The 55,627-nt window shown below is 30.8% G+C and overlaps 6 protein-coding genes and 1 pseudogene across 8 annotated transcripts; 4 read left to right on the top strand and 3 right to left on the bottom strand.

Moving 5' to 3' along the window:
• Nucleotides 1–3,220: 3,220 nt before the first annotated feature.
• On the bottom strand, nucleotides 3,221–9,918 carry LOC124836304 (integrator complex subunit). 2 transcript variants are annotated; one of them, XM_088103294.1, is made up of 13 exons: nucleotides 9,457–9,918; nucleotides 9,203–9,269; nucleotides 8,218–8,348; nucleotides 7,707–8,090; nucleotides 7,399–7,613; nucleotides 6,650–6,973; nucleotides 6,313–6,508; nucleotides 5,829–5,921; nucleotides 5,639–5,730; nucleotides 5,241–5,358; nucleotides 4,674–4,762; nucleotides 3,925–3,976; nucleotides 3,221–3,825 (listed from the first exon to the last, which is right to left on the bottom strand). In XM_088103294.1, the coding sequence occupies exons 3-13, from the start codon at nucleotides 8,224–8,226 to the stop codon at nucleotides 3,304–3,306; spliced, it is 2,094 nt and encodes a 697-aa protein (XP_087959420.1). In that variant the 5' UTR covers nucleotides 8,227–8,348; nucleotides 9,203–9,269; nucleotides 9,457–9,918; the 3' UTR covers nucleotides 3,221–3,303. The 2 variants fall into 2 exon arrangements, with proteins under 2 accessions (XP_087959420.1, XP_047167399.1); XM_047311443.2 differs by having other exon boundaries at nucleotides 4,674–4,759; nucleotides 9,457–9,917.
• A 6,824-nt stretch (nucleotides 9,919–16,742) lies between these two features.
• On the top strand, nucleotides 16,743–17,692 carry LOC124836311 (uncharacterized). Its single transcript, XM_047311456.2, has one exon. It carries the CDS (start codon nucleotides 16,945–16,947, stop codon nucleotides 17,563–17,565), a length of 621 nt encoding a protein of 206 aa, XP_047167412.1. The 5' UTR covers nucleotides 16,743–16,944; the 3' UTR covers nucleotides 17,566–17,692.
• A 3,017-nt stretch (nucleotides 17,693–20,709) lies between these two features.
• Nucleotides 20,710–22,681, top strand: LOC124836319 (11-beta-hydroxysteroid dehydrogenase-like 2). Its single transcript, XM_047311465.2, has 6 exons — nucleotides 20,710–20,949; nucleotides 21,060–21,252; nucleotides 21,364–21,452; nucleotides 21,643–21,774; nucleotides 21,936–22,067; nucleotides 22,296–22,681. The coding sequence occupies exons 1-6, from the start codon at nucleotides 20,767–20,769 to the stop codon at nucleotides 22,521–22,523; spliced, it is 957 nt and encodes a 318-aa protein (XP_047167421.1). The 5' UTR covers nucleotides 20,710–20,766; the 3' UTR covers nucleotides 22,524–22,681.
• Nucleotides 22,682–29,139: 6,458 nt separating this feature from the next.
• On the top strand, nucleotides 29,140–31,976 carry LOC124836314 (11-beta-hydroxysteroid dehydrogenase A-like). Its single transcript, XM_047311459.2, has 6 exons — nucleotides 29,140–29,385; nucleotides 29,499–29,691; nucleotides 30,788–30,873; nucleotides 30,980–31,111; nucleotides 31,224–31,388; nucleotides 31,588–31,976. The coding sequence occupies exons 1-6, from the start codon at nucleotides 29,161–29,163 to the stop codon at nucleotides 31,873–31,875; spliced, it is 1,089 nt and encodes a 362-aa protein (XP_047167415.2). The 5' UTR covers nucleotides 29,140–29,160; the 3' UTR covers nucleotides 31,876–31,976.
• A 193-nt stretch (nucleotides 31,977–32,169) lies between these two features.
• On the bottom strand, nucleotides 32,170–36,477 carry RMI1 (recQ-mediated instability protein (DUF1767)). Of its 2 annotated transcripts, none has more exons than XM_088103295.1 (8): nucleotides 35,879–36,477; nucleotides 35,575–35,721; nucleotides 35,057–35,202; nucleotides 34,746–34,879; nucleotides 33,931–34,637; nucleotides 33,502–33,612; nucleotides 33,288–33,416; nucleotides 32,170–33,150 (listed from the first exon to the last, which is right to left on the bottom strand). In XM_088103295.1, exons 1-8 carry the CDS (start codon nucleotides 36,290–36,292, stop codon nucleotides 32,986–32,988), a joined length of 1,953 nt encoding a protein of 650 aa, XP_087959421.1. In that variant the 5' UTR covers nucleotides 36,293–36,477; the 3' UTR covers nucleotides 32,170–32,985. The 2 variants fall into 2 exon arrangements, with proteins under 2 accessions (XP_087959421.1, XP_047167418.1); XM_047311462.2 differs by having other exon boundaries at nucleotides 35,551–35,721.
• A 4,881-nt stretch (nucleotides 36,478–41,358) lies between these two features.
• Nucleotides 41,359–46,382, top strand: LOC124836326 (DEK domain-containing chromatin-associated protein 1-like). The gene is made up of 11 exons (XM_047311472.2): nucleotides 41,359–41,835; nucleotides 41,982–42,015; nucleotides 43,531–43,610; nucleotides 43,755–43,814; nucleotides 44,009–44,119; nucleotides 44,203–44,283; nucleotides 44,684–44,740; nucleotides 44,853–45,294; nucleotides 45,566–45,663; nucleotides 45,753–45,783; nucleotides 45,878–46,382. Exons 1-11 carry the CDS (start codon nucleotides 41,515–41,517, stop codon nucleotides 46,021–46,023), a joined length of 1,461 nt encoding a protein of 486 aa, XP_047167428.1. The 5' UTR covers nucleotides 41,359–41,514; the 3' UTR covers nucleotides 46,024–46,382.
• A 3,179-nt stretch (nucleotides 46,383–49,561) lies between these two features.
• On the bottom strand, nucleotides 49,562–50,659 carry LOC124836283 (auxin-responsive protein SAUR71 pseudogene; annotated as a pseudogene).
• Between the last annotated feature and the right edge of the window lie 4,968 nt (nucleotides 50,660–55,627).

Consider the following 55,627-nt stretch of genomic DNA (forward strand, 5'->3'; position numbering starts at 1 on the left):
CCGTTATACTTCGCCCATCTTAACCTTATGAACTAGGACCTCCTGCCATTCTCACACATGATTCACTACTCTCTACTTGAGAATGAGTAATCATAGAATATCAGGATAAACATCACCTTAGCATGACCACATTCATACTTTACCATTCCATAACAAATCATAAGATATTCCTCCCTGGAATTCTCTTTCATATCCATACTATTCAATTCATATCACATTTTAAATATCATCATATTTCATCATCAATACAATCAGACTGAACACTGAAAACAATATCCCATCTTAAAACAACAATGAAAGAAATAACTTCCATCTTATAAGCAAGACCAAACAAGAGAATACCTTTTAGACTAATCTAACTGAACACTTAGTGTAAGACCGAGCGGTCTTTCACTTATTCACATAACAGGACCGAACGGTCCATATAGAATAGACTCATCAGAAGCCTAACACTTATGATAATATAGAACGTTTTCTAGCTACTCAACAAGTATGACCGAAAGGTCTTTAAGAGATAGAACTCAAAGAATGTATGAAATACTATGTTATACATATAATTAAACCTAACCGAAAATGATGAAAGCTTTTATCAAAGACCTAAGAGTTTAAACCGAACACTACACACTAAGGCTGAACACTATGGAGCTTGGCCGAACACTCTTAATACCTAATGCAGATATATTACGGAACATATTATAAGACCGAGCGCTTAGTTCAAAACCGAGCACTACTGAGACCAAGCGCTTGCTTCAAGACCAAGCACTACTGAGATCGAGCGCTTGGTTCAAAACTGAGCACTATTGAGCTTATAACAAAGTGAAGAAGTATATATATCTAATACAATTACATAACACTTATTTTCAATAAATGATAATTATAATATCTACGAATTTAAATATTATAGAATACCTTAACTAAGCTAATTACTAAGAGAAAGCTATACTTAAACCTAACGCTTATTTACCAGTATAATAAGAGAAAAACCGATCGGTCATTAACTGAAATTCTCTACAGAAGAAGAATCCAGTTCAGACTGAATACCCAAATGAAAAACCAAACGGTCAATAATGACTATCGGTTTCAAACACAGAAATTACGCTGAATGCTGCAGTTTGAAGATCAAACCCTATATCAACCCAATTCACACCCTTTATCAATCATTCACCATACAGACAAGCATACAACCGCATTTATAGTTCATCTCAACCAAATACATATACACAACATCAAACACCCAAGCCAACATTCAAAACAAAGAATCTTAATTAAATTAAATAAGCTTCTCTTACCTCTTAAACTTAACCAAACGCTTACAGTTTGTATAGAATAACTCACCACCATAAATCTTAGAATCCTACGGTCACGATTTATGAAACTAAACCAAACAAAAGACCAAAAATGTGCTCAAAATGAGATGATAAACTCATGCAACCAGAACTTGACTTGCATGTGTCAGAAAACGAACTTTCTAAGAAGAGAAGGAACTCACTAGCTTAAAACCACAACTTGATTGGTACAAAGTGAAGCCCTTGTCACCAGGAAGACTCAGACGTGGTCTGATTGTTAATCAGAAGAAGAAAAGGATGAGAATTCTTAGAGAGAAAAAGAAGATTGTAGAGAGAAGGAGGAGAAAATGAAGAACTCAAAAGGACGTTGAAGATGAAAGGTGCATGCAAAAAAGTGGCATGAAGTTTGAAATTTTGCTTTAAATACTACCGCCACTAAACCGATCGTCCACTCTGTAGCTCACACCTGTCTTCCACTTTCTGAATTTCAGAAACCTTGCACCTACACTTGTCTTCCACTACATGGAATTTTAAGGGTCCTGACAAGATAACAACGAATATTTTTTTATTCTATTTTTCAAAAAATTTAAATACAATCTTTTCAAATATAAATTTAAACAAAAAATATATAATTTTAAATAAAATTATTAAGGTAAATAAATTTGATTTTTCTAAAAATAAAATTCAAATTATCATGTCCAAATATAAATTTTTTAAAAATTCATATCTTAAAACATAAATTCAATCCTATAGTTTATAAAAAATATATAAATTAAATTTTAAATTATTTTTTTCATTAATAATTTTATTTTCATCACTTAAATTTTAAATTTTAAAAATATAAATAAAATCACTTATAATTATTATCGGATAATTAATATATGTGAATCGCATACAATAATACATATATCCGTCCTCATAATATACATACTTTTTCAAATATTCAACATTACTGGGTTAGAGAAATAAAAAAGTGCTTGAAATATGAAATCTTCCTTAACACCATGGTTAATAAGTCTTAAGAATAGGAAGAACTTCTATATTCATTATTTTAATATCCTTCTATCGTATCATGTCTATTTGAGCGTTATACAATTGATGTTATTATTAAATTAAAATGTTATTATGTATTGTCAATCAATCAAATTTCTGCGAAACAGATGTTTTTTTAATCTTTTATTTATTTTGGTTATGAGACTAGTTTTAATGAAGTTTATAATTTTGTAATGTTATCTTATTTTCATATCCTATAACACTTTAACTATCTACGTAATGGATTTTGAACACATCATTTCAAAAATAACGTTCGATTAATTAAAGACAATATCAATGACAAATTTGTCAAATTAATTCCAAATTACCAACATGGAGTCAACACTAGTAGTGACTCATGATGAAGAAGGAATGTGGCATATTGAATTGTGATGAAAGGCAAGATCAATTTTTGTAAAGACGTTTGATAATCATAATGACTGCTTAACAATGAGGTTAGTGGATGAATGGATCATAACGACTTGTTGATTTTAAATATATGTTTTCGTATAAGTGGGTCAAACAATGACCTTATATTAAGTATCTCTAATGCAAGAATAAAATCTTTCTAGATTTATCAAATGTGAAAATCATTTAAATGCTTTAAGGAGAGAAGAGAATTGACATTATTTTTCACTTCAATCCATATTTTTCATAAGTATACATTTCGTTAAATGACCCATTAACATACCCCTTCATCAGAAAAGCTTCAACGGAGAGTTTCACAATTTCAACGATAAGGTGTAAAGACGTGGGACATTTGGAGAGATAAGAGAGGGTAATATACTCAGTAGATGAGGGATGAAACTATTAGAAAAGGGCAGAATGTTCCTCTGCTTGACCCTAACATGAAAAGCTTTGAAGGTGCAAATAATTTAATTTAGATTTATAATAACTAATACTTCATAATTAAAAACCTTTCCATTTCAAATCAGTTAGTCATTTCCCAAACACCCACTATTCTAAAATCAACATCTTACAACAATTAAACCGAATTCAAAATGTTGTCGATAATTTTATAAATGGAGGAAGCCACGTTTTCCTGAGCAGTAGTAATAATAGTACCAGTGGTTCCAATCTCTATCGAGGCTTTGTAAGGGTCCTCTATGTGAATTATACTTACAGTTTGTGATTTGGTATCACTCATACCATGTTGGATATTTCCACTGATGCCCATCTTTGATAATGCAGCCATAAGTTTTTCTGAATCAGGTAAACCACAATGCTCCGAAGACCTACTATTACTCGAAGAATTTTTGTTATCAGTTTCCAATAGCAAATGATGTCTGGCATTTTCCATTCGTAGCTCTCCCTTCAATTTTGTTATACTGATTTCTTCTTTTTTGAATGTTTTCCAATAAAACTGGGAAGCCAAATCAGTTGCAATTTTTATCTCTGAGTTGTGCTTTCGATACGGTACTTTCAAAGTTTCAGCTTCAGTATAATACAAAACGGAGAAAGAATTTTCACTGGAAAGGTTGATCTGCAGTCTCAACTCCTCAGGACACTAGAGATTAAAAAAGGAATAAAAACCAAAACAGATAATAATTTTATCGCATGCAAATGTGTAATCGTATAATATAACATAGTGTATAATAATAATTACCAGGACCGTCTTCGGCCGCAATAACTTTAGTAAAGGTTGAACTGTCCGCAACCTACAGAGTAGAAATCAAATGAGAGAATACTAAATAGCTAAGTCCAATTGTAGTTGGCACAGATTACACGTCTTTCATAAAGATATAATTAAAATAAACAATTCACGTGCCTTTACTAAAATCTATGTTCTTAGACGAAGATACATGAATAGTTTATATTAAATCTTCAACAATCCTCCCACCCTGGAACTACCTTTCGGGGCTTAGTTAGTCCAAGACCATTTCTAATGTGGTATCAGTCTATCAGAGAACCTATCCACTCTCAATTAGATGAAGAAATATGGATAGTTTTACATTATATTTATGTTACACTTTTAATGACAAAAATTAGAAAGAAATTAATGTTATCAAAATAATACGCCAAGTTTTGGGTTCAGGTCCTTTGAAATGGGGAAGAAAAGAAAGGGTATACGCAATGTAATCACATTCCCAAACCGAAAAACGTATGGAACCATCCATATAGATGTTAATTCTACAAGCACCAGTAATCGAACAGTTTATCAAGGCAGTATTTCTCATTTTTGATAGGTCGTTCTTCCCCCTAGGTTTATTGGGTGGTATAATTAAAGACTATATATAGACTGCTACTGGCTCGATGTTTATAGAGATTTTGAGAATTATCAGTAAGAACAATTACACATATACATGAATGTACATAATATATTGGAAGACGTGACAGATGGAAAGGTATACCTACCCAATTCCAGAGGGAAACAAACATTGAAGAACCTTCATTGTGACGGGTTGGAAAGGTAGAAGTGCTAGCTCAAGATTCAGAATATCCTGCTGATAGGAAATTCAATGCAACATTGGCCAAAGACATTCAAACGACATTAAAAGGACAGAACTTAAAATAATGCAGATATGAAGATTCATTTCTACCCCAAGAATAATGATGTCACTGGTAATGTGGTAGGTAATCCGTGTAATTTAAAAACATTATCCAAAAAGTTTTGAGCTACATCCATCACCTTGTGAGGATGGGATAAGGGAACGTAATTGTTGAACATAACGAAAAATAAGTTTGGGATTGATCTCCCTTGTATAGAAAATACACATAAGATACTTTATAATAAAAGAAATATGAGTTAAGTCCAAAATACAAATAAAGAATAATAACAAAGTAACTAAAATAAAAGACAAAGATAAGATATCTAATAATCTAATATATCTCACAATAATAATAACACTAAAGTATAGTATAGTATAACATGGTGTTTCTAACAAAGCATATTATAGTTGTAATAGAGGAAATATATCTTACCTCAAGAATAAGTAAAGATTTTGGACTGCCACACCATCGTCGAAGCAGATGAACAACAGGACCCATTCGCATACTCCAGTGAGGACAAAATACAATACAAGGTTCCTGCCAATTAATTCTACAAGAAATACATCAGTTTTTGATAGAAACTAACGATAAGAAAAAATTTATGAAACCATTTCACTACTGCAGTTTGTTAAAATAAGTTCTTCTCATATCTTGAGGCTATTAACAGAAACTCAACAGTTGTGAAACAAAATTGTTACTGAAATAGTTAACATTGCAAAATTTAGCAGATAAAAAGTGCAGGAATCATGCGAAATTTGATTAATCACTTCAATTTCAATTAGATTTTTATAAGCAAACCTAAAGGAAAAACATGGTAAAAAAGAACTCACAAGAGTTCATGTGAATGAATAGCAGGAACCACATGAATCTTTTTCTCTTTTAAGAGCTTGACGTGTGCAAACAACTGTTCCCCAGCAAATAACTGCAGCAGCAATTAAAGTATGTAAAATGGAAGTCAAACTCTACAAATAAAAGTATGCAAGTGAAATGGACCAAATTAATGTTTCTAATGGTCCATACTTTCTCTTGCCGTTGTTTGCAAAGCCACTCAGGTATGATGTTAAGCAATGCCAGTAATTCTTCAGCCATTGAAGAAATTATATAAACTGGAACCTACAAATAGAAAAATTGTGATTACTTAATAATAGAAATTAGTGAGTGATATCCGATATTAATCCAGAACTCCATTTTCCAAATAAAAGATGGAACTTTGCATTCCCAGTTTTTCCCAATTTCCATTGCAGCACAAAAACAAAAAATAAAAGGCAGTAAAATTTTAATAATGAACACTTGTAAGCAGAATCATTTGGTAAGGTCAAGTCTCTTGGCAAACAAAAATACAAATGGGAATAAGAAAAATAACAGAACTTAAGGCTAATGCCACATAAGTTGATAAAGATAGGTTTTTTACTAGTTAGTATGAACAAGCAACTAAAAAGGATATGGGCATTTGGTTCTGTAGAACAAGGCTAACTAATGTGGTCCTAAAAAGAAGAAAGGACACCTTCAAATCTGAAGCTTCGAGTGATGCTGTCATTTCCTCCAAGAGAAGCAAAATAGTTCCAAGTCGATCAATGGGAATAAGAACAGAACCACCTTCTTTTATACAATTTATAGTATTTGAGCATATGAAATCCAGCTTTTCCTTTTCCTCTGCGTTCTCATCAGAGTTATGGTTGAATCCAGCCAAATCTTGAGAACTTGAATAATAAACCACATGGAAGTCAATATATACATAAATATTCATTACTACAGCCAGAGGATAAACACTTGAAAAACAATAACTGGTGTCTGGGTGAAACATAGAGTTTGACGGGGAATAAAATTTCAATATACCATACCTTATAGATTGTAACTTAGCAGCTGAGACAGAACAATTATCCCCATCTGCACTATCTTGAGTATCACCCAAGGAGAAGTCTGAATAAATTAATGCGCATGCCCCCTGTAAACTGCGGTAATCAAAAGCCATTGCATGTGCAGAAATGAAGCTGGATCCTGAAACATATGCAGTATTTCCCTTTGGACTATTTAGGATCCAATTACAACTGCCTATTTCTACACCAGAGCTGAATGCCTTTATAACCAATGTACCATTGTAGCAAGCTTCCTCAGCATAATTAAGAGTGTGAGTCTTTAGCATACAATCCTTCACATCAGCTGCACTGAGAAATTCCACAAATTAAATCTTCAAACAAATGAATTGCTGTAATTGACTTTGAAGAAGAAATGGATACAGCAACAAGGTTTACATAACAATGTAAAAAGCAACAGCTTAACCACGCTAACAAAGACTATATAAATGAGCAAATAAAAAAAATTAAAAAACACAAATAACTGAGAATCCTAGAAACAAAAGTTCAAAATTTCCCTCCCCTTATTTGCCATACACTCAAACATACAAAAGGCAAGACATAAATATCAAGCAAGGAAGCAACAAGTCAAGAGCGATTTTACATGAAAAATTATAATTAATCCATCACAGGATAGTATCATAGAACCATTGCAATTACAAGTCAAGCACATTTCGTTCTGTTTTTAGATAAAACTTTAAATACCATACAAGTTTTGAGGTAAAACGGTAGATCACCTGTACAAGGGCATCCAACCACCCAACTCCAGTCCATCTTTCCCCAATATTATCTCTCTCAATTCAGAGGGAAGGATTTCAAGCTCTTCCTGCCTCAGCCACGATGGGAAATTTGATTCTTCTGGTCCATAGAAATGCCTGAATTCCCCATGCATTGATATAAGATCCTCCATCATTAGCTGGCCTAATCTTGCCGATGCTTCAGTTACGTATATCTAACCAATTGAACAAATATTAAACTAACTATTTTGGTGACAGAAATCAACAAAAATGAAAACACAGTCCAATAATAACATCAAAAAGACTACCTTAGCTGAGAAACCCTTCATTCGAGTAAGAAAGGGCAACCCCATAATACCCATTGGACTGGATATTAATACAACATCAATGAAAGAGGAATTCCACAGCTGCAAATTATTAACAGTCTTGTACCAAGGTTCAGCAAAAAGTAAGTTTTTAGCATGAAGGAGCTTTTCAATTTTCTGTCTTTTCCCAAACGCAGCCCTTGAATCAAAATCATTAGCCTCAGTGTTGTAGCTTTCTACAATTGACAAGCAATCCAAAGTAGGTATAGGGGAGAAGGCCAGGAGAGCTGAAAGGTCTAGTGGGCAATCTAATAATATCCTAATTCCACAAAAATTGAGTATGTGACATGGGGGGAAGTGAAAGCCCCTGCCTTTGCTCAAACATGTCTGCAAAACCCAGGAAAAAACAAATTTAAACAATGAAGAGAACATTTTCGAAAGGAGTATACATAATAGGTACTTCCACTTGCCCCGACACACCCTGGAAGATGTAACAAAGGGGTAAGAAACTTACAAACTTCATACAGTATGAAATTAATAGCCTTTTGTAGATTGCTCCAGAAAGTATGGCTATGCAAGATGAAAGGAAGAGAAATAGGAGCAGAAGAACTTTTGTCTAAAGGAAGCACTTTATGGAAAGACAATCTGCAAATGTAACCCATAAATAAATTATATACATTATTATAAAGTAAAAATACACTTAAGCAAGAAATCTCAATAAGTTATTCCCAATTTTTGAAAAATTTTACGATGAGGAACATGGATTGATTAAAATAACTCTAAAACTGCATCAAACACGAATAAGTATGATAACTTCATTACAAATGAAGCCAAATCCAGTAATTATACTAATTATGGTATTTGATTAAACTAAATCTCTAACTACTCTCTAGTTTTGGTTAAATAATGCTTAAGAAACATATGATGGTTTTCCTTCCATGTCCTGCATCACCATTATCAGTTAGCCAACAAAAAGAATATGTATGTTCAACAAAACAAGACAAAACATGCAAAACACAAACTATCACATAATATTTAAATACACTGACTCTGCCATATGACACCCAAAAGAACAGCTGGCCCGTTTAGGACAATACTTGATAGGAATATCCTATCAATCTGATTGTAGAGATGACATTTATGCTCCTTTATTTTTTTTTCCTCTGATAAGGACCATCAAATTAAAATACTTGATCAAAATTGACATTCTACTGTGTTTAATGTTTTATAATTTGATTCATATGACTTGTTAAAGGAAACACCCAGAAAAAAAAACACATTGCCTCCTTCCGTTGCTTTTATATAAAAATATTTCCAAGAGAAATCCAACTAAACCAGTAACCTTTTAACAAATAAAGTAGTATTAGTATCAGAAGCTATATTTGGGCACCCAGCAGAAGTAAATGAACAATAATCTACACCAGTAATACAAATTGTGGTTAGTGTAAGAATGAGTTGCAAATTGTGGTTAGTGTGAGAATGAAGGTTGATTTTGGTACCTATGTATTGAGATGCACATAATAGAAGCTCAATAGCAACTTCAGAAGACCTTGAATTTGTATGGACCTGGTTGAAAAAATGTCATAAAATTTACATCACATCCAAGAAAGTAAACCCACAATATTACAAGGATAAAAGGTAAGTAAAAATGTTTAAATACCCAATGACAATAAACCTGAGGGCATTCTAAAAGTGAAATAACCTTCTATCAAAGATGAAGGTAGAGTATTGGAGTTAGATAGGCCACACAAACCTTTGATGGATTGGCAAATACCGCTTTTCTCATCCCTTGAAGACATGTTACCATATTTTTCATTCCATTGATGCCTATATTAGATAATGCTTCCACTTTGACTGAAAAGGGCACCACGATATCATCAAGAAACAGAAATTCCACAATTTTTCACTCCACTCGATAGTTGCTATCGCCGCCGCCTATACCACCTGCGTTGCCGTCAAATGCTGCCGTTGCCTCCACTGTGTGTTGTCGCCGCCTGTACCAGCAAGCGCTGCCGTCTGCCGTAGAATCCACTGTGTGTTGCCATTGTTGTCGAGCTCTTCTAGAAGAAAATGGATGTCCAGGATCAACAGAGAAAAATGGGGTTTTGGGGGCTAAGAGGGTAACCCGGGCCTAATTTAATCCCAACCTATTTTCTAGGGTTTTGGGGGCTAGGGGCTTTGGAAAAGCCCCTTCAGATGTGTGGGTCAAACAAAATGAGTTTCAGTATAGAAAAGGTCAGGTTGGTCTTGGGACTTTGAAAAATTTGACAATTAGTGATCAGAATTTAATATCTATATTTATAATAATAGTAAAAAATTTAATTTGGAATTATAGGTTGGCATACATTTTTATCTTTGTTTTCTTACTTTTATATTTATTAAGTAACTTTTTAGTATTTATTATATAAAAAAAAGTACCTATCAAAATAAATAGTGTTTTTTCTATAAGACTTGGTAATATAAAAAAAATAATGTAACTATTGTTTGATGAACATATTATTTACCTTCTTTTATATTTTGTGTTTTTTTATTCATTAACAAACTTTTTTTATTAAAATATATGTATTCACATATGCATTTATATTTTTATTATATTAAAATATATCATTTTTATGAATAATTATTAAAAATTAAAAATTAGTAAAATCTCAAATGTATTACTAAAATTGTTTTACAATAGTAAAAACAAATTATTACTATAATAATTATTGAAATAAAAAATATCATGGAATATAAAATATTTTTTATAATTTTATTATAGATAATTATTTTATTATGTAAATAGTTTTTTAGTATTAACAATTATTTGAGTTTTAAATATAAATTTCTTAAAAGAATAAAGTTGAAAAAAAAGATCATATGTAGAAAATTACTATAAAATTTTAAAAAATAGTTATTTTGAAACGAAACGTTGAAAAGAATTATGTACATAAAAATAGAATAATTTCTTTTATTACATGTTATAAATATATGGAATATATATAATTTTGTAAAAGTAATATTAAAAATATTAGGTAAGCATTGTATTAAGAAGTATATATATATATATATATATATATATATATATATATATATATATATATATATATATATATATATATATATAACTCAAAAAGTTCATCTCCTTACTTTTTAAGTATAGTTAAATATGACAAATATTTTTGGGTAAATAAAAAAATATTCTTTTTGAAATTTCATTATTAAATTGAAAAGAATCATGATACTATCAATCAAATATCAGTATTATTTTTTCTTATAAATTAAACTTTAAATTGGTCTTTAATTTAAATTATAAAAGTTTTGCCTAAACAAAAACTAATTTGTAAAGATTGAGAAAAGAAGTCAGTTTTGGGGAGTGGACATGTGGCATCAGACGATATGATGGAACATTATTAATAAAATAACTTATGTATAAAAACGTGAAATTCAAAGTTCCTTCCTATTTTCTCAGCAACCAAACCTCACTCTTCATACCTTTCTTCTTCTTTTGCCTCTGTCTTCTCTCTTCAATCTCTTCTCATTGAGCCATCGGATTGTTGATCAAGTGGTGTTCGAGCGTTCCCAGCGTAGAGGGCTCCGTTTTGAACTGGTCACTTTCTTCCTTCTCACTGGTAAGTAGTTATTCCTTTCTCCTCCGTTGCCTTGGGACATAGGGCATGCGACTTTACTGGTTGCATGTAACTAGAAACTCTTTTCTTTAAATCTCTGCCAAATTCTAGCTCTAAGAACTGTTTTCTACCACCAATGTGGTGGTTTGTAGGGTTTGGTTGGGTCCTTGTTGTGTGAGGTACTATAGAGAAGCGTTCTTGTGAGTTGGGCAGTTCAACTCTGAGGTAAGGGGAGCTAGTTGTTTGTTTGAATTTGTTTTATAAATATGTATGCATGTTGAATGCTAAACTGGTGTGTTGTTTTGGACTACTTTTTGGTTTTAAGCATATTGGATGTTATGGACTGAAACGTGCAGTTGATGAAACTGTAATGGCTTGCTTATGAATTGAATTGGATGAACTTAGTTACTGTAAATTGAACATGTAGGAAGTGTTTGGGGGTAAGATTTTTGTTGTAGTTTTAATTAGATAGATAGTTTGGGAATTAGGAAGTATTTTAGATCATTTGAGAGAATGTGGGATAGTGATTTTGAGCATATGAGGTACAGAGTGTTTTTTTAGGGTTAGGACAATTTAGATAGGTCCAACGTGGCTTGCTAGGAACATAAAACTGGTTTAGAACAGGTTAAAAATGGTAGAATTGGATTTGAGCCCCTAAGTTGAGGAAATTAGTGTTTTAAGAAGGAATTTGGGTCTTAATCACTTAATAATCACCGTAGGAATGAGTAAAATGAATTAGATAAGTTTAATTAGGTTTATATCACCCATTAGAGGTCTTAGAAGTTGGGGAAGATTATTGGAAATGGTAAGAGGGTGTGAGTGTGTATAATTCTGCAGAACTGGCGTTCTGCAGATTATGCAGACTCGCAATGCGAATGGTTCTGCATTGCGAGTCCCTGCAAGGGGTGCTCTCTGCCAAGGTCATTCGCTGTGCGAGCTGATGCGCTTCGCGAATGACCAGAGAGTGTTGCTCTCTGCCTGGTGGATTCGCCTAGCGAATCCTGTCGCTATGCGATTGGTGGTGACCTGAAGCCACTGCCATTTTAATTAGAAAAGCGAATGGGGCGCAAGGCGAGAAGGTTTGGGGGGTTGGTCTCTGTCTAGACTCTCGTTGTGCGACTTGGTAGCGCTATGCGAGAAACCTAATGTCTATCACCAATGCGAAGTAATTCGCAAGGCGAGTGTGGTGCGCTATGCGAGCCACTCTGGTTTCGCCATGCGAGTAGTGTGCGCTGTGCGAGAAGTCCTGAGTTTAGTTGTTTAATTTCCTTTGGTTTTATGATTGATTAAGTGGTTTGTTACACTGTTTGTGAAGCATGCTTTAATATCTATGGCCTTATCTTATGGAGCTTAAACATGCATGTTGATTCTAATTAAAAGTATATGAGTTGAAAAGGAAAGTGGTATGATCTCAAGGTTGCAAGTATAAGTTTCAAAGTTTAGAATCTCTTGGTGAGATTCTTAGTTGTTTAGAATGAGAGTAGGAGCTCAGTCTTGGGGGTCATCCAGAAACTCCAATGGCCAATCATTCTCAAATAGAGAGGATTGAACCATGTCGTGAGGAGTAGCAGGAGGTCTTAGTGTTGGGGGCTTCCAGTATGCCTTGAGGCCCGGAACATGCTAACCTCGTGAGTGTGGTAAGGTGAAACCCATTGACAATGGCTTTGCAAAGCAGTAGAGGCCACCACGAGTGCACGACCCACCATAGCTCGACTATCATTATAAGTCTGGACGAGTTAAATTTAAAGTATAACATGTTATGATGTGTGATTCAGTTTACTTGAATTAAACATGAATGTTGTGTGTTATTGTAATAGTATGATCTTTGTATATATAGCTCACCCTTGCTTCTGTGTTTGTCTGTCTGTGTTTTGTTTTCTCTTTTCCGATAATCACCTTAATGGTGTGAGCTTAGGGATGCAATTTTTTCAGTTGGTTAAACGGGAAGTTAGATGAGAAGTTTGAAGTGTAGGTTGTGCTTTTGGTCCTTCAGGTGAAGAATTTTATTCTTCGCAAATCTATAGTTTGTTGTATCATTATCTATGTAATGTTCATTTTAGTAGTTTCATATTACTAAATTGGGATGTTACATATAATTAGTGTTTCATTAATTATAATTAAATACCAATTTATATATTAATTCTATTTATATAAAAAAAATGTATTTCTTATAATCTTAAGAGTCAATAAGAATATAATTTATAAATTAATTATGATATTTTATTAATAATAAAAACTAGTTTAAATACTAATAATATTAAATTTATAAATTGATATATAAATTTGTTGTGTATTAAATTTATAAATTGATATAAAAATAGCTGTTATGATGATTAAATTTTTTTTATCTGAACTTAGTTATTACTTAATGATTTTATTGTAAAAATCAAATATGTGACTTACTTTTAGAAAAACACTTTATAATGAATGAATCTACACGATTTTAAGACTATCAAACGAGATTTGATTCATCTTATGAAAATATTATCCTTTATCGAATTATGACGATCATATTTCTTTTACAATAAAATATAGTATTTACCTTTTAATAGGTTATTATTTAATCAATATTTGTACGAACTTATGTAAAATCAACATAAAAAAAATTAAAAGTAATTGATATTGAAGTCCAAACAAGTGAATAGTGAAATTTGTTAATCAGCATATTTTAAAAGTTGAATAACAAAATTTGATTTTATATTCCAATTTAAGTGAATCAAAATATATAATATATTACATTAGGATGATGTTTTCTTACGTGGTAATGATATCCATGGTTTTCCTTTCTTGAATGGAAGGGTCCCACTAAAATGTTTTTTATGAACTTTTGCAGATCACCATAAAAGAATGCTCACTGACTAATAAAGCTAACAAGATGACTAAGCCATCAAGCAAATACTCCAACACTTGTTCATAATATATTGTTTTCTTCCTCTTTCTCCTTTTATTATTTATTCATTCATTTCCCACGTCATTCTATATATCATTCTATAATAAGCCTTCATGCATGCTCAGAGTCCAACATATTCAAAAAAAACAAGAAATTACTTACATATGATAATTAATAAAATGCTTTTTAAAATAAAATTTAAACTTCTACAAAGAAAACGTATAAATTGAAAAACTACAAGAAATTTTTTCAATTTTATTTTAAGGAATTAAATTAAAAAAAAACATATTTTATTTCCATAAAGTAACCTAAATTCTTCCAAATATCATTACATTTACAGTGACACACTTTTAGAAAACCGGACAATTTAGTTTACTTTATCACTTAACGGTAAGCATGCAACCGTTGTACCATTTAACTAAATTACAGAATGTATATTTTTCTGTTCTTGGTTTTTATTTTTGCTGATCATTTTTACACTCATCATATATTGAACATAAATTTCAGAATATATATATATATATATATATTTGAAACTTTATTTTCTTGAAAATTCACAAGCAGTTATTATCATAATCATTTTTGACACTGCAAAACATAATTATGTTCTTTAAACAATCGATCCTATTCTCATTGAATTCTTATAACTTTTTAGAAAATCATATATTGGTTAAAAACATAACCAAAACATAATGTATAATAAGTGCAGACTTTTATTAAATTGGTTATAAAAATAAGTTAAATTTAAAGTGTATTTTCTTAATATCATCAAACTAATTCAACTACTAAACTTTCTAAACATGATGAAATGTATTTTTTCTTTTGTTTGATTGTTAAAAGTGAAATCTAATTCTCTGAATCGATCCATTTTAGTGAATAACGAGGCTTCTGCTAGAAGAAATGTAAAAGAAAAAGGCTAAAGGGTTTCTTTAACCGAAATGTATAACAGTAAGAGCACAGAAAGGAAAATGAAAAAGAAAAGGGAAAGATATATGAAGACTTTTGTAGAGGAGATTCTGCTGCCAAATTATAGCAGTCAAAATCATATTCTTTTCTTAATGGAAATGTTCTGTAAAATATCTTACAGATTATGGCATGGTAAATTAATGCTGGCCAACCCAATAATCTAAAGTTTCACCTTATACCATCGTAATCAAAGAGGCACATTTAATATCTAACTGTTTTATAAATAACTTACACTTTTTTATAGCATAATCTGATATAAGCGTCATTTAATATCTTTTTCAGAGACAAATTAATTTACTACATTTGTTGATTTCTTTAATAAGAAAGAGAGAACTTATTACAAGTTTTCCTGAATTTCTTTACAATGTTCAAAACTCATCATTCTCTATGCAAAGGTCTATCGATATTGTAAGGTATACCTACCGATTTCATCATGTTAACTAATTTAATTACATGAAAGCCTGATCATTATTAATAAAGGGAGAAAGTATATTCTCAAAGAAATACATGTTATCAACCGTGAATATATTTTGAAGATAAAAAAATATATTTATATTGACGAGTATATATGTGGAAAAAAAGTCATTATAAATAGTACATTGATATTTTAAATAAATATTTATAAATATTGAATAATAAATAATTTGATATTTCTTATAAAGGAGTGGGTATAAGTATCATACTTTATAATTATTATCCATAAAAAATTAAAATTAAAATTTAATTTATATTTTATTATATTAAATTTAAGTAACATTAAAATTATATTTATATTTTTTAGGTTAAATTTAATTGATATTCAAATTTAATTTCAATTTATACTAAATTTTATATTTTTATTATTTTATTTAGATTTCATTTTAGAAATTAATAAATTATTTTTTAAAATATTTACATGTATTCTTCCAAGTTTTAAAAAATATATTTTTTAAACACATATCCAGCCAATAACAAAACGAATACCAGGTTATATATATATATATATATATTACAAATTAAGTAATGATAAGTATTATATGCGTCTGACTCCTCGTTATCACTAAATATCATTAATTAGTACTTAATATTTTATAATAAATATTAAATGCATTCCAATGTTCATCTTCACGGGATAATGACTTTAATACGAAGAAAGTCGAGGAAGGAGAAGAAGAAAAAAATATATAAAGGAAAAAAGGGGACAGTATGCATAGTTTAAGCAACTAGCTAGCTTTCTTTTAAACTTATCGGTTTCCAATAGTTGTCTGTTAGCTATAAACTCTCAGTCGTATATTTAAACAGTGATTACAAATTAGTGAGCTGTAATTAGTCTTTAAGGGGTATAAATCTAAGTTTAGAAGTAAAAGAAATATGAAACTTGAAACTTATGAAACACCCATAATTCTTGAATTAATTATAAGATGTGAGAAAGGAACGTGTTGAATTAGCAGCTCAGCTAAAATTAGCTACACAGCACAAGCTTTTCCAATAGAAGAAAAAGCAGTGTGATGATGAACAAAATGAAAATAATGCATAGGAAAAGCATTAGCAGACCGAGATCAAATTATTAAAATTTGAAACGAAAAGAGGGGCAACAAACGGCACGCCATGTCCCATAAGCCTTTTGAAAAAGCAGCCAAAATATTTCTTATCAAATAATGAAAAAAGAAGAAGAAGAAAGAAAGTAGCATGTGAATGATTTTACAAAGCAATCCCTTTCTCAGTCTATATAACTTGGAGTTTCGAATGCTCTTAGTTCAGTGAAGTAAATTCTACCCAAACCCAAAACTCGAGGCTAATGGATCCTACACAGATGAAGAAAATTCAAGCCATGAAAAGGTACAAGAGCCACCAGTTCCTGAACAATTTGTATGTATATTTTGTGAGTGCCTTAACTTGCAGTGTCTTCTGTTTTGTCACCTTCTGCATGCCCTATCTTTCTTCTCTTCTCCGCCTCTTTTTCTTCGTCCACATCTCAAGTTTAGTACCAGTTCTGTTCAGCTCAAAGCTCCTGTTCATCATGGGCAACCTTATAATTTTTTTCCTTGTGGTAAACTCAAGAATCCTTTCCTCGGATCCCTCTTCAACCCCTGTTGTTTACTATGATGAGTACATTCGGAGCAGTCAAACCCCAAAACCTCTTGTTGCAACTGTTGAGGTCAAACGAGGTAAAACTTTGGAGAAACATGTTGTCGGGGAAATTTTGGACATCGACAGTGTGGACTTAAAGTGCAAAGGGAGGGTTGAGAAAGGCACTGAAACATTCAAAGAAGACGACGACATAGATGCAGGAGATGAACAACGTTTGATTCCTTCGTGTTCCGATGAATTGAACAAAAGGGCTGATGATTTTATTGCGAGAGTCAATAGGCAGAGAAGGCTTGAACTTAGCCTTCTGAATTATGGTGGTAGTTACTAAGTATATGGTGTTGTATGGTGCAAGAAAATCTTAGTTCTCAACTAGATTATTTTCCTCCAAATTTAATTGAGAATATTATAAAGTATATGTGTTACAGCATTTAACCCTAATAACAGAATTTGTATGATTCCGGATTGACATATTTCTTAGGTAAATAATTACTTTATAAATGAATTAAATGATAAAAAAGGTAAAAAAAAATATATCGAAAAATTGTGTCAACTTTTTATGACGTGAGAATTTCTATCTTTTGGTGTATATTTTATACACGAATAGTACTGAGAATCAATGTAACTTTAACTGGAAATTCACCTACAAATAACGTAAAATTCATTAATTAGGTCGGTAAATAAAGAAAACAATAATAAGTGAAATATGTATCGCGATAATAATTTAAAGAGATTCCTTCCATATTGTATACATTATAAGAAAATAATTAATTATTAACCGATAAAATTCGTTTGTAAAAATTTGATAATAATTTTAATTTATAGATGGATTATATATGGTAAAATAATTTATTAAAAAAATATTCATCAATAAATTTTATTAGTGGATTAAAAATTTGTTATTAATTACTGAAAATCGAAATTCGTAGATAATTATCCATGACTTAAATTCATTGAAAATTAATCACAGTTTAAATTTATTGATAATAATTGAAATTTTTTTACCTTCAATAAAATGTTGGTAAGTATCGTAGATGAGTCTTTTTCTTCTTCATTCTCTTTTTCTTTTTTGTTTTTGTCTTTTTCTTCAAACGATTAATTTATAATATTTTTAGTCATAAGCATTTAGAATTTTGCATTTCTAGACTATGTTAGCATTTTCAGATTATGTTTTGTTGATTATATTCTCTCATTAATGAGTTGTAATCCCTTATTTGTTTTATGTTATTACTTTGACTTAGAAACTATGTTGTTTATAACTTGAATTTGAATTAAGTAAAGTCTTGGTATCAAATTTCAGTGTCAATTATGTGTTGGTAAAATTTTATTTCATTTAATTTAAATTGCATTGCAATTGACTATATATATATATATATATATATATATATATATATATATATATATATATATATATATATATATATATATAATTAAACAAAAATATACCTTTTGATTTTAAAAATACATTACACACAAATTTGTATATGGATTATTCCGTAAGTAGGTTACACGTATGTATTTCTTCAACATTACCTTGATTAATTCATGTGGAATTTACGACAATTCCATATACATCACATATAAAAAAAATTCTGTTAAATTTACCTATGCCTATTTTATATATAAATTCTGTTAATAAAATTTCAAAAGACATCTTCAAAGTAATGTAGTAGAAACACATACATTGAAAATAAATTAAAACTTCTCCTAATATATTTTGCCATTAACAATTTATATTGGTCTTCTTTGTTCTTTATAATTAGAAAACATTTCATAATGTTGTATGCATGTGATTTGGATCTGGACAATCATCCAACTTAAAATACTTCATTGATAAGCAAAGTATGTACTTCCCAGTACTTGCATGTAAACATTCACACGTGGTAATTTTATAAAGTACATAAAGCCTGCAAGCATATATTTGGAACATCTCTAATATAGTTTAATTTTGGTCCCAAATTCTTAGAACTTAAACTTTTGTAACCTTAAAGTGGGTCACCCGAAATGTTCCAATACAACAACGAGACGCGGCATTTTCCCTACAACGTGGCTCGGATAGTTAAACATCGAATACATGTACACCTAGCTAAATTTTTTTCACATTTAAATAAAAATTTGAATTTGAGTCTTGTTAATAAAAATATATAACCAACAAAATTCATTAACAAAATAGTCAATTACACCTTTAATACATAACACCAACTTCACAATAAGAAAAACAAAATATTAAGTTAAACCATCTCCCATGTCTAAAATGACCCATTCACCCTTTGCTCTTTCCCTCTTAGGATCTCATCAACTGATTAAAATTTTTTAAAAAAGTTAGGCAATGATAGGTTGGGGTAATTGTGATGTGAAATTGGTACTGATTGATTAATTATGAAAGTGGTTGGTTGTAATATTGGTATAGTATTAATTAGGGGTGAACAAATGCATTAATTGAATTAAATAATTGTAAAGCATTTTCTTTGACACTCCGGTCTTAAATTAATAAGTGACCAGCAAACTCTCCCTACAAGCCTAATTGTGTCACCCTTAAAATAAATTATATTTTTAACAAAGGAAAAAAGAGATATTAATAATGACAACTAAAAATCTATTTGCCTTGTGTTCCTATTTAATTTTTAATTTTATTCTTTAAATAAAAATTATTTTAAATTAAAATAATTATTATATAATTTTTATATTTTAAGTGCTTTTTTTTTAAATTTAATCATTTTTTAACTTCATATTTTTTTAAATTTAACCATTTTTTAATTTAAAAATTATGTACAAAATAAATAAAACTATTTATAATAAAAAGAATTTATATTTAAATTTATAATTATAATAATAACAATATAATAATTTTATTATTTTTTATTATTATAAAGAAAAGTAAACACTTATATGTTTTCATTGGTTATTATTATTTAAATAGTAAACTAAAGATTTTTAACTATGATTTATGCATATGTAGATATACATTACATATCACAATAACAATTATTATATATTCAGATTTTATTTGAATTAAATTTAGATGTTAGATACATAAAACACAAAAAAAAACATATTCATCAAAACATAATATAAACTGTACTAGTTAAAAGTAAATTCAGATATACAACATTTTTTTTTAGTTTAACAATTTTTGAGCATTTTCTTCCTTGAACTTACCATTACTACATGACGACTAATAAAATATATTATAACAAAAATTTGAGGTGATTTGAAATTTTTATATTCAATAAAATGAGTAAAATAAATTATATGCAAATAAAAGAACTTATAAACTTACAGTTAAAAGTAATGTGTAATATTTTATATATATCTTCTCTCAAAAATACTTAATAATTAATACATTTCAAAGAAAAATTCATTATTTTTTAATATGTGGTTGTATCATAAAAGGTTTCTCACTAAATACCAACTACCCATCTATAAATGTTTTTTGGCTGTTATCAAAATATAGTATATAATGTCAGATATTTCCCTCTGGTAAGTTCTGATTCCGTTTCGATCTCGTCCGAATTTCAATTTCACAGTAGCCATGGTTGTAATTAGCAAGCTTTTCAACTTTGCATTGCCTCCTCTTTCACTACTTCTCCTCACCATTTTAATGCTACCTTCGCTCATCTTCAAGCTGCTTATGCATGTCAGAAAATCGCTGCGCAAAGAAAACGTGGCAAGCAAAGTTGTATTAATCACCGGAGCAGCCTCAGGAATTGGCGAGGTCTGCTATTTTTTCTATCCTTGTTAGAGCATCTTGTGCCTGGAGATGTTTTTCGATGCAGTATTTTTCCTCTAGTAAATCTGAGTTTTACTTTTGGTGATTTTCCAAAGCAAATAGCTTATGAATACGCAAGGCGAGGAGCAAAGCTTTCCCTGGTTGACATAAGAAAGGAGAAACTCGTGGCAGTGAGTGATAAAGCAAGATCTCTGGGTTCTCCTGATGTTACCACCATTGCTGCTGATGTATCCAAGGTCCAAGAATGCAAACGCTTTGTTGACGAAACATTCAACTACTTCGGAAGACGTACGTCAGGAGAAGAAGCTATACTCACATTATAGTGTAATTTTTTGTTTGATGTTTCATTTCTATTCTTTTGTTTATAGCTAAAATTCGTAGATTTGGTGTTTTTTGCAGTGGATCATCTGGTAAATAATGCAGGAATCAGTGGTAAGCCTGTAACTGTGGAGAATATGCGTGATATTTCTGAATACACTGCAGTTATGGTAAGCCATGAGATGGGTTCGAAATATTATAGTGTAATTTAAAAAATATTATTACAAAAATTGTTTATCATGTGATATATAAAAATTGGTTAGATTATTTGTTAGGATGATTCAGTGAATAAGCTGAACTGCATTAGAATCTGTAAAACAAAAAGTAGTTTTAAAAGTAAGTTTGTGTTATAATTGGCAGGATGTGAATTTTTGGGGAGCAGTTAATGGGACATTATTTGCAATCCCACATCTGAAAAATAGCAAAGGAAGGATCATAGTGATTGCTTCAGTTTGCGGATGGTTCCCACTACCACTGATAAGTATCTATAATGTAATGTATAAACTCTGGATATTCATTTTAGAATTGTGAAAACATCTTTTTGAAATAGTTTGAAACTAAGGAAAATCTATTTTTGGAAGTTATGTTGTTGAAGATAAAACTGAATTGAATAAAACTGTTACTAATTGTGATGGTTTGAATGGTAAGTGCAGGCGAGCAAAGCAGCGATAACAAACTTCTTTGAGACTCTGAGAATGGAAGCTGGAACTGCATTCGGCATAACAATTGCCACGCCCGGTTTTATCAAGACAGACCTTACATTAAAGGCCAAATTTGAATTAAAGGTTTACATTTATTTCCTGTATATTTTTTCAATGAACTCAGTTTTAATATGATCATTTTCATATCACTCATCCTTACAACCAAAGAAGGTATTAAAGTTTGAATATGTAATAGATCATTAAGTTAATGTAGATAAATTATAACAACAATTTATATTCCAAAATGCACATTGTCTACTGAGTTCCAGTTATGGCGGTTGAAAGATTTGAACAATTTTTTTTGCAATTCAGGGTGTTTTGGGAATAGTTCCAATGGGGTCAGCTAGTGAATGTGCTAAAGCCATAGTTGAAAGTGCATGCAGGGGAGATATGTATGTTACAGATCCTTCTTGGTACAAAGTCTTGTTTCCTTGGAAGGTGCTTCATCCTCAATTCGTAGATTGGGCCCTCAACCTGATCTGTCCAAACAAGTCTGCCATGAAAGGCAATCTCATGATGCCAGAGCATAAGACAGAATAAACTCTTACCTCTCTACCAATGAATGTAACTTGGAAGTGTTTGTGACCAAGATACTCCATAATAATTACAATAGGACTTTACTTTCCTGTATTTTTCTTTCTTTGTGTGGAACTATGTTAATTCATAATAGCGGAAAACTTGGGAGTGTTCTTATTTTTTTTTTGCTGAAATGAGCATCATATTTGATTAGGATTTAGTGCCAATATTAGAGTAAGGGTTTGTAGAGTAGCTAACTTTGTCATGAAAATTTTTATGATAAAAAAATATAAACTAAAGGAAAATAATTTATGTGACTTAAGAAGTCGTCTTTTAGATAAACTAATAGGAAGTAGCTTCACTGAATCCGTTTTAAACTGTAATCTCTTATAACAAACAAAGTATTATATGATAATAATATAATTAATAGTAAAATCTAACTGTATTGACTTAAAGTTTTAAAATTTTATAATACAAAAGTTTAATAAAAATTTAATTGGAAGTTCTAAAATTTATCTGAAACTAAAAACATAATTAAGTCTAAATGATATTAATAAATAACGTGTCGTGTTTCTTTTAAAAGTGTAGTTTAAGGCTTTTTTTTTTTAAGGGTTAAATATGTTTTTAGTCCCTTAACTATTGGTCGTTTCTGATTTTCCTCCCTCTTTCAAAGTAAAGTAAGGTACAATTTGGTCCTCGTTCTTTTCTAAACGTTCGTTTTAGTCCTCGGAATTTTGGTTTTAGTCCTCATTTGTTGCTAAATGAGGACTAAATTTTTAAACAATGTTTAGTTTTCGAGGACTAAAACTAACGTTTCGAAAAGAATGAGGAACAAATTGTACCTTACTTTGAAACATGGAGGAAAACCAGAAACGGCCAATAGTTTAGGGACTAAAAACATATTTAACCCTTTTTTAAACCACTAAACACAATCATTATTTAATTTCAATAAACATTAATAAAATTTTGTATATTAAGTGAAAGATAAGGATATAAACACATATTCTCTTTAACCTTAAAAGTATTAGTTAAATCAAACAGAATTTAAAAAAAAAACGTGACGGTTATTAGAACAAAAATATCTTAAATGAATATAAAGTTTCTCAGTTGGCCAATTTGAGTATATAAGCACTTAAATATACTCAAATATCACTTATCTAATTTAATTCTAAATATAATAAAAATAATTTATTTATTTACAGGTCTTATTAAAGAAATACAAAATTAAGCAATTTTCTTAAAAGATTTTAATATGTTTAAAAGATCACATAAATATTGACGGCTTACTTTTTTTTTTACTAAAAGAAATTATTTATCCCCGGGCGAAAGCCGATGTGTTATTTCCTTTTGGTTTTTAATTAGGTCAATGTTCAAAATTATATATGGACTACACAACCTAATCCAGTTTACGTAATCCGACAATAAATACAAAAATACATGATAAGTATAAATTAAAAATGTGATTTTAATAATAAATTTGTATAATTATAAAAATTTTAAGTTAAAAGAAAACAAGTTAAAATTTTAAGAATAATGAATTTAAGAGATTATTTAAGAGGGTATAGAATATTCTAAGATAATGTATTTGAATGTTTTTTATATTTTTAATACTGTCTTTCAAGATGAAGCTTACTAATTTCATTTTGTTATAAGAAAATAATTCACTTTTTCATAAACTAAATGTTATACATATAGAGAGATAACTTGAGATAATCACTGCATGTGCGAAGCGAAGAGCATTGCATCTAAGTACAAGTCCGGATCAGGTTTTTCTCTCCAAAATTAAGAAAAATGATATTTTTTATTTTTAATATATTTTTAATTTTTTTTTCAGTTTTTTCCTCATTATTTAATGTTTAAGTAATTTTCAACATATGATAAATATATATATATATATATATATATATATATATATAATAGACAAGAAAAATTATAACACATCTTGAAATTAAAAATTAACAAAAAATTAACTTAAAAATTAACTTTTATTGAAAAAGCAACAAATCATAAAAAGAATAGAGTAATAAAAAATAGCAATTACTTATACCATGTGAAAAAAAAATCACATCAATATGTTTTGATTTTTCGTAAAGTGTTGGATTTATAGCCAAAGAATTGACATATTTGTATTCAAAACATGTGATTATGGTATCGTTTTATAATTTTTAAGTGACACTTATTCAATATCTTGAAATTGTATTATTTTGCTAAATTTAATTGGCATATATTTAGTATTCTAATTAAGGTTGGATATTGTTTTGTCATATCTAACTAACATATATACAACAGAGTGAGATAAGAGATACTTTGTTAGCAATATTATCATATTTATTTTGACTCATTTAAGTAATATTTATACAATGTGGTGAGGCATTTTTATTTTTCATGTCCATAACAATATTCAACATTATGAGACAATTTTGACACATTTAGTTAACATATATGTTTTCTTAAATTTAATTAACAGTACACATTCATTAAATCACTTATTTTATCATGCTTAATTATCATGTGTATATAGATAATATGATACATAATTGACACGTGTGAAACATCTTGAGATAATACTTTTTTATTATGTCTAACGAGCTAATATGCATTGTTACAAAACTATATCAATTTTAACACATCTAACAAACATATATTCAATATCTTAGATCATACTTATTTTTCACATTTTATTAACATGTATTAAATGTTTTAAGACCATACCAATTTTTACACATCTAATTAATGTGTATCTAATATGGTGAGTTCATACCTATGAATGTCATACTTATTTTGACACATCTGTGCCTGTTTAGTATCCTAAGACCATATTTATTTGACACGTTTAAGAAACTCATTTAACATTTTAAAATCATGTCAATTTTAACACATTTGTGAATCAAACTAACATTTATTCATGAGATCATGACTATTTTACCATATCAAACTATCACATATTAATAATATTATCATACACATAAATAACACATGTAAATGAAATGACACACATAGATGAATCTATACCTATTTTTGACATGTCTAATTGTCACATATTCATAAGACTGACTATTTTGTCATATATGACTATTATGTGTTCTTGAAATCAAACTTATTTGGACACATTCAATTAATACTTATTTAACATTCTTTAATACCATAATTATATACTTATTTGACATATTTAAATAAATATGTAACAGTTATAATTGAAACAAAAATATTTAAAATGACTCACTATTTTATTTGTGAATATAAATACTTAAATATACTCGAATATCATTTAATTGTAAATATAATAAAAATAATTTTGAAATAGTAATAGAAATTATTGTCAATTGTTTTAACTATTTATAAAAAAAATTAATTTATTCACCCAAAGGGTCTTATAAAATAAATTCAAATTTAAGTAATTTTCTTAAAAGGTTTTAAAATGTAAAAAAGAGCACAGAAATATTGACGGAGTATATATTTTTTTTTCACTAAAAGAAAATTATGTATCCACCACTGACCGCAAGCCAATGATGCGCTCTTTCCTTTTGGTTCTTAATTGCGTAAAAAATGCTCAAAATTATATATGGAATACACAACATAATCCTTTTTTTGACAATAAATACAAAAAATATATAAGTACAACTTAAATGTGATTTTAATAATAAATTTGTATAATTATAAAAAATTTAAGTTAATAGAAGACAAGTTAAAATTTTAAAGAATAATAAGTTATATAAGAGATCATTTAAGATGATATAGAATATTCTATTCTAATATAATATAATTGAATGCTTTTTATATTGTTAATACTGTCTTTCAAGATGAAGCTTACTAATTTTATTTTGTTATAAGAAAATAATTCACTTTTTCACAAACTAAATATTATATATATATATATATATATATATATATATATATATATATATATATATATATATATATATATATATATATATATATATATATATATATAGGGGTTTGCTAACGCGCGTACGCCTGTTTTTCAGTTGGTACATTTTAGCAATGTGTACCGGATTTTAGTAGACAAAAATACCCTTATATATCATGGATTCTAAGTTTTAAGGTTAAAGGTATTTTAATAATTTTCATTCTCAAAACTTCAAAAAAAAAAAAAAAAAAACCCCAAACCCTTACTCACCTCTCTCATTCCTCTCAATCCTTTCTCTTTTATCTCTCTCACTCCAACCTTTTCTCTGTCATCCCTACTGTAGCCCCAATTGAAAAAAAAACACTTGCCTTTAAACAATTTTTTTCTTTTTAAAGAGTTGAGTCATTGACATATTTACCTTGAGGCAAAGGTTCATTCAAGATCTCTTCAATTTCACCATCTTCACTAATTTCTCTAATTTCATCATCTGCATATGTTGAATCATCATCTCTAAAAAAACCCTCCAGGCCAATTACCAATTCTTTCGGATGTCATTATGCTTGTGAAAATTAGATAAGACAAAAATTATAAAATAAAAACTCATTATAAAGTCATTTTTTTGTAAGAAATTGTTTAACAACAAGTATTTCTGATTTTTTCCAGGTCAATTACCAATTCCTTTATGCTTGTGAAAATTGGATAAAATTATATAAGACAAAAATTATAAGATCAAAACTCATTATAAAATCATTTTTTTGTAAGATTGTTTAACTTTCAATTGGGGCTACTAGGGTGTTTCTGATTTTTTCAATTGGGGCTACAGTAGGGATGACAGAGAAAAGATTGGAGTGAGAAAGATGAAAGAGAAAGGGTTTACACGAATGAGAGAGGTGAGTAAGGGTTTGGGGTTTTTTTTTTTTTTTAGTTTTGAGAATGAAAATTATTAAAATACCCTTAACCTTAGAACTTAAAATCCATGGTATATAAGGATATTTTTGTCTACTAAAACCCGGTACACATTGCTAAAATGTACCAACTGAAAAACAGGCGTACGCGCGTTAGCAAACCCCATATATATATATATATATATATATAATTTGAGATAATCACTGCGTGTGCGACAAAGCAAGGAGCATTGCATCTAAGTAAAAGTCCGGATCAGGTTTCCTTCTCTACAATTAAGAAAAATGATTATTTAATATAATTTTAAATAAGATTTTTCTTTTCAGTTTTTTCCTCATTATTTAATGTTTAAGTAATTTTCAACATATGATAAAAATAAAAACAAAGATATAATAGACAAGAAAAATTATCTTGAAATTAAAAATTAACTTCGAAAAAACATCAAATTATAAAAATAAAAAATAAAGAAAGTGGTAGAAAATAGTAACTGCCACGTGAAAAAAAAGAAGAAGAAAGAAGAAAAATTATTCCATCAATATGTTTTTATTTTTAATAAAGTGCTCGATTTATATTTAAAGAAATTACATATTTATATTTAGTCTAATGTTATGACGGTCACTTTATAACTTTTAGGAACCACAAATGTTTTGAAATTGTATTTATTTTACTAATAATTAATCTATTTATTATTACATAGGTTTTGTAAGGTCTAACTAATATGTATATAATGTTGTGAGGTTAAAAATATTTTATAATATTATTCGATGTTTTGAAATCATGTATATTTTGACACATTTAAATAATATAATTATCTATTTTAGGAAAGTATACATATTTTTTTCGTGTTTAATTACTATGTGTATATATATATTTTGACGTATCTAACTTATGTTAAGTATAAATGTGACAATACTTATTTGTTATGTCTAACAAATACATGAAGATTATTATAAAACTATATCAATTTTAATACATCTAATTAACATGTATCTCATGTCTTGAAATCATACTTATTTGTTATGTTTTACTAACATATAACATTTTGAGACCATATCAATTTTGATATATCTAACAACATGTATTTAGCATCTTGAGGTCATACCTATGTAGGTAACTCTAACTATATGAGGCCAAACCTATTTTGTCACGTCTAACTACCACACGTTAATGAGGTTATACCTCTTTTGATACATCTACATATATTTAGTATCAAAAGACCATACTTATTTGACACATCTAACTAATATATTTGTAACATTCAAATATCACACTAATTTTAACATATCTAAATAACACGTTTGTGAGGTTTTGACTAATACGCGTTCATGAGATCATATCCATTTTAACACGTCTAACTATCACATATTAATGAGATAATGCCTATTTTGTCACATGCATAAATAACACACGTAAATGAAATGTCACACATAAATAACACATGTAGACGAGACCATACCTATTTTGTCACATATTCATGAAATCATCTATATTTGATCACATTCAATTAATACTTATTTAACGTCCTATAAGACCATACTTATTTGTCACATCTAAATAACAAAGTACAAACCAACTTTGACATATCTAACTAACACACATCTTAAGACAATTTTTTGACACATCTTATTAACATTAGATTATATTTATTAGCACATATTAATAACATTCATTTTAAGAGTATATTAATAAACCACGCGTTTATGAGAATATACGAGATTATACTTATTTAGTCACGTAACTACCACGTGCTAATTAAACCATACCTGTTTTACCACGTCTAACTATTCGTATTAGAAGGGAAAAAAGCTCTATGTGTTGCTTACCTCCATGTAAAATTAAATGCGAACATTAAAGAGCTCAAAATAAAGACTCAGGTTGAGTGACTCCTTCATGTGTCTTGTTTGGTCTCTTGTTTTTTCTTCCACCAAAACAATGGTTTTCATTCATGGAATGTTGAACATTCTCGTTTCCCCTCTAAGCATGGCTATTCTACTGCTTATTTTACCACCATTTTTGTTATTCAAGATTCTCCGTTTCATCGTAAGATCAATTTTTAGAGAGAATGTAGCAGGAAAAGTGGTACTTATCACTGGGGCGTCCTCGGGCATAGGCGAGGTACATTCTTGCATGTTTTAAACCATTTTTACCTTCTAACTACATATTGTTTTTTGTAATTCACTAAGTGGAATTGGTTTGTTTGTGGGGTTTTTTTTATTTGTTTCGAAAAGCACCTAGCATATGAGTATGCCAAAAGAGGGGCGTGTCTAGCACTTGTTGCCAGAAGAGAAAATCAAATAAAAGAGGTTGCTAGCAATGCCAAATTGCTTGGATCCCCTGATGTGATCACCATTACTGCTGATGTTTCAAGACCTCAAGATTGTCGACGATTCGTTGAGTCAACAATCAACCACTTTGGACAATGTAACTTTTTCTTAATCTTATATTTCATGATAATAGAGTCCTTTAACAAGTTTATGCTAATAAGATATATGATTTGTTGATCTTATGGGGCACCCCAAGTAGGGATGGTAAAAAATATTCATGTTTACGGGTAATTCGTAAATAAAATCCACGAAGGTACCCACAAGTATTTGTTACCCGTAGATAGTAGATAATGTGTATTTTAATTATCTCTTATAAACTAATCGGGATACGGTATCATACTATTTATACTGTATGTATCCATTATTCGTAAAAAAATAAAATAAAATAAGTATATTTTATTAAATTTAATTTAATTTAATTAAAATTATTTTATATTTTCTTTGGTTAAATTTAATTAAAATTAAAATTAAAATTTAAGTTAAATTATATTTTATTTTATTTTATTTATTTTGGGATTTTATTTTAAAAATTTATAAAATTCTTTTTTAAATATTCATGAATACCTACTATTTTAAAATATCCACATATATCTTTTAAACAAGTATTCGACAGAGACGAGTAAAATTGAGTGACAAATAATTACTATATGTATATGTATATGTATCTAATCTGATCTTTTATCTTTAACTCATAAGTTTGTGTGTTTAAACATATTTTGAATTTCCTTACGGCCAAAACACCCACACATATGAGTGTATGACTCCCGAAGGCTAAAAAATTTTGAGGGTGCATGATGTTTAATCCTAGCACCATATCTTTATTTTCGTAGTCGACTTTGGAAGTTCAGTTGGTCAAATTTCCTTCAATTAGAGTAGTCGAAAGGCATTTATGATAACTAATTATTCACATATCATAATTAGCTACAGACAAACATTCTAAGAAATTAAAAAATGATATCACCGAATGAACACACTTAAATTGTCGTTTTTTTCTAACAGCACAATGAAACATCAAGAAGTGCTTATATAGGTCTCTCATGTACTTGCACTAGTTCCTAACATTGATAACAACCCACAACAGAATTAACCAGAGTGATGAGAAGAGTTAGTATTTTTGTATATAAATGTCTCATGCTTTGATTTGGATGTATGTTTATGGTTAATCAGTCGTTGAATATTACCCTTTTTTGCAGTGGATCATTTGGTGAACAATGCCGGAATAAATGCTCTCAGCATGTTTGAGGACACCGCTGATATCACAAACTTTGCACCAGTAATGGTAAAGAATTTATCTATATTAACTCTTCTCTGCAGCTGGTTAAGAGGAATAGACTGTGAACATTTCCAATTCATCACTTTCAGATGATAAATCTTTTATTTAACAGGACATTAACTTCTGGGGTTCTGCATATAGCACTTACTTTTCAATCCCTCACCTCCGACAAAGCAAAGGAAAGATCGTAGCAGTAGCTTCTTATACTGGATGGATGCCTGTTCCGATGATGAGTATTTACAATGTAACAGACGAGACCCTATCAACAACCCAATTAATTAAGCTTCTGTTATGATATATTTCTAGTTTCAATCTGTAGCCTATAATGACAATTTATAGCTTTCTGAATTCTTTAGGCCAGCAAAGCAGCAGTGATCAGCCTATATGAGACTCTGAGAACTGAATTGGGAAGAGACATAGGAATAACTATAGTCACTCCAGTGTTGATAGAGTCAGAAATGTCTCAAGGGAAGATCCTATCCAAGGATGGCAAGATGGTTTTTGATCAACAAATAAGAAATGTAAGCTATATTTACTTTTAAGACAAAACTTAGATGCAATTTTGAAAATGCTTTTTCGTTTTATTCCTTAATGTTCTAATCAGAATTTCAATCGTATAGTTGAAAATGGTTCATATTTTGTGCTTGCTTTTCATTGTGAAGATTTGTTTCTCTTAACGCATTGCTTTATTAATTTATTCATTTGGTTTATTGGCAACAGATGAAAGTTGGTGTGATGCCCATAAAATCAGTGACAGAAGCTGCCAAAGCAATTGTGAATAGCGTTTGCCGTGGGGACTCGTATTTGACCGAACCAGCTTGGTTTACGACAACGTTCTATTGGCAGATATTTTTCCCTGAAGTGTTAGGGTTTTTTAACCGCCGGTCACTCACTTCGGAGTCTTCGGTGGAGGATCCATCTAGCAGCAAGAAGGTCCTTGATCTTAAACTCTTACAGAAATATATAAATCCCAAGTCAGTGAGAAGTCCCAATATCAAACCCAACTAAACATCAATTTTATATTACAATCTGGCCATGCCATGTTAATGTGGAAATTATATCTATTGTAAGCTATTTCACCTTCTGAAAAAATAAAAATCATTTGTGGCGTGGCATTAAGTGTTTCTGGTTATTCATATGCGTAGATTGGTAAGAAAATAGTAGACAACGTTCTCTCAGGTTCTAACTGTTCTTGAAGGAAATCAACTGTCACTCTTATCGCTCTGTTAATGGTTAAGATCACGTAAATCTTTTCTGTTTTTATTTTGATTATAAAAATCTTATTTCCAAATTCAATGAGTATTTAATACAATAAAGAAGAGGTGACACAGTTTTATTAATCTTCAGAGCTACTCACCAGAAAAATACTTCAGAGTTGTTCCCAGACATATACATTTATGACTGTTATAATCACTATAATATCGGAGGTACATTGATAATGAAAATGCCAGAGCAAACTTTACAAAAACTACTTAAGATTACGTGTAGCAAAGCTAAAATCCACTACAGAAGTTACATTTCAAATTACAAGAACAAATCACATGGCCATTCATGAATTGCAATACATCCTTAGGTGATATAGACAACGTCATCCGACAAATAAACCTCCAATGGGAACACCTTTACACCAAGAACAATGAAAATATACAAAGCCGCTCCGTGCTTCACCAGTGGTTTATATACCAGGCAACCTTTAATAACATTATAATCTTGATTCTTTCTTCTTTCCCCCAAAGTGTCATTCGTCTTTTTTCCAATTGAGGGTGCTAATGCCATGTTAGGTCCACCTACCCCGATTTGACGAAAATTTTCCCCTGGCTAATATTACATGCATTTCTCACATCTAAAATTCATGGATAAAAGTTGAACCTTCCAGTCACAATACCAGAATACAGGTTAGTTCAGCAAAAAATGCTCTCTCACATCGTCATTCTTCTATGTCCATCTTAGTTATGCAGGGTCTCGGAACTCGAGTATTATGGTGGAGTGTGCTGAATGGTACTACATTCATCATGATATTAAGGTCTGCAATGCTTACATTTTATTTGCTTGGTGATGTAATCATTTGGAGCACAACTTTGTCCAGGCCAAATTACAAAATGCCAGTCATTCACATAATTACGGGGATAATTCAATCGGATCCGTAGGGTTTTGAACTAGTGGAGGTTGAAGAGACTTCAGCCTTCTCAGAAGTAACCATGCATCAGACTGAGGACAACCTTGACTCATCTCTAGAGCAAGTGGAAGGGGGTTTTTTTTATTGAACTCCACAAGAATTATTCCCTAGACAAAAAACGTGAAGATGATAATTAACAGAATAAAAAACGATTATTGATTTGTAGTCAATCCAGCTAACTGCGTAAAACTTGCAAGAATCTGTCAGAGTCCCGTGTATCTACAGCTAGAGAATTTTTATTTACCTCAAAGTTTGCTAAAAAGGCTTGAAATTTACGCATTGTATCCTTCATTTGGTGGACAATCTTTGTGTCAGGGGAAGAAAGAGCTGCAGTTACCTCCTCAGGAGAATAACCAATCCCTTTCTCTACAACCTAAATTATTTATATCAGCGATCAACTCTTACAGTTAAAAGATAAAGACCATGGGATAAAAGCTTGAATTCTAGAGCAAACTCACATTATGATCGACAAGGATTTCAGAAATAAGGCTACCATCGTCTACATACGCCTGAAGTTCATATGTTGTCCTTTTCTTAAACTGGAATCCTTTTACACCAGTCAAAAAACACTACAAAAAATATACACTTACACTTAGAAAGAATGAAGATTGCAAAAACTTACTTAAGCGTCAGTTGGAAGAATGAAGACATGCTCCGAAGAAAATTCCACCCAAGAGCCAATTTCACCACAGAACAGCAACAAATGGCTCATATTCAAATCTCAAACTCAAACATATATGACATAATATAAAGAGGATAGAAAACAAACAAGAGGATTCGGACCACAGAAATTAATACTGTAGTAAAACATGTTGGTAAGTCGTCATTCCAAGGTTCCAGCTACTCATACTCAAAAACCAAATGCACCAGATAGTTTATCATCTTACCTTGATTTTCCCCTGAACGGAAGGAGCTTCCTCCTTCATTTTAGCCCACTTGACTGACAAACTAGCTATGTATGTGAAAGGAACCTCTTGGTCTCTAGACAGTATGAGTGGATGGTTAAGGGCATCAACCATCTGGACATCGCTAGTGTTTAAAGCAGTGGATGAGGTTCTATGCAGAAGAGTTCTATCTGAATCTGTCTCAACATTGTAAACAACAGGAGAGCACTCAATACCTACAGCATTTTCTGGTGTTATATTAACTGTGTCAATATGTGCAGCTGCAACATTTGAATCCATGTTAGAAGACCGATTGTCAATAGAACATTCCCTTGCATTAGAAGCATCTATGTGCATCTCCTTGGCCTTTGAGATTACAGAAGAGAGGTGGTTAGACATAGGAGTAGCATGGAATACAGGATTGGTATCCCTAGGCGTATCCACATTCATGGCGTCGGAATGTGATGACATGCAGTGTATTGAATTAGCAGGAGGACTGTGTGCACCCATGGACAAAGTGTCTTCAGTTGTTAAGCTGTTAACAGTGCTAGGTATGCTTCGGCTAGCACCTGTAGTTAAATCACTGTGTGCACCCATGGAATGTGATGACATGCGGTGTATTGAATTAGCAGGAGCACTGTGTGCACCCATGGACAAAGTATCTTCAGTTGTTAAGCTGTTAACAGTGCCGGGTATGCTTCGGCCAGAACCTGTAGTTAAAACATTCGTGAAGAGACAAAGTTGGGAAATTGTCAACATCATAGATGTGAACTACCATCCACACACATAAACACTTTTATTTGTAACACAAAGTGCACCTTGGTTGTTTTCTTGGGAAGAAACAGTACTGTGCAGTGTGGAGCCATTGCACGCACGATTATCAACCCCACCTGGAGGCCATGCAGCAAGTGTTGCTCTGGTAGCTAAAGGAGGGAGCTCTCCATTTTTGTTTCTGCATGAGGACAATGAAGACCACCAAATCAGGGTTTACCTATATGCAGCAAAATTGCATATGGTAATAGTATAAGGCAGCAAAAAAGCTTTCACCAATGTAGCTTCCACATTAAGACATCATACAACTTTCAATTGCACAGTTTGGTCCAAATAAACAAATTGCAATAATTGGTACCTTTTCCCCCTAGGTGGCTTGTTTATTTCTTCAACCAGTCGTTTTCGAGCAGCATCCAGCTCCTCAACCAATCCCCCCAAAACTTCAATGACTTCAGGGACCAACATTAGAAGTCCACGACGCACATGTACATTAGAGATAGCAACCTACAAGTATCAAATAAACCCCTTTACATCACTATCAGTGACAAGTAACTTAACCAAAACACTTAAGCTAGTCAGACGTGTGGAAATGATAAACCAAGAGATTGCATATGGAAGTGAAAAACCCAAAGAGAACCAACCACACACAAAAACAAGAAAATTAAGAATAGACCGAATAGGAGTTTCATCCCGATAATCCGCTACATAAAAGCATGCATTAATAGATCACATAGATTACCAAAGTTAAACGCCAATTCTAATCGGAAAATAGCACCACCCAGCCTAGAGAACTATATTTAAGGTTTATCCCATCCAAATTAAAGGAAGGGGTGCCACAACAGAAAAAGAAACCTTCAAACCAGAAGGGGCACAAACTTCAAGCGCTTTGATAGGCCTATACTCCATTCCAAAGACTCTCTGAACACCATCAGTCATTGACAACTTGAGGCACCTCTTAGGTCCAGGAGGTGCTTGTTCGTATCTTCCTCGTAGGGGACAAGTGATATTAATTATTTCATCAACCTACAACCATGAATAGATCATTGCGGTGAAAATACACAGGTCTCCAAATCCCACAAATAAAAATTGACAGCACTTACGTATCAAATCAGCGGAAAATAAATATCAACAAACCATCTAACACCATTCAACATTGTACCAGCAAGAAGAAAGTGCCCACCTGCAAAACGTAGGGACCAGGGAGAACGCGAAGGTGCATGGAATCGACGGCGGGAGGGAGCACGCCGGCGCCACATAAATTCATGTCGGCAAAGAGGAACTGCTCGAAACAGTGTTTGGCTTTCGCGGCAACGTCGAGGTGTTCGAAGGACGTAACAGAGACTTGGAGTTGGCGGAGACAGGAAGCGAGCCATCCTCTCTTGAGAGACAGACCGAGGCGGCGGAGGAAGTCAGAGACTGGACAGGAAGGGGAAGGCGGAGAGAGGCTTTCAGCGACGTCGATGAATTCGTCGTCGGATATTTCAACGGGAACCTCCGGAAAATGTGGCTGTGGCCGTGGTTGGGATTGGGGTTGGAGTGGGTGTTGTTCTTCTTCGTCGGTGTCGGAATCGAGTCTGAGACGGCGCACGGGCATTTCTGCAAGAATTTTTGAAAATGTGAAGTGGCTCTCTTAGAATGAAGAGGGAATTGGGTCTCTCTACTCCACTCTCCAGCGCGCGAGGGATTGAAAACTCTGGTTTTTCGTTTTCGCTCCTAAAGTTGGGCCTAACACCTCCAATTTTTTCAAAGGTACCATTTTGTTTCCTTTTCTTCCTACTCTTCGTTTCCTTTTGTTCACATACATTTGTTATTTAATTAAAAAAATTTAAAAAAAGTTATTTGTTTAAGCTTTTTTTATAAAAAAAATATTAAATATGACATTATCTACATATGTATGTGAACATCTCACATCACTATGTTATTTGAAGTATATAACAAAACATCAACATGTATGTGGTTATGTTTTGTAGGAAGAGTTTTACTTTAACATTTATGATTATCTATAAATTTAACGTCAAATAATGATATTAAAATTAAGTCATTCTTAAACTTTCTAAATAACTTTCACTAACCATGTTTATCATTTACTTGTACCACAAATACAATTAAAATAATACCAAAATAATTGAGATTTGTCAAATATGAATTTGAATAAATTTAACATAATACGACATAAAAAATTATGATAAATACAAAAAAAAATGAAGGTGAAAAGAGAGATGGACGAAGGATGGATTTAATATTTTTTTATTGCTATTATTGTTATTGTTTACTTTATTGTAAGGTGAAATGTTATGTAAGTTTGGATACTTCTTTTGTAAATATTTGTACATCTTTCGTTTTTAAACGTTATATTTTCAACTTCATTTGTACTCTTTTTTTTTAAGATTTACTTGTTTTTCAGTCTTCAAACTTTATTTGGATAAATACACAAGTTTTAACGTGTGAAACTTTAAAAATACGAATTGGAATTAAAGTGTGAAATTTTCTTGTTTTTGTATTTAAAGTAAAAAAATAAAAGATTACTGAAAAGTAAAAAATTTACAAATGACGTATTGGAGAAACGACTATGATATTATGTCGTGTGAGTGGATAATTGAGATGTTATGAACACTTAGAGTGTCACCGGTGGTTCCCAACCTTTTTTTTCATATTTCATATTTGGAAGTCTTCCAAATAGTTTAATCCAAAATATATTTTGGGGTTTGCAAAATATATGATATTACAAATTATATGTTCTAAAAGACAAATTGTACATTTCTAATAGTATGTTTTGCAGTAATTAAAATGAAATTTTTGAATGGTCTTATTTGGAAAAACACTACTTATTACCATACCTTATAGTATTTTACCATGGGTTAGGTAACTAGCCAATTTTAGATTTATAAAGTTAGAAGATGGTGCATAAATTCAAGACCAACCTATACAACAATTGTTAACACACAATGTAATTTAAAACTTGCTTCTACACGTTAACATAATATTTTGTTTTTCACTAACACAAAAAATATTTATTTTATATTTTTTTACGTCTATTATGAGTTAGAGATAATTACGACATATATAAATTTCCGTCTGTTATAATTTTCAACGTATATTCATGTTCATTGGTAAAGAGTTAGGTGGAGTTGTTTCAACATAATAAATCAATCCAAAATTCTAAAAAAAAAATGAATATTATTGGTAAAGAGTTAGGCATTGGTCTTTAGCTTAGGCTTTTCATTGTTGGGTTGAATTAGAAAACAAAAACAGGACCACAAAAATATAAATGTGAAATCATTCACTCCATGCATTTAACTACACGTAAAAATTGGCTTTGTTAATGCCCACTACTGCAACCTTTATGGATTCTAACTTACTACATTTAGAATTAAAACTCAAGTTTGAAACATTTATACAAAATGAATTATTATATATCTATATAATAAGTTTTTGTTCACATTTGTGAAGAATGTGATGACTAGGTTTGTATCTGAATGGGAGGGTATACGTGTCTTTGATTGTGCGTGTAAATTATGATATGTATTAAATTGTATTGTATTTTTATGATTGAAGTTTTGTTGTTTTATTAAGAACGAGTATCCCGAATTGAATTTCGCATAAATAATGTCTCATCACTTAAAGTGATATCTAATTAGTTTTTAATATTACACTTATTAATCATCGTTGTTCAAAAACAAATATTTTGAACACCAAAAGGTATTTCACTAATGTAACATGATATTTATTAAGTGAGAAAACTTTCGTGTAATCGAGGGTGTATGATTACTTGAGCAACAAGTGATTGTGTTATGTTAGTGCAAAATAATAAGTGCATCGGTCACAACATAACAAATATTATTTTCCAGATAATTTATGTAACACATGACAATTATTACAATCCACATCTAAATTAAACATACAAATTCACGAAAAGATAAATAATTTTTTTGTATTTTTATCATATAATTGGTGTGCACCTTGAATTTAACAGAATATTTACAGTTGTAAAAATTATATTTTATCCAATTAATTCTTATGCATGCACATATATCTCGATTATAATTTTAAGTCAAAATCAATTCACAAATGTATTCAAATCATGTTCATAGTGACTTTGAACCTATCATACTCATGAAATTTCAATTCCTTAAATCCTCAACAATAAAACTTGTATTAAGATTAATAGTCTAAGATTATTAGTGCATAATGTTCTATCCACATATACAAGTTCCATCGTGTATTTAATTATGGTTTTATATTCAAAAGACAGTTTTTAATACGTTAAGAACCAGTAATCAAAGCATAAGTGATGAAGTCAAAATAAATATTAAAAATATAAATCAAATAATAACATTGAAATGAAAAAGCACAAATATGAATATAAAAAATACAAAAAAAAATAATTTATTACATCTAATATCAACAATATATTTAGATCTCCATGGTAAAAACCTATATGAGTTACAAATTGAAGAATTTGAAAAAAAAAACTAAAAATAGGGAATAAACAAGCTTTATCCCAATATTCTTAACAATTGTTTCATGCTTGAATCGTGTCTCTGTTTCACATCTCCATCTTCAATTCTTAGCTTCTATCCCTTTCAACTCAAAATGGAAAAAACACCATAAAAGAAAAAAGGAGACCCACGAAAGACTAGAGAAAGCTTATCAGCGCCTCTAAAGGTCTCTTCCAAGCACTTAAGGTGATTTCTAGTCGTGAAAATAGAGAGAACTGACAAAAAAACCTCGTGAAAACATGATTAAATATCCATATTTCGCACACTGAACCTGATATTCTCGTCTATAGACTCAATTATTGCCCATGAAAACTTAAAAATCGATATCAAAACTTTTTGGAAGAGTAATCTGGTTTGCTAACGAGTTGGCCTCTGCAACATCTAAGGCCCAACCTCAAAAACCCGATGGTCAACTTCATCAGCTTAATCTTAAAAAGTTGGTGCTTAGTCGCTACACACTCAACCTAAAAAAAAATGGTGCTCAATCTCATACATATCCCTGTTAACTTCCTAATTTTACCATTTTTTTCATGCTTTCTTATATTCCATCTTTTGTTAAATCAAAATACTTTTTATTAATTTATCAAATACACTCAATAAATATCAAAGATAAAACAAACACACTCAAATACAAAACAATGAAAAAATAAAATAAATTTAAGGATTAATCAAAATAAAAACTATAAATGAATTAATTTTCTTTACAAAATTTAACACAAATAAAAAAGGTAGAAAATGAATGTGATTACATTACTCATTATTGTATTTATATACAAGATATATGTATGTAACAGAAAAATCTAACCACAAATTGATTTATGTCTATGAATTAAGAAAGATGAGTAAGTCAATAGTTTTAATTTAACATTATGAATTAGATGGAGGAATAATTATTTCAGTAATGTGAACATTAGATTACTAATGGTGAGGGAGAAATATACAAAATAGACAAATTTTATAATTAATTTAATATTTACGTAAAAATTTATAAACATAGCATAACTACAACCGTCTTTTTGTTATTTGTTGTAAAATTGTAGATACTCATAAGGTATTTATATTTTATTTGTTAATAGAAAGAAAAGAGAATATGTGTAAGCAACTTATTTAATATTATATATATATATATATATATATATATATATATATATATTTAAAAAACAAATATTTAATTATGTTAGAGCATACAATAAATTTATTTTTCACCATTTAACTTTATGTAAGAAAAACAAAACCAAATACATATTCACTAAAAAATACAATAAAACTGCAAAATTGATCCAAATTAAACTGAACAAATTAATTTTATTTTAAATTCTGTTTCAATTGAACCACATATAATTTTTACATTAATTTTAAATATATTTTTGAACTGAAAATGAAATAAAAATGCACCACATATACCTTTACAGTTAAGTACACAAGTGACTTAGTCAATTTTATTTATTTTTAAAATGGTTGAATTGAATTCACAAACAAATTTAAAACTATAAAATTTATTTGTCTTTTAAGTTTTATTCTTGAAAACTATATATTGTTTACATTAGTACAAGTCAAAAGAATATTTTATAATTTTATATACAAAAAAAAAAATTGTTTATGCTGTATTGGAGTGTAAACGTGAAAAAAAAAAAAGATAAAAGAAGATTTTTAGAAGAAGAAAGGGTGGTGTGTATAGAGACAATTGTAGTTGAGCAGGATTATCCCCATCACGTTTTTTTTTTTTGTATTTACCTTTGTTTTATTTGAATTACATGTAAAACAGGAAACTGACAAAAATAAAATACAAATAAGAAATTAGAGTGAAGCAAGGAGAGTTATTTTATATTTTTCTTCTGAAATAAACAATGAAAAAAAGTTCTGTTTTATCTTAAATAATAATAATAATAATAATAATAATAATAATAAAATTAAAATTCTTAATTAATGATAATAAAATTTAAACCAATTTATTATAATAAGATAATTTGGCTTTTTATAAATATATAATTTTCTATTATTTTAAAAATAGTTACATCAATTAAATCATTCCAGAAACCATTTTTAGTCTCTAATTATTTTAGGGTTAATTTATTGATATTTCGTTTTTTTTGATAGTGAGGAAAAGAAGGTGAATGTCACCGCTCAGAAAATTGGCACAAAATTTGAAAAACCAAAGAGCGCGGTTTTGTTTCCCTCCAAATTAATTTCACCATTTCCCTCTCTATTTGTCTCTTCCAATCACAATCCTACCATTCTTTCCGATCTAATCATAACTCACCCTTCCCTCTCCGCTGCTCAGAGATTCACTCTCTTCGCAATTCAACTTCTGTCAACAATGTCTTCTGAAACCCTAGAAAACGAGAGGCCACAAGCGGAAGAAGAAGTCCAAGCTGAGGAAAATCACACCGATCAAGAAGACACTCCGGTGAAGAACCACGTGAGCGAAAACGGAAACGTAAAAGAAAAGGACGAGGTAGAAGAAGAGACTGATGAGCGTGACGAAGCGAAGTCTAGCAAGTCACCAGAAGAAAGCGGTTACGCTACGCCAACTAGTAAGAGACCAACTAGGGAGAGGAAAACGGTGGATAGGTACACTGTTTCTTCGCCCGATAAGTTTCACAAGTCTTCTTCTCTCAAAGCTTCGTCAATTGAAAAGGTACATACAGCAATATATGGTCTGTTAATTTGTATGTTTTACTTTTGGTGTTTTTTTTAGAGTTCATGTTGCACTTCTCTGTTGTGTCGAATTAATATAACCAACTGTTGGATTTGATCGTCTGAATGAATCTCTCTGGGTTTCAGGGCAACGGTACGCAGCTCAAGGACATTCCAAATGGTAAGGCCTCTTGTTGTTACATGGATTTGTGAGTTTATGGAGTCCCTAGTGCTAGACACCGCGTGCTCTTGTTGATGTGTTATTCTTTCTTCGAATTTATTTCGGCAATTGTATACTGTCCTGAGTTAGTGGATGGAGTAATTTGTAAATGTTGTCAACAGGGTCTTTTGGACTAGGTTTGTGTTTTTAGGACCTGCGTGTTTAATTGGTCACACTGGTCACACTGAGATTTTCTGGTTGAAGAGAAAGTGATCCATGAGAGATGTAAAGTTTTAATGTCTCAAGGGACGGGAGGCAAGAAAGGGGTTAATATTATGAACAATATTACATAGCAAAAATCTTGACTTTTTTCTTCCAATTTTTAACTTAAATGACCAACTTAAGCGTGTCATTCATGGTGACATGTTTAAGGTCTATATTCATCATATTGTGACTATAACTTGGTATCAATCACCGAAGACAGAAACTTCATCGCAACAACCGAGGTGGGAGAAATGTAAATATCATAGCAAAATGACCTGAAATTTTGATACCAAAACCCCAAGGTCACATCCATGGAACGATGACTAGATTAGATTCCGTTATTTTTTGTCACTTGTGCGTTCTCTCCATTAGGTTAATATTAATATCTTCAAAGTAGTTACGTGTCTCATCAAAATAAACACGTATTTCTTCAGTTTTAGGATTCAAGAAATGACTTTGTGCTTGCTTATACCAACTTTGTTTGCATTAGGCTTTTGGCTTGTCTTGTTTCTTTACCTCCCTTTACTGCAATGGCTTCACGTGTGGCCATCTCCATGTCAATAATTAATATTGGTTACCATAGGATTTTAAATGTGCAGGATTCATTGACATTTGTTCAACACTCATCGTCTGACCTCTATGATCTTCCAAGATCTCCACAAACTACTTCCTTTCGTAAACTAGTTTGTTTGGAATTCCCCTGGGGCCTAAGCAAAGCTACTGCTAAGAGCCCAAAATGCCTTCCATGCATGAATTCGTTTTAATGTTTGCTCTGGGCAATTGGATATACAGTTTTGGAAGTTAAATTCATGTTTTTCCGAACTCTGCTAAAGTTTGTGAAGTGTAAGTTTAAACCAGGAATATTCAGGTTGGAAAAATTAAACTCAAGATAGCAAATATTATAGTGTTCATTTAACACAATCTGCTCAATGGATATCACCTCAAATTGCTAAATTTTAATGAAGACACTCCTATGGAAAAGTATGTGTTTCAACTTTCCCTGAGATTACGTTGTTAATTTTCAATTAGATGTGCTTCCGCTGTTTCATGCAATGCAAAATTGAATATCCGTGCTGGCTTTTCTTCTTCTTTAAAGTACGCATTTTGACGTGTGAACGGTGAACTGAGGAATTGCATATTTCAATTCTGCTATGCATTCACTATCTCGGTGGTGATGTTTTACGGATTTCCAAATTGGTAGTATGCTTTATATTCTTTATGCCATGTTTCTCTAAGCCGCGTGTTTATGTTATTTACATCTATACTTTTCAGTGGCTTTCAAGTTATCAAAGAGAAAAGCTGACGAGAACCTGCATGCGCTTCATAAAATACTCTTTGGGCAAAGGGGAAAGGTGTAACTCAGTTCTTCAGATGTTTTGCCATTATTTATTTGACTCTTTTTTTTCATGCCTATGTTTTTATGTTAAGAGACGGGCAGTATAAGACTGGATACTGGCTGTTCATTGAATACTAGTTACATTTTTTGTTTTGTTTAGGCAATCGCAGTAAAGAGAAATATAGGACTGTTTTCTGGCTATGTGTGGACTGACAATGAGGTATGGTTGCATCATATACTGTACTTGTGTTTTATTTCTGATTGTGCAGATAAATCTTAATCGAATTTGTTGTTGTATTGAAAATTTTGTTAGTTAATGTATTTTGGTTAATTGTGCATTTTGCCTTCAAATTTTGAATGCCGGAGTCTGTTATTAACCTGCTTAAACTGTGGTTACGTAATTTTTTTTGGCAGGAAAAACTGAAAGCAAAGACAAAGGAGAAGATTGAGAAATGTGCGAAAGAAAAGTTGGTGGACTTCTGTAATGTGCTTAATATTCCGATAAATAAGACCACTATGAAGAAAGTAAAAATTTATCTAACATTTTTCCATCCTTGTATTGTAACAATTGCTCTTTATAAGCAAGTTATGATCAATTGGCATTTCAGGAGGAACTGTCTGCGAAGTTGTTTGAATTTTTGGTGTCCCCGCATGCTACAACTGATGTTCTTCTAGCCGACAAAAAAATGGTAATTTTGTTCAACATTATTGTATAAGGATAATAATTAATTAAGGTTCTTGTAAGTCGTGATTGACTTTATCCTCTGTTACTAGTATATTCGTGTTATTTTAAATTGTTTATTCCAACCTAGTATCCTTAAATTAGCAAATTGAAGAACCAAGTGCCAGACCTGAGAAATTTGAACCATGTGATTGGAAACTGATTTTGTCTGAATTTCGCCATATTCAACTTGGGATCTCTGAAACCATAATTTAATTTCAACAGTTAAATCAATCAAAATAGCTAGGTAATGATGTCTGCCCTGTATTATTGTAACTGAGTCTTAATTCGTTGTAAAAATATGGTGTTATATGTTCGACCTTTTTTATATTGCCGTGAGTTTTTTCAAGCTTGGTTTTATGTTTCAGAAAGGTAGAAAGCGGGGCAGAAAGCCAACCCCAAACAAATCTGAAACACCTGCCAAGGTGTGTTGTTATACTGTTACTTGAAATTCATTCTGGCTTGCTGCATTAGTTATAACATGCTTAACAATGTTTTTTCTTCTGTTTTATTTCCTTATATTTAATCTGGTTTTAGAAGCAAAAGAAAACCTCAATAGCTCGGAAAAAGCAAAAGCAGTCTTCTGATGTCGAGGAGAGTGATGTATCTGAACCTTCCGAGGCAGAAGTTGATTCTGAGGAAGATGATGTTCCAAAAAGTGAAAGTGATCATGATGACGAAAACATGTCAGAGAAAGAGGAAGATAAAGAAAAGGCTCACACTGGGTCTTCGACGAAGACTCTGAATGAAGACCAAGACGAACCAGCAAAGAAGACTACTACAGTAGAGACAACCAAGAGCAATGAAAAAACTCCAAAAAGATCTACTTCAAAAATAGCTCGTAATGACAATACTTCGAAGTCCAAGCAGTCTACTTCCAATAAACAGAAAACAGTAAGGGAAAACCAGAATTCGAAAAGGAAGGTTGCAGACAAAAAACGAACAGACAAGTCTTCAAAGGCTTTAGTTAAGGATGGAGGTTGGATCTTTCTCATTGTAGTTGATAACATCATCTGTACTAAATCTAATGCCAGTTGCCATAAGTTGTTAGTTGCTCGAAAGTATTTTTGGAACCTATGATCACGTTTGCTCGAGTTTTCCCTGAAAATTTTTATCCTGTAATATAACTGTTTTATGCTTGGACAAATTACATAAAATATGTCAATTTTATATGACTGATAGTTTCATGATGTATACCTGTGCTGTCTTATTTTTTCATTCTTACCATTGGATTCTTATGTCATTGGCAGGAAAAGGTAAACGTAGCGAGAAAGCTGAAGACGGACCTAGTAAGAATGAAATGCATCGAGTGGTAGTTGATATTTTAAAGAAAGTAGATTTCAATACGGTGAGTAATGTTTTTTTTTTCTGCCATTTCATGTGTTTTTTAGCATAATGATTTTTTTAATATTTATTTATTTACATTTCTTGATGCAGGCAACTTTATCCGATATCCTGAAACAACTTGGTATGATCTGTTTCTCTAAATTCTCCCCTAACCCCAATTAAGAAGTGTGAAATGATTTTGTGGACTGGGCTCTTCTGTAATGAAATGTTGGCAGGTACTCATTTTGACGTGGATTTAATGCATAGAAAAGCAGAGGTGAAGGATATAATTACAGATGTAATTAATAACATGTCAGATAACGATAAGGAGGAAACATCAAATGTTGGAGACGATGACGGTGAAGACGAGGCATTGTTGTAGTATCATAGTTTAAGTATCTGGTTCATTCCGCAGCTAAATTCTCTTACCATGGTTATGGTTACGGTGGCAGCCGTCTCTTTCCATAATAGGTATTGATGAATATTTGTTGAGTGGGACCCTTTTCCATTATAGGTATTCTCAACTTGTTGGTATTTCCTAGCTTTAACCCCGTCCTGTTTATTATTGAGGTTACCTCAATTTTACTTTGTATACTGAATAGGTTTTATTTACGTGGGTGTAAACAATATTGCCTTTTGAATCAGAACACCGTGCAATATTTTAATAGCTCGAACCCAGATTATGAGTCTTTCATGAAACTCTTGTGAATTGTGAAGACTTTCCTAATTCATTGCTGATAAGCATTTGAGCCTTATATCTATGGAAAATTGTCTTGATGAACAGCTATTTAGTGCTACGGATTATTTATTGTAGAAATTAAACATTAACATCGTTAAATATTTTATGTGTGATTAGTATTTTTTGTCTTTCTAAAGCAATATCATTAGAATTTGATATTAGTTGGTTCAGAAGAATAAATTATTTTTACTTATACTAATCAATCTAGTTACGTTGACAGAAAACTCTGATTTTATTGTGAACATTAAGAATAAACACAATTCTTTTTGTATAAAATTTGACTTGGCTTACAAATTTCTTTAAAACATTATTTTATTAAAAAAATTAAACGTTTATTCAACTTTATATTTTACTAGTTTAAATATAATTATTTTGTACTGTAATATTTTATTTTATTACGTGCTGTGTGTACAGAGTATTAAATTGCAATATTTACGTATCTTGTTCACTTTTTTAGGGTGTTTGCTTTTAGTATGTTGTTCCTGAGTAATAACTGCTTACACTTGTTTACATAAACTTGGTTATCAAAGTCTCATTATTTTATGTATCGACTTAAGCTCAATTTCTTTTATGTTGTAAGAAAATAAATTATTTTAGTCTCTTAATTTTTTTTTCTTGTACTATATAAACAAGTCTGAAGTGTCATGATTAAATTAATATATAAAATTTCTACAAAATAACATAATTTGAGTATTTTATTGTTTAAATTATTCTTTTAGAATTAAGTTAGGTTCAAACTTAAATTTTAAACTAATATTGAAATTTACTTTAACTATTGTTAGAATAATTTTCAACAATTGATGAAATGATTTGATTAATCCAGATATAATATTAATTACATTATTACATAGATAACTTAACATCCCAAAAATACATGTAAAACCATATATGAGAGTCATCACATCTTAATAATAATACAGATCAGTTCTCCACAGAACGATATACGATTATGGCCGCTAAGCTTTGCCCACATTCATACTTTACCAATCAATAATCACTTCCTGAGATATTTCTCCCTGGAATACTCGTTCATAATCACGCTATTTCATTCACATCACATGTCAAACTCCATTAAAATCAATCATTAACACATTCGACTGAAATACGATCACACTCTCTCATTATCTCATAAATTCGACTGGAATAACACTTCTTAGAAACTAATGTGACTGGGCGTTACTTATTAACTTAAATAAACAAACCACTAAGAGTTCAAAACGGACTTCACGACTAGGCCGAGTACTAAGACTCTAGGCCAAATACCTTCTAAAGACCAACACTGTTTGACGCACGATATTAATACTGATGAGAAACTATGAGTAACGAACGTTATAGAGTTTGAATGAAGACTCTCATTCTAAACCCGCTAATAATATATATTATAGAAAACAAGACCCAACGCTTGGTTTAAGACCGAGCCCTGTAGAAACCGAATACTATTGAACGAGCGCTATTGAGACTAAACACTTGGTCCAAGACCGATCACTAATAAACTTACAAAAACGAAGGAATATATGTGTGTGTGTGTGTATATATATATATATATACACACACACACACACACAATTGAACCATCACTTATTCTAAATGAAAAAGAACGATAACGTTTACGACCGTAAGTAATATATATAACACATTTACTAAGCTGTTTAGGAAGTCTAAAGAAGAACTTAATATAGACGGACGCTCAAAGGGGAACCAGAATGGTTAATACGAACTCTTGGTCAAAGTTTAACAAATCCTATATAGTATTACATGAAAACTCTTAGATTCTATCCCCAAGACATGAAACTCAGGTAACACCATGTACTCCTAAGAAGAATCGAACGCTCGTTAACCACTCTCGACCATATTACCACCTTTACTCAGAATACCACAGTTTGAATATCAAGTCCTATCTCAACTCAATTCATAACATATATCAGTCATCTATACAAACATCCAAACAAGCGGTACGTACATATTTCATATTCATCCAATAATCCAAACAACATATCATGCAAACATACCAACGTTCAAACAAGAATATTAATCAAATTATATAAGCTTCCCTTACCTTTATACGTAACCGAACGCTCAAGGAAGCAGAATAGAGCTCCCATCTACCAAAGAACTAACGTTCAACACTCCCGTTTTAGGAGCACTGAACCAAACAGAAAAACCATAAACACTCAGAATTATACTATCTACTCAGGCGACCAGAAATAGAGGGTTGCATGCAAGACTTAAACGAACGTACTAGAGAGAAAGAAACTCACCGGCTCAGAATCATACACCGACCGGTTTAAATGGAAGCTCTTGACGCCGGGAGTGTTCCAACGGTGCCTGAGAGGTGATCGGAAGAAGAAATGGTTAAGATTTCTTAGAGAGAAGGAGGAGATTTTAGAGAGAAGAAGGAGAAAATGGTTTCAGCAGGGTGGGGAAGAAGAAATGCATGCAGAGAAGTGACACGACATTTGAAATTCGACCTTAAATACTGCCGTCGCCCAAAATAAACGACCACTCTCCTGCAGCCACCTGTTCTCAACTAACTGAGACACTCACTCACTTCTTGACACATGAATCCCACTACTTGGAGTTTTGGATGTGTTTTAATGAGTCTAACAAATAATATAAAGTAAATCAAACTCAACTTTAATCTTAATAAGAAGAGAATATATATATATATATATATATATATATATATATATATATATATATATATATATATATATATATATATATATATATATATATAATAAGAATGTGAGGAAAGAGTACGAAAAAATAAGAAATAAGAAAACAAGTACTAAGAACTTCAAATTCCTACTTTATAAATATAATTTAAAATTGTCTAATCATATATTATTTTAAAACAATTATTTTCTAATTATTTTCATCAAAACGCACGGGTAAGAAGTAAGAATATAAAAAGAGAGGATATTTTTATACGTTAAATTATTAGAATGAAAAGAAGGAAATACAAGAAAAACCTCAGAGGAACAATGGTACTTTACCAAACCCAAAACATCAAGAAAAATCAATTAAAAAATGAGGGGTCATACTGGATAGTCTTCGCAGTTGACTATCTCGTTCCCGTGTATTTGGTCTGATTTAATTTAAAATAATTTATTTAATTCCAAATATTTAACTAGAATCGAGAGTTGGAATGTTCTGTTAATAAAATAAAACCTGAGTCAGTTCAAAATTAATTTATTTTCTTTGTGGAATCAATTTTATATTTGGAACAATCCAACCCTAGATCCTTTGCCAAGAACTGCTAACAAACATCACCAAAAAATTTAAACTAAAACAAGCATGTTCTAATCTACCATATGTTCCTTTTTCATATCGTCGAATCTGTTTCAATAATCTCAATTCACAAGGTTTTCATAATAACAATCAGAGAAAGACCCTCTCGAATATCTACATCTGGTATCAGAAACTGAACATGAACTGTGCCTGTAACTACGAGAACCCATAACACCTTCTTCCGCGGTGCCGATTTCCATCTCCGTCAGTGCTTCACAGAACAATTCAACATGGCAAGGGAGACACAAGGGACCATCGTTTCTATACCCATATTCTCTCTCAGCACCATCCAGAAGCTCTTTGAACAAAGGGTGGTTCGCTATCTCGATCTTGATAACGAATCTCTCTCTCTCGGGTCCAACGTAGACACAAAGACAACCTTGTGGAGCCACACAAGCCTTCTTCCTATGTTGCCTTTCATTTCTCAATCTGCCATAGCTTCCACTTAAGCTGTTCTCCGGATACAATCTCTTGCTTCTTCCCAGTACTCTCTTCCACTTCTTCACAAACTCCATTTCTTACTCTTAAACTATTTCTATATACATACACAAGAAATGTGTTCAACTTTATGCAGAAATATATATAAGCGAGAGATGGAATACTGGGGTGGCAAGAGAATGATGATGAGCTTGTGTTTGTGGAAGTTAAGGTTGGTTTTCTTATATATAGAGAAGTTGGTTCATTCAATGGCTGTCGGTCTTAGTGTTTGTAATTCTTGTCAGTTTGCGCATGCTGTGGATTTTGATCCTTTTTTTTAGACTAAGTATAGCATGTTGTGGCGGAAAGGGAAAGATACCCTCTTGTTTGGACTAATTAATTGCAAGTGCTATGTAAAAATAATTAACATATAAGACCTATCTGCGTGGAAAGAGTCAAATGTTTGATAAGGAGTCTAGTTAAGTTTAGGATTTTGTATAACATGGGTTGGCTATCATTGTCTACCGTCAAAGGCTTTGAATTAGTATTTTATTAATATGGTATTTGGTGAAAGGAAATTAAGTTGTTAATAATTAACACTGCTTTATATTGGGAATACAATATATATTATAGCAGTGAATTGTTCTACTGGTGTGAAATCGCTCGTGGCAGTTTACAATGTAGAAAACTGGTAAGAGGAAAGTCAAGGCTGGTTGGTGGGTGAGAACTGGGAGAACAAGTTCTTACGCCGCAACCTAAGAATAATCAACCCAAAATAAAAAGTAAAAGCTTTCGGATTATAATATTTTTCATAATATTTTCTGTTAAGAAAGTTTATTTTTTGTAATATTTAGGGGATATAGTCACATTTTACATCATTTGATCAAAGAGTTATAGATCGTATCATCTTTCCACTAATTCTAACATGAGAATTTAAGAATGTAAGTACACAATAATATCATAACTTAAATTATTAACATTTACAAAATAAATTTTAACTATTAATCATAATATAATAATTTAATATACAATAATAATAATAATTTTAATTTATTCAATTACAAATTAAAAAATATTTATATTATACTTTTAATACATATATAATGACGAAAAATTTTAAAAATTTAAATTAAAAAAAGGGTTGGTGAACCAATCCATCGACCTATTCTGTAGTAAACGGATTAAAATTTTTAACTTGTTTTCTTATAACGGATTTATCCAATGCACCTTATTTTAATGGGCAAAAACGAAAAAACTTACCTATTTTATCACTTTTTCTTAGTATATAAAATAATTGATACAATATTTTAATTTTTATAGTAATATAATAATCTATAACTAAGTAACAATGACAATATGTTTTATTACATATATAAAATGAATTGAAATTTTGTTTAGGTAAAAAAAGCATATTTTTTTTCCTTTTAAAGTTTAAAATTAGTATACTTTATTTTTAGTTTCATATAATACTTTTTAGCATGTTGAAAAAAAAATTAAACTAATAATTCAAAACGTGACACTAGACATTTGTAATTTTAAAAAATAAAATAAAATAAAAGTCCTTTATCTACATTGAAATTAACAAAATAAATATAATTTAAAATATAAAATTAGTTAAAAATAAAATAGTATATTTTGCATATACACTAAAATTAAAACTTTTATGTTTCATATGATTACAAAATACTAACTTTAGATATTAGAAAAATAATTTAAAAAATTAAATTGAAAACTAGTTCATTTTACACGCAAATCTGTTTCTCTGTATTCTTATTTAATTTCTAAAAAATATTGGAAGAAAGTAAAGTGGTCCCGCAAGTTGTCGTTTCTGACATGTGGTAAACCTACAGTGATCTTATTCCTAACTTTCTTTTTGTTTTAGGCTTATTTAATTTTCAAGTTAAGAGCTAAATTTCTATTTTATATTCAATTTAAAAATTGAAGACATTAGATTATGAAATTATGAAAATTGTGTAAATTAAGTTTATCGTTTAACGATGTTAAACTTAAAAATGTTGACCTGAGTGTAGATGTGAGGTGTGCAAGAAATGTGGTCGTGACAATGACTTGTGGTAGGTTACTTGATGTGGTAAGGAAAAGGAAAAATAACGTGGTAGGGGAAAGTAAAAAAATCTCGTATCAAATTGGGGAAATTAAAATCTAGGATTTCTTTATCTTCAAATGAAAAGATTAGAGAAGTGAGGTCATAGATTGAGGATTTTTGACGTTCTCGAAGGATTGAAGGTGTGGAAGGGTTGACGGTGTGGAAGGACATTGTTGACCGAAAAGGGTTAGTGAAGGAGATTGTTTAGCGAAAAGGATTGACGTTGCAGTGATTGTTGTTCGAAGCGAAAAGGTCCAAGGTACTTTGGCAGTTGGTCAGGTATGCAAGTTTTTGAGATCATCCATACTTCCAATATTGCTGAAAAGTTTGTGGTTGATGTAGAGAAAAGAGATTGTAGCTGTAGGAAGTGAACTGTAACAGGAATACCTTATTGTCATGCACTGACTGCCATGAGGTTTTTAATCATCAATGCAGAAGACTACATCCCAATTTGGTTTAGAACCTCAACTTATGAAGAAACCTACATTCCATTAATTTTCCCTGTCAATGGACCTGAACTATGGGAAATGACTTCATATGTTGATGTTTTGCCTCCTCCGAAAAGGGTGTTGCCAGGTAGACCAAGAAAAAAAAGAAGACTGGAGAGTTGGGAGCAAATAAGGGATGATACACAACTTGGCCAAACTGGAATCCCAAAGAGATGTGACATTTGTAGACAACTAGGGCATAGAAGAACTAATTGCCCTCAAGCACAACACCAGCAAGCAACACCACACTCCATTCAACCAACTGAACAACAACACCGGGAAGCTACACCAGTACCCACTCAAGCAAGTCAGATTACTCAAGAAGAAGACCGCCAAGCTATACCACAACCCACTCAACCAAGTCAAGTTACTGAAGAACCCCTAACCGATCACTCTACAACAACACTTTAAAAATTGTTCAACTTTGACTTGTATTTTGGATATGTAATTTCAACTTTAAGTAGTTTTGCTAAGACATATTTAGGTCATGTTTGACTTTCAATATTATTTTGGATGTGATGTATTTTGCACTATATAACTATATTTTGGATGTCATGCATTATGGATGATCTATGATGTAATTTCTTAAGTGATCTTTAATCATTAATATGATATCATTTTGGAACAATTCTGATGTTTTATCTTCTAAAACTATAACCTGCAATGTTTGCCATGTTGTTAAAATTGATGCTTTGGCACCTTCTTATGTGATGTTTAATGACTTTGTAGACCTTGTCAATATTGATGCTTTCAAAACAGTATTAATATTGATGGTTTGTATACCTTTATGTTGATGAAAAATAAAGGAAGTATATAATTTTATGTGATGTTCATTCACTGGTTGTCAATGACTGGGCAATGTAAATTACATAACATTCACTTGAACAATAACAGAAACAAAATCTCATTACACGAACAATGTCATTACAACCACAATCTTCATTAACTAACAAACATTACATTATAACCCCATCAAAAACCACTAGAACAAAATTAAAACAAAATACATACAAAGATGATGTTAATCAACCCCATCAAACATAAAAACCCCAACAACACCTTCTCCCTTCTCCCTTCTCTGACAAACCACAAGTGATTTTTCCAAACAAATTATCGTCCTGCTTTGCCATCCAATTGTACTATCGCTTTCATCTATGTAATCTTCAGTGCGCCATTTGAAGAAATTACATCCTCGCACTTCCTCGTTTCGACTCCGCTGTTCAAAACATCCAACCGAAAAAATCTCAGGATAAACCGAACTAATGTACCCAAAAAATCAAAACACAACGTACAAAAAATACCTTGTAATTAGGGCACCCCAAAAATGCTTCCCTTGATTCTTTACAGTTTTTGCGACTCTTAATACAACAAGCTCTCCATAGTAGCATATTTGGCTGCCAACCATTCCTCCTGATGAACCACCACGTGAGGTCCCCCATGAGCAAGACAAGCATTGATTCATTGACATTGCCTCCACCAACCACACAATATTGCTTCCTTGACACCTACAAAACCACCTCAATCCCAACCACTCAACTTAGGACACCCACCTCAGAAACAACGAACTTCACAGACTGAGTTAAGACGAACAACTTAGGGCACCCCACCTTAGCTCCAAACCTTCAAATCACCTCCTTCCCCTAAGCTCGTTGGAGATTAAAATGCTGGGCCAAATCTGTATGCATTTGGTTCTTCCAAATAAAAAGGACATTTTCATACCTGGCTAAACCTAAATATGTGCATTTGCCCACGTTGGATAAATAATTTGCCACATCTTTTAACCTTTAACGTTGTTGCTACCACACTAACGGACATGACTTAATTTACACAATTTTCGTAACTTGAAAATTTAATGTCTTTATTTTTAAAACCGGATACTAAATGGAAATTCAACTCTTAACTTGAGGACTAAATAACCAATTAAGGGGGAAAACACATGATTTTTTATTAAGCCTTCTTTTGTGTTTATCTTTTAGTCAACTGTCAGATTTTATTTTATTCGCTTTCTTATAATACAATTTTAATCTTTATTTTAATTTAATTAATTATTAATGTAAAAATATACACACTATTCATATAATTAGATAGGCAATAATATATGTTTTCATATTATTACGTTCAAAAGTGTGTGATCTAGTTTCATGAACTGATATGTTTATTCTGTAATTTTTTGTGAGTCTCTAAATACGATGAGAATTAGCTCGTGTTAAAATGGGTTTTACATATTATTCTATTTAGTTTGATAGTTAGTTTAACTTACAATTTTACATGTCAACTTATATAGTTCAAGAAAAAAACAACAACTTAATTGCTTGTTTTAGCTGAAACTTAAGACAATTTGGCCCTTGAATTATTATTGTCCTTTTTCTTTTAAATATTTTTTAGGTTTAGTTAATTTTTCATGTAACTTTTTTTTAAAATATTAACTTGCATGCTGTGCGAACAACCTGGTATGTTTGTCCATTTATTTGTAGATAAGTTCAATCTTTCTATTTTTTAAACTTGTATTTCCATCCATAAAATTTCTTATATAAAGTCACGTGTTTATAAGAAAGACTGGTTTTGATAATACTTTAGAAAATAAATTGTATTTATTATGTACAATAAACTTAATTGAGAATAGGGGTGATTACTGTACATATTTCACATTCATTTTATATTAAATAAAATAAATTAGATTAAAAATTTAAATTTCATTAATAATATCTAAATTCAACTTTGTATTTGTGCTAACTTAACATGAGTTTAAATTGACTTAAGTTGATATCAACTTAACATGAATTACACTTAATCAAATCAATTTCGTCTATGAATAACTTTTCCTAATATGATCTAAGTTTAGTTTAACTTGATTTGCTTACAACTAGATCAATTTGACTTATCCTAACATAAATCAAACTTAACTTGGATTTGTCCTCGGTTAATTTGAATGGACTTGATTAGAATA

The sequence above is a fragment of the Vigna umbellata genome, chromosome 1 (assembly GCF_029865625.1).
Source record: "Vigna umbellata cultivar VRB3 chromosome 1, Vumbellata_1.0, whole genome shotgun sequence".
NCBI lineage: Eukaryota > Viridiplantae > Streptophyta > Magnoliopsida > Fabales > Fabaceae > Vigna > Vigna umbellata.

What these genes read in the sequence shown, in the direction of transcription:
- LOC124836311 (XM_047311456.2), top strand. Translation starts at nt 16,945, where the DNA reads ATGGATCCTACACAGATGAAGAAAATTCAAGCCATGAAAAGGTACAAG.
- LOC124836314 (XM_047311459.2), top strand. Translation starts at nt 29,161, where the DNA reads ATGTGTCTTGTTTGGTCTCTTGTTTTTTCTTCCACCAAAACAATGGTT. An exon ending in AATCAACCACTTTGGACAAT is followed by an intron (nt 29,692 to 30,787) that starts GTAACTTTTTCT and finishes CCTTTTTTGCAG; the next exon opens with TGGATCATTTGGTGAACAAT. An exon ending in TTGATCAACAAATAAGAAAT is followed by an intron (nt 31,389 to 31,587) that starts GTAAGCTATATT and finishes TATTGGCAACAG; the next exon opens with ATGAAAGTTGGTGTGATGCC.
- LOC124836326 (XM_047311472.2), top strand. Translation starts at nt 41,515, where the DNA reads ATGTCTTCTGAAACCCTAGAAAACGAGAGGCCACAAGCGGAAGAAGAA. An exon ending in ATGTGTGGACTGACAATGAG is followed by an intron (nt 43,815 to 44,008) that starts GTATGGTTGCAT and finishes TTTTTTTGGCAG; the next exon opens with GAAAAACTGAAAGCAAAGAC. An exon ending in TTCTAGCCGACAAAAAAATG is followed by an intron (nt 44,284 to 44,683) that starts GTAATTTTGTTC and finishes TTTATGTTTCAG; the next exon opens with AAAGGTAGAAAGCGGGGCAG.
- LOC124836319 (XM_047311465.2), top strand. Translation starts at nt 20,767, where the DNA reads ATGGTTGTAATTAGCAAGCTTTTCAACTTTGCATTGCCTCCTCTTTCA. An exon ending in CAGCCTCAGGAATTGGCGAG is followed by an intron (nt 20,950 to 21,059) that starts GTCTGCTATTTT and finishes GATTTTCCAAAG; the next exon opens with CAAATAGCTTATGAATACGC. An exon ending in ATTCAACTACTTCGGAAGAC is followed by an intron (nt 21,253 to 21,363) that starts GTACGTCAGGAG and finishes TGTTTTTTGCAG; the next exon opens with TGGATCATCTGGTAAATAAT.
- RMI1 (XM_047311462.2), bottom strand. Translation starts at nt 36,292, where the DNA reads ATGCCCGTGCGCCGTCTCAGACTCGATTCCGACACCGACGAAGAAGAA. An exon ending in AAGCCACCTAGGGGGAAAAG is followed by an intron (nt 34,880 to 35,056) that starts GTACCAATTATT and finishes GTCCTCATGCAG; the next exon opens with AAACAAAAATGGAGAGCTCC. An exon ending in CCTTTTTAGCAAACTTTGAG is followed by an intron (nt 33,151 to 33,287) that starts GTAAATAAAAAT and finishes TTTTTTGTCTAG; the next exon opens with GGAATAATTCTTGTGGAGTT.
- LOC124836304 (XM_088103294.1), bottom strand. An exon ending in GCAAACAACGGCAAGAGAAA is followed by an intron (nt 5,731 to 5,828) that starts GTATGGACCATT and finishes TTGCTGCTGCAG; the next exon opens with TTATTTGCTGGGGAACAGTT. An exon ending in TTGTTTCCCTCTGGAATTGG is followed by an intron (nt 3,977 to 4,673) that starts GTAGGTATACCT and finishes TCTACTCTGTAG; the next exon opens with GTTGCGGACAGTTCAACCTT.